At 45.2% G+C, this 72,089-nt stretch overlaps 1 protein-coding gene across 1 annotated transcript; it reads right to left on the minus strand.

Annotated features, from left to right (window-relative positions):
* Positions 1-7,135: 7,135 nt before the first annotated feature.
* On the minus strand, positions 7,136-32,124 carry LFNG (LFNG O-fucosylpeptide 3-beta-N-acetylglucosaminyltransferase). The gene is made up of 8 exons (XM_030212518.1): positions 31,531-32,124; positions 16,993-17,041; positions 13,915-14,014; positions 12,096-12,249; positions 10,677-10,762; positions 8,983-9,148; positions 8,424-8,509; positions 7,136-7,972 (listed from the first exon to the last, which is right to left on the minus strand). Exons 1-8 carry the CDS (start codon positions 31,963-31,965, stop codon positions 7,906-7,908), a joined length of 1,143 nt encoding a protein of 380 aa, XP_030068378.1. The 5' UTR covers positions 31,966-32,124; the 3' UTR covers positions 7,136-7,905.
* Between the last annotated feature and the right edge of the window lie 39,965 nt (positions 32,125-72,089).

Below are 72,089 nucleotides of genomic sequence, written 5' to 3' on the forward strand. Positions count from 1 at the left end.
GGGGGTAGAGAGAGGGGAGGGGGGGGGGGTCTCTGGGGACAAAATCATGGCAAAGCCAGATTGTACCTGGTTAATGGCAGCTTTCAGTCTGTTAACCGCGGAAGTGCCTTGATTAAAAAAAAAAAAGGCTAATTATCTGAGCACTGGTCTAGATATCAGCCAGCATCCGGAAGGGCTGCATTCTTCTTGAGATCTTTGTATCTTCTCCAACTAATTAACAATCTCTGCATTGATATATTCGCTGTGCAAGAGTCGTCATTGCTAGCAGCAGGTTCAGGCGTTGGTGCTCTCCACAAACATTGAAAAATACCTGGTCTTTAATTACCTATCCCATTCTAGCTGTTTATGGGGGGTCTTTTACAAAGCGGCAGTAAGCCCAACATGGGCTTGCCACACACTAAAATGGAACTACCACCGGCCCAACGCAGCCACCAGCGGTAGTTCCGGCTGGAGCACGTGCCACTTCTGGCGCTCTGAGAAATTTATTTTTACCTAGCATGGTGCTAACCTGGTGGTAATCGAGCATCGCCGCACGCTGTCTGGTTACTGCCGGGCTACCATGGGATCCCTTACCGCCACCTCAATGCAGGATGTCAGGAGTCTAGACTCACAGAAACAGATCAGCGAATGCGCCGGAGAGGAGACCAGCGCTGAAGATGACTTTGGCTGGTGGGGGATGGGGACCCCCGCCAGCGAAAGGTACCTGGTGGCGGAGGGAGGGGGGGTTGAAAGTGGCGGGGCGGTGGGTCAAAAGTGGTGGTGGGGGGCTAAAATGTTCCCCCTCAACTGGGGCTCTGGACCTCCCCCCCTCCTGCTGAGGTCTGGCTATGCCCCTGTGAGATGTCCCGAACTTGGCCATTAACATGCAAATGTATATAACTGGATTTGGGGACCCCTGACCCCCCAGGCTACATCAGTCCCACAGATAATGCAAGATATATTAAATGAGTTACATCAGTGGTCCTGGCTAATTTTTTTTAAGTCAGGGCCACTTTGGATCCAAATGAGCTTAAGGAGAACCACCAAACATCTTCCCATGCAGGGCCTCAATGTTGCTAATCAGTGTATGTCAATAACATCTAGCCCACCTTCAAACTTTTCATTGTGTGTCTATCCTCAAGGAAAATGCCATTTCCAAATATATTCTTTGTCTATTGAGAAATGCCTTGTCCTTCAGGCATATGGCTCTTCCTCCCATCTACATCCCCCTGTCTGTTGTGAGCTTAGGTAAAGAAGCAGAGAGCAACAGAAAAAAAAAAAACCCAATACCCCCCCCCCCCCCCCGAATGAGGGCTGCTAGTGGCCCCTGGGCCTTGCACACCGAGTTACATATATGTAAGGCTCTGCAAACTACCCAGAATGCCACAGCTTGGGTTCTTTTTGGTTACTCGCGATATTGTCCTGTTACTCCCGTCTTGAAGAAGCTTCATTGGCTTCCCATTAAACAGAGTTCCATTTAAGATTTTACTTCTGCTCTTTAAAGTGCTGAACGACTTGGTTTTTGCCTATTCTTAGTTCCACGTTAGGTATTATCAACTCATCAGAGGATCTTGAAGCTGTTATGCTAGCCTGGTATCGGTGCCTTCGTTTACAGTGGTTAGATTGGAAGAATATCGTTCTATGATTTTTATAGGGATTGATCTACCATTGATTCTGACAACAATGTTCAAAAAAAAAAAAAACTGAAAACGGTTTTATTCTGGCAAGTTTTTGATGACTAGAATAGAATGATTTGATTTTCCTCCAATGAGGCTAACAGAGGTTTATGGATTGTATGAGAATATTGTAAACCTTTGCATTTTATTTTGTTGATTTTCTTTATATATTCTAGACAGACAAATCTGATTGACTTCTTTGACTGGGTGACCAAACAGTTAGACATGGGCAGGGCGGTAGATGTGGTGGCTTAGATTTTAGCAAAGTCGTTGATATGGATCTGCACAGGCGACTGATAAGTAAACTGAATGCCCTTGGTATGGGACCTAAAGTGAAAAACGGAAGGAGACAGAGGGTAGTGGTAAATGGAGTTTGATAGAAGTGTATAAAATAATGAGTGGAATGGATCGGGTGGATGTGAAGCGACTGTTCACGCTATCCAAAAATACTAGGACTAGAGGGCATGAGTTGAAGCTACAGTGTGGTAAATTTAAAACGAATCGGAGAAAATTTTTCTTCACCCAACGTGTAATTAGACTCTGGAATTCATTGCCGGAGAACGTGGTACGGGCGGTTAGCTTGACGGAGTTTAAAAAGGGGTTAGATAGATTCCTAAAGGACAAGTCCATAGACCGCTATTAAATGGACTTGGAAAAATTCCGCATTTTTAGGTATAACTTGTCTGGAATGTTTTTACGTTTGGGGAGCGTGCCAGGTGCCCTTGACCTGGATTGGCCACTGTCGGTGACAGGATGCTGGGCTAGATGGACCTTTGGTCTTTCCCAGTATGGCACTACTTATGTACTTATGTACTCTGAGGAAATGTTGCAAGTGGTGTACCGCAGGGGTCGGTCCTCGGGCCGGCTCTTTTTAACATCTTTGTGAGTGATATTGCAGAAGGACTGTCTGGTAAGGTTTGTGTCTTTGCGGATGATATCAAACTCTGTAATAGGGTAGACACCCTGGAGGGTGTGGATAGCATGAGGAAGGATCTGGCAAAGCTTGAAGAAATGGTGCAAAAATTGGCAACTGAGATTTAATGCTAAGAAATGCAGGGTCACAAAAACCTGAGGGAACGATACAGTATAAGGCGTGAAGTGCTTCTGTGTATGAAAGAAGAGCAGGACTTGGGGGTGATTTGTGTCTGATGATCTTAAGGTGGCCAAACAAGTAGAAAAGGCGATGGCCAAAGCCAGAAGGAGACAAACAAAGCAGATCAATCAGTGATATGGTTCAAAACTTTATTTTCTGAGATTCGCCCGACACAGACTGTGTTTCGCCCACAAGGGCTGCGTCAGGTGCTAATAGTTCAAGCAGGACATGAGATTGAAACGTAAAAAACCAGCAGGGTGCTTTCCTCAATCAAGATGAGGACATCAGCTCAATGCACAGGGTAAGTCTCTGGTTGCATCTCTCAGCTGCTTTGTTTGTCTCCACATTGGATTTTGCGGATCGCTTGCCATCTTGTTTCAAAGCCAGAAGGATGCTTGGGTGCATAAGGGGAGGGGTGACCAGCAGGGGGGGGGGGGGGAAGAAGAGGTGAAATTGTGAAGCGCTGCAGACATGATTTGTAGTAGTAGTTGTACAAGTCTCTGGTGAGGCCTCATTTAGGATACTGTGCGCAATTCTGGAGACCGCAATTACTGAAGATATAAACAGGATGGAGTCGGTCCTGAGGCCGGCTACAAAATCGGTCAGCAGTCTCGGTCATAAAACATAGGGACAGGCTTATGAACCTCAACATGTATTTGCTGGAAGAGAGGTTGGAGAGAGGGGATATGATGGCGATAACTCAATGGCGTTAATATACAGGAGGTGAGCCTTTCTCAAAGGAAGGAAACCTCTGGAATGAGAGAGCATAAGATGAAGTTAAGAGGAAATAGGCTTAGGAGGAATCTGAGGAAATACTCTTTAAGGGTGGTGGATGCGTGGAATGGTCTCCTGGTGGAGCTCGTAGAGATGATTGTGTCAGAGTTTAAGGTGTGGGACAGACACGTGGGATCTCTTAGGAAAAGAAGGAGTTAGTGGTTACTGAGGATGGACAGACTGGATGGGTCATATGGACCTTATCTGCCGTCATGTTTCTAGTGATTTGTCTTGTTGTAAACCACCAAGTACATTGGAATCGTGAGAGTTACATTTTTAATCTTCGTCCCTGGTGCAGAGGTGGGTTATCTTGGGGTTTTTTTTTGGAGGGGGGGGGGACTTTATTGGGAGTTGGAACAAGATAAAGGGGGTAAACTGGGAAGGGAGGAGAAAATATTTTGGGATCTGAGGGGTTTATGTTAAAGAATATAGCATTGATTGTACTGTAACTTTGTGGTTTACATTTAATATCTGGTTTTTGCTATGGTTACTTTTACCTGTCTTGAATAACCAATAATGATGATTTAAATAAATATTTTTAATAAAGGGATTAGCCTCTTGGGAGAAATCTATGCATTGGTTGACTTGTAGGTTGTGCTTATTTGGTTGCCTAGAAACAAAGAGTATGCAAATTGCTTGTGTTCATATATACCTAGAAATTAACACCTACAATTGATTTCTCTGCTTAAAGTTCTAGGGCCCAATATTCAGAAAAGGCTGAGCACCTATAATTAGCTGAAAATAGGGCCCAAATGTAGCAGGCTAACCTTTCAGCTGAAAATTCATCTTAATGTAGGAGCTTAAACTTTATGAAGTTAGGTTCATAAATTTAGGCCTGCCATTCATTTCCCTAGATTTATGAGCCTGGTACTGAAAAATCAAGGCCAAGCTCCTAAACTTCTTTCCCCCTCCTAAATCTAACCCTGTTGCTACCCACTTTGTGCTCCTAAATGTAAGACTAGTGAAATTTTGGGTACAGGAGGCCAACTTATGCATATAATTCCATTGAATATTAGGCCCCTAACCCCTGGATTCTGTATAGGTCACCCAAAAGCAGGCACACAGTTCTTGGCATGGATCGCAGATTAGGCAATAACCATCAATTTATTGGCATTAAAAAGCACTTAATTGGTAATAATTAGGAGTTATAGATGTATCCCCCTTCCCTCAAAGTTTCCCTACTCCTTCCATCCATTCCTACTCTTCCCCAGTATCTCTTGTAGGTTTTCTGCTGTATTAGCTTCATTTTACTGCATTGGCGTCTGCCTCTGTGGTGCTTTGTAAGCCACATTGAGCCTGACATTGTTGGGAAACTGTGGGGTACAAATGAGATAAAATAAATAAATAAAAATAAAATCTGTCCTGCACATTCTGTAACATGGCTGCGCTAAAAAAAATGGCCTGCACCGATGCATGTGCGTGTTTTGGGCACACGCTGGTCCATTTTTCAGCATGCCTGCAAAAAAGGCCTTTTTTTTTGTGCCTGAAAATGGATGTGCTGCAAAATTAAAACCAACGTGCCTCCATTTTCAGCACAAGACCTTACCGCTACCCATTGACTTAGCGGTAAGGCCTCACGCGTGGCAGTCATCGTCAGCACGTGCACACCGTCGATTACCGCCGGGTAAGCGCCACACGGTAGAAACTTTCTACTACATGTTTTGTATGCATGCCAAAAATGGAATTACTGCCCGGAGCACGTGGTAGTTCTAATTTGATGCGCGTAGGCGCTTAGGAACCTTAGTAAAAGGGCCCCATCGTGTGCAACTCTAAAGGGGGTGTGGCCTGGGGAGGGACAAGGGCGTTCCCAGAAATTAGGCAAGATGTTCTAGAATACCTCCATTTGCACTCTTATCTGTCATTCTTGTGCTCAAAGTTAGATGCCAAGTGCACGCTAAGCTAGTGCCCTTTACAGAATAGCTTAGTGCAATGGTTCCCATACCTGGTCCTGGAGGCACCTTAGCCAGGCAGGCTATCCACAATGCATATTCATGAGAGAGATTTGCATGCACCGCTTCCATGGTATGCAAATCTCTCTCATGCTATTATGGGTATCCTGAAAACCTAACTGGCTGGGGTGGCCTCCAGGACCAGGTTTGGGAACCACTGGCCTAATCATCATTTTGGCCCCTAGCTTTAGCCGCCATTTACAGAATCCAGCTCCAAGTGTACATACAATGTGGGCACAAACCCATTTGTTAAAACGACATTGAAATGCCTCAAAAAATCAGGAGCGATTTGGCTTCAAAATGAAGCAATTTACGTTGCCAGTGCATACCCCTATGGCTTTGGCCTTTAGCAGAACTTAAAACAGGAATGAACGAACGTTTGGGCCTGTATTAGTTCCCCTGACCCAGCTCAATCAGAATGACCCAGAACACAATAAAGAGACCAGTCTGCTGACATTTCTTAGCAAATAAGATGCTTTATTGAAAGCAAAGAATGACAAGTACCACAGCACCACCATGGTCACAATCAGGTTTAGTTCCCTGAGACTTTTTTTTTTCTTATTATTTTTGTTTTTAACATCTATGCTTTTTTTTAAAACATTTCATTTTACAAAGCGAAATTAGGCGAAATTCCAGATACTGGAACATATAAATTAAGTAACCTTTACCAATATCAAAATAAAAAAAAATAAAAAATAAAAATGGATAATCAGAACCATTTCTGATCCACAGAAAATGTAAAAGCAATTAAAAAAAAAAAAAAAAAAAAAAAAAACCACAGTAAAAAAATGTACTGTCCTCTTAAAATATTTACAAGCACGCCCAGTATGGGCTATTTTATTTCAGTGCTGGCTCGGAAAAAAATATCACAGCTCACACTTTATGCCCAAAGAAAACAGACCAGAAATGGTAAAGACAGTGCTCATGGTACAGTGAAGTACCACTCTGGGAAATGAAGTCAGTAAAATTTAAGTATGACTGTCTGATGCTCACAGCAACCCAACAGATGACTCAAAACTGAAATGGCTATGACTAACCAAAGTGTCTGTTTTTTTCCTTTTGGTCTATTTGCTCGAATATAAAGTACCCCAGAGAGGTGGCAGCTTATTCTCAAATGTTGATATCATTCATTGCTGTAGATGTCTAGTAGGTAAACATCGGTGCGTTCTATAAAGAAATTGTGTAATTTTGCTCTTCGGGGCAAGCTGTCGTCTCTCAAGGGCAGTGGGCAAAGTTTACACTGAAGGAGGACAGAGTATCTTAGTAAAAAGCCTGTATCTTTTTCTCTTCTTGAAAAGTTAAATCTTACATAAATACTGCATAGATTTATTACTGTAAACATTTCAGTAAGAAAAATAATATACTGAGCACTCTTTATAGAGCCTCTCTGACTCATCTCATGCCCTACACCGTCCTCCTTTAGTGCAGTGAACTGGTATTTTGCAGATGCCAGCGCTGAACATGAAAATACATTAAAAAAAAAAAAAATCTTCCAAAGTGCTTTATATGGACAACACCCTCAAACCCCTCTATAGTAACAGCTAAAGTGGAAAAGGACCAGACAACTGCCAAGAGCCAACATGTCCCACCAACCACCATATAACAAAAAGGGGGAAAGGATGAATGAAAAGACGGAAGTCAGAAACACCTTTTCGGGGGGGGGGGGGGGGGGGGGAGAAAAATCAACCTTCATTTGAAAAAGCAGCCGGAGTCTGAAATATCAAGTTGGAAGGAAACTCTTAAGACGTCTGGTGGGTTGGATTGTCATGAGGGAGGGAAGGGAAGGTTGCAGGATTGCAAAAACTAAAAAAAAAAAAAAAACATTCTTGAAAGGCAGCAGCTGGCCTGGGGCAGGTCATTGTTCACCATACATTCTACAGAATTGCAAAGGCAGCAAAGTAAGGCCTAGCTGTTCCAATGACAGTCTATCACAATGCTGACAAGCCATGCCCAGACCTTGGGAGGAAAGGAAAAAAGGTACTTGGAACTTCTCTTCCAAAATCCAGTAGAAGCCTGTTTCAATATCTGAACTAGATGGCGGCCATGACTGGCAACACGAAGGAAAAATAGGGACTTGGAACTGCTCTTCCAAAATCCAGTAGATGCCTGTTTCGATATCTGCAATAGATGGCGGCCATGACTGGCAACTCGAAGGAAAAAAAGGTACTTGGAACTGCTCTTCCAAAATGCAGTAGATGCCTGTTTCGATATCTGAACTAGATGGCGGCCATGACTGGTAACTCTGAAAAATCAGTTGACAAAGCCACAAGGTAGTAGCAAAGCGAGAGGAGGGGCCGCACAGCAGCCTATTAAACAAACACTGTGCATTACCACAGCAATAAACAATAGCTTCACAGCAAGGACAACACATAGGTCCCACAAGCCCTTTGGATACCAGGGAACTTGGGACGAGGTTAGAGAGAACACATGTCTTCTAGTAAACTATGTTTGGTGGACACCATGGAGTTTCTGGGTACAGCAGGCAGTGAATGGAATGAAACCTGGAAGAGAGAAAAACAAACAGTCAATACCGATTAAAAGAAAGTTAGCAGCAAAACCTAAAATTAAGATCAAGGGAGACCATCTAGTAACAGAAAAAAAAAAAAAGCATGCTTAAAACTGATCTTCACTCCCAATCCAAGGTCTACCAACAGGTCAGGTTGTCAGAATATCCCAATATGCATGAGAGAGATTTGCATACAATGGGACTAGAAGGCATCCAAATGTATATTCATTAGAGATATCTTGAAAACCTGATCCACTGGTGGCACTCTAGGACAGAGAGCAAAGACCAAGGATTTAAAAAGGTCTCCAAATTCGCCTAAGTTTCTCAAGTCTTATGTCAGTGCACAGGTCAACTTTACATCACACATATTTGTGTTATATATTGCCAATACAATAAGCCAATTTTGTCTTTGTTCTAGTGTGTTTGGCAGAGAACTAGCTACACACCTGGATGGGTCGTCTTCAACAGAGAAAGCTCCTTTCATAAGGATGGAATTCCTCTTATTTTCGAACATTCCATAGCTCAAAGTAACCTGCAAGGCACAAGAAGAGATGCAGCAGGTGAGGTGAGGAGAAAGAGGCATTCTGTGGTACTCTAGCACTCCATGAAATTACAAGCAGCTGTACTGCTCAGGTGACTGTATGGATTCACAACGTAGCAAAGACTGCTAAACTAAGACTGTCCTGAAAAATACATGTATGTATCTCTTGTCCACAAGGCTAAGTCCAATTAAATCAAGAGGAGCCATTTATGCAACTCATGGATTTCTGACAGTCATTCCACAATGGACCTAGCAATGCTTAATCATGGCTAGACAGTGACATGATGCTCTTGTTCATGGGGCAAAAAGATATCCAAGTATCTTCAGGAACCACAAAAGCACAACCATAAGGTCTCTCATGCTTTTACAGAAAAGTAGTAATTAGTGTGCTATCCCTGTTCCATAGGAAAGACACCAGAATATCCTCTGTCATTTAAGATCTAATAATCTCTCTACCCCGTTACCTGCTTGTGAATTTCCATCTTGGACACCTGCTGGAGATTTTCCAGGTGTGAGTGGAAGAGGTTGCTCCGGATAAGTTTCACTCCCAGAACAGATTCGATGATATAACCAATCGTACAGTCATCTGGTAGACGAATCTTTTCGGCCGTGCTCATGAAATGCCCTCCACTGAAAAGACACAAGAGGACTAAAGGTCAATACCGATACAGAAAACCTAGAGGAAGGCCCTACTCTCTAAACATTGCCTTTGTAACCCTCAATTAGTCCATGAAGTTACTGAAATGATTTGATGGGTCCGAAGAAATCCCCAATCTCAAGATTGTAATGGAAAAACTTGAACTAATCAATGATTGTACAAAACGTTTGAAAGTCAGCAGAGGCTATGTAAGACATATAAAATGGAGCCATTGATAGCACAAGCATTTGTGGAAAGGAACCACTCAGCTCTCAACAACCCTCCAATGGGCTCCTCTGGCATATCTGGTATCTATTCAACTTAGACTGATCTTAATATAAATTCGAACGGTGGTGTTCCAAAAAGGAGGAAAAGTCTCAAACGAATTTATAGTAAAAGAGATCAGACTAAGTCTATAAGCTTAGACTAAGTTGAATAGTGAGCACAACATTGTGATACTCTTTCAGCGCTGTGTTAAGATAGAGAGTAATATCTGGTATCTAACCACCGACAGATCCAGAGAAGTTCAACGAATACAAGCTGTTTTCCACTGAGCTGTACAAAGAGTCTTCCTTTGACTTGGTAGGCCCAATGATTGATGAAATCAAAATCTGCTGGTACTCTTTTGATCAAATTTGTTTTTGTGGATATTCCAGTTACTCAGTGTGATCCTCGTAAAGCAAATGCAGCCCAACATGCAGCGGAAGATAATGTCCTGCCGCATTCAACAAAAAGGCATCAGCGGTGCAGCTCCAAAAATGGGTATGAACAGCTAGAACCTCATTTGTGGGGCAGCTTTACCCATAGAAAGACAGCTCTTCTCTTGTGGAGCCTTCTCTTTCCTGACAGAAAAATGTGTCACACAAAGACAGGCAAGGGAGTGGAGGAGTAGCCTAATGGTTAGTGCAGTGGACTTTGAGCCTGGCAACCTGGGTTCAGTTCCCACTGAAGCTCCTAACCCTCCATTGCCCCAGGTACAAATAAGTACCTGTATATACTATGTAATCCTTGAATGTAGTTGCAAAAACCACAGAAAAGTGGTATATCAAGTCCCATTTCCCTATTTGAGTTTCTGCATGGAATGTTGCAACTATTTAACCCATTAGTGCCCAATGTTCCCATATGTGGGAACAAATATGGGAACACAGGACACTAATGGGTTAAGGTCCAACATAGAATGTTGCTACTATTTGAGATTCTACATGGAATGTTGCTACTGGAGGAGTAGCCTAGTGGTTAGTGCAGTGGATTTTGATCCTGGGGAACTGGGTTTGATTCCCACTGCAGCTCCTTGTGACTCTGGGCAAGTCATTTAACCCTCCATTGCCCAGGTACAAATAAAAAATAGATTGTGAGCCCTCTGGGGACAGAGAAAGTACCTGCATATAACATGTACAGCACTACATATGTCTAGTAGCGCTATAGAAATGATTAGTAGGATCAGATCTCGTCAGGTGTGTTTAGATAACGTACAAGAACATTAGGAGTCTTAGTGCAATACAAAGATATCCGTTCTCCTACCTTGCCCACGGGCTCATCTTCAGTGCTAGTCCACGGCTGATACAGAAACCGGCTCCCCCCGTGGCAAACCAGAAATGGACGGGACGCTGTGGGATGAACAACAATTAAATCAGTTACAAATACATTTACTCTTATTTACAGAGAAGCCCAAACAAACTATTATCCTCTACTGAACAAGCTTCAACTCTTCCTCTAAAGCAGAGTTGTCCTATCGGGGGCCACATTTCATACTTTGTAGCATTTGGAGGCCCCAGAATTTTAATCACTGAAGATACCACCACCTTGAGTGAATTCCTTCATAAAGGCGGTAAACAAGTCCTAATAAATAAATAAAATAAAAACATATCTAGCACGGTATTTTCAATATGATGTCTAAGTAGGACATTTGACGTTTTGAGCTAAGTGTCCCGAAACCAAATAGCAAACGTAACAGTTTTCGAAAAAGCAAAACGTTTTTTTTCCTCAAATATACCATTTGTAACAAGGTTTTTTGCTCTGTACATTTATCTTTTCAGGCCAGTATAAGTGAAAAACGTAGAAAATCAAGCCATTGGGATATAGGAGAGGCCAGCATTTTCAGTAGACTGGTCCCCCCAGACATCCCAGGAGAGCAATGGGGTACCCTAGGGGGCACTGCTGTGAACTTCATAATAAATGCTTCCAGGTACACATATCTCACCGTTGCTCCCTTATCTTGTCTGCTGAACCCTCCAAAACCCACTACCCCCAACCGTACACCACTACAATAGCCCTTATGGGCGAAGGGGCACATATGTGGTTACAGTGGGTTTTTAGTGAGTTTTGGAGGGCTCACAGTTTCCACCACAAGTGTAACAGGTAGGGGGAGATATGGGCCTGGGTCCACCTGTCTACAGTGCACTGCACCCCCCATTCCACTACATGCTGCTCTAATGGACTTGGCTATAACGTTTGATGCTGTCAGAGGCTGGCAAGTACTACTTTTATTCACATTTTTTTGTGTGTGGGAGGGGGGGGGGTCAGTGCCAACTGAGGCATAAGGAGAGCGTCATTTCTAAATTCCCTCCAGTGGTCATCTGGTCATTTAGGGCATCTTTTAGTGTCTTAAGTCGTTGTAAAAACAGGTATAGACCAAAACATTGAAGTTTTCACCCTAGAATTTTTGGTTTTGTTCCATTATGGCTGTAAAACGTCCAAGTGTTAAGCATGCCTAAGCCCCCCCCCCCCCAATCCCACCTTCAAAACACTGCAGATGAAATGCATAGACAGACATCTGCAAACAGGTTTTGACAATAACTATTGGACATTTTGAGAAGAAATTCATCCAAATGTTTTAATGACACTTTTTGGACGTGGGCTGGACAAGACTGCTGTAAAGCCTGCAAATTGCACTAGTGGTCAGTTCTGGCTCTGTCCTTTCTCCTCCCCTCGTGCTCTTACCATTTTGTTTTCACTGATTCTTTCAGTAGCCTGGATGGGCCGATCCAGGCTGGGTTTGCCAATGTAAATATCCTGGGTGTGGGGATAATTTGACAAAAGCTTCACCAGAGTCCGCACGTTCACATAGTTGTCGTCATCAACGTGGCAAAACCACCTAGAGAAACACGAAGATGATCCAGTGAATTAAAGACGGGCAATAACGAGGAGCACAGCGCTGATAAAATCCACAAAATGCACGAGTGGAGACTTTCATAGTAGAGTTTGCTTCTCTTCACAGAGGGGGTGGTCCTTTTACGAAGCTGCGGCAAAAATGGGGCCTGCACTGGCATCGGTGCGTGTTTTTGACATGCACAGTCCCTCCTTTTACCGCAGCGGGTAAAAGGCCGGTCTTTTTTTTTTTTTTTAAGAAATAGCCGTGCGGCAAGTAAAGCACTTGCCAAGCGGCCATTTCGGGGGAGGGGGAGCATTTACCACCACCCATTGAGGTGGCGGTAAGGGCTCCCTGCCGTAGCCCAGTGGTACTTCCGTTTTAACGAGCGGTAAGCCCGCATTGGGCTTTTTCGCCGCTTTGTAAAAAGGACCCCAGAAAGATCTACAATCACTAAAAATTCAATGATGAATTTCTACTTTCAGTATGGATTCATGTAACTCTTCTGTTCCCTACCACAGGCGCCAGCTCTGTGGGTCTAACTAAACTCCTGTACAAGTCCAAGGAGGAGTCATTTATGTTTTGCACTTGTCAATCATTCTGAAATTTGGTTTTCATCTGCTGTCATTTCCTCTTTTTCTATAGCATGGCACAAGCACTTAGGATCTCGAAGGGAGAGGAAGGGGTAGATGATATGGATAGGTAGACTGGATAGGCCATATGATCTTTAGCTACTATCACTGGCTCCCTATCCGTTTTCGCATCCTGTTCAAACTTCTTCTACTAACCTATAAATGTACTCACTCTGCTGCTCCCCAGTATCTCTCCACACTCGTCCTTCCCTACACCCCTTCCCGTGCACTCCGCTCCATGGATAAATCCTTCTTATCTGTTCCCTTCTCCGCTACTGCCAACTCCAGACTTCGCGCCTTCTGTCTCGCTGCACCCTACGCCTGGAATAAACTTCCTGAGCCCCTACGTCTTGCCCCATCCTTGGCCACCTTTAAATCTAGACTGAAAGCCCACCTCTTTAACATTGCTTTTGACTCGTAACCACTTGTAACCACTCGCCTCCACCTACCCTCCTCTCCTCCTTCCCGTCCACATTAATTGATTTGATTTGCTTACTTTATTTTTTGTCTATTAGATTGTAAGCTCTTTGAGCAGGGACTGTCTTTCTTCTATGTTTGTGCAGCGCTGCGTACGCCTTGTAGCGCTATAGAAATGCTAAATAGTAGTAGTAGTAATTTTCTATGTTTTTATGACTTCTTATATCCCTCTATCACCTCTACCAGTCAGTGCATCTAACCAATTAACCCATAACAACCCTTATTGCGGAGACACTGGCAACGCACCTCCAAGAAAGACCACGAGAATCTTATAGCAGCGTTATTGTAATCAAGGAAGAGTTAAAAATATCAAAACAATAACTCTCTCTTCCCCCCCCCCCCCCCCCCCCCCCCCAAGGAGCCAACCACCGCCCACAGTCCCACCCCAGAAATGCTCATTCCCATAGGAACTGGTACTTGAAACTCAGCTTGCTGGACTAAACTTACTACTGTACTTTCGTCAATAGTGGAAAATATTACTAAATTCGTTGCTCCCCGTCAGACATGCACGCACTTGACAGGAGATACAATAATGGCAGTGCATGACTAATAGTTTACTTACTTTCTTCCAGACTCAATAAACTTGTCATACTCCACGGCCATCTTACAGGAGAGGGCTTGACGGCTGTGAGCTGCCGAGCAGTTTGTGTTGATAATATTTCCTGCAGAAAACAAAAATGACAAAAATAATGCTATCACTACTACTACTTGACATTTCTAAAGCGCTACTAGGGTTGCGCAGCGCTGTACAATTTAACATAGAAGGACAGTCCCTGCTCAAAGAGCTTACAATCTAATAGATAAGAGTGAGACAAATATAGGACAATCAAGCCATTGTGACATCACTGATGAGGTTGGCTCTTAGGCATTGGTGGAATGAGGCATTATGACATCACAATCTCAGCTCTGGTTAAATCACTGCTATATGTAATACTACTACTACTACTTAACATTTCTAGAGCGCTACTAGGGTTACGCAGCGCTGTACAATTTAACATAGAAGGACAGTCCCTGCTCAAAGGAGCTTACAATCTAAAGGACAAATGTACAGTCAGTCAAATAGGGGCAGTCTAGATTTCCTGAAAGGTATAAAGGTTAGGTGCCGAAAGCAACATTGAAGAGGTGGGCTTTGAGCAAAGATTTGAAGATGGAAAAGGCTGGGAAGAAGCTCCGTGACCCTGGTCTAACTTCCTTCCTCAGCCTGCTCTCTATAGTGTCCGTGCCACCCTACACCCTAAATAAACTGAGCGGAATATCTGCTTCTGAAACGCGCTTGTCCTGGTCCCCTGGATTCTATATGTGGCGCTCAATGTTAAATGCGCAAGTTTGGACTGTGCGATGTAATTGAATATTGAGCCAATTAGTGGGTGCTAAAAATTTGGATTCATGCACACATCTCGCTAGGCGCTATAAAAGACGCGTGTGTAAATCTTTTAGCGTGCAACTGAAAAGGGGGCATGGGTGGGTCGCGGCGTTCACTAAAGATGAATGTACCGTCAAAGAATTTTGGGGATCACCACCTAAATTTATGCACGAGAGTTTACACCGGGCTTCAGCTGGTGTAAACCCTCATGCCCAAAATTAGGCGCCATGTTATAAACGGCGCCCAACTCAGAGCGCCATTTACAGAATAGCGCTCAGCGCTCATTTATTTTCGTGCCTTTTATTGAATCTAGTCCTGTATGTCAGTGGGATTCCTAGCTTGGTCGCCACTGCATCCCCCTGGCGTGTCACCCCAAAGGCGTACCACAGCCCCCCCCCCCCCCCCCCACCAGCGCATTACCCGACCTTTCCTCCCAGCAAGGAGGTGCACGGAGCAGGCATGCGGCTGTCGGCTCTTCCGGTCCCCTGCCCTGGAAGTAACGTTAGAGGGGACAGGGGTCCAGCGGAGCAGATAGCTGCGCTCCTGCTCCAAAGCATCCCTTTGCTGCCTACACCCAGGGCGTACTGCCCCCACTGCGGTACGCTACTGCTGTATGTGCAATCCACTCTACTAATTGAAAGAATAAAAAGATTGCAATCAATCTTCAAAAGTAGCCCACTGCAAAGGCACCTTTGGACAGAGGGGGAAGATGGAGCCAAGAGGATGGAAAGAGCACTTGAAAGGGCTCTTTACCAGTCAGTCTGCTTCCCTGCTAGGATATGTTAGCAGAATCCTGTCTCCTGTCCTCCTATTCATGCAAGACTTTCCCAGCACTGGCCACCTGTTACTTGCTGGGCTGCCTCAAAGGAATTGATTCAGAGTCTGAATAGGCATCATTTACATGGAGAGAATAAGGGGACCTGACCCAGACTCAGGGGAGGGGCTGCTGAATAAACACTGTGCAAATAACTCACCCTCCTGGTTCCTTTCCCCACCCTCAAACAAAACTAGAGGCATTTGAACTAGTACAGGTCTTTGCCATTGGGGAGGAGAGGGGGGGAGGGTTCTCATCCTAGTCACCTCTAGCTTTTTCTGGACCCTGCAAGACAACTGTTTAAGTAAGCAGAGCGTCCCAGAGAGTAGGAACCACACTCACCCTCTCAATCCAACCCAAGAAGGTAGAGATTAAAAAAAAAAAAAAACAAATCAAGTCCCTAAATTTGATCCTATTTTGAGCCCACAGAGGATACAAAGTTAACAGCTGAAAGTTCAAATTTTGGACTGCCATTTTATTTGCCTGGTGCTGAAAATCAGTGCTGAGCTCCAAACGTTAGCCCCCAATATTCAGTGCTGGGCCCAGTTTGGGCACTGGCAGCGGAGCTTACGCAGGCCCAGTCGATATTCAGCCAGGGCCCACATAAGAGAGTTATGCAGGCCCTGGTTGAATATCAGACGAGGACCTGCATGTTTTTTAGAAACAAATTTGATCCAAGCTCTTTTCTGCCCACCCCCTCCCCCAAACCCACAGGCAGCAAGCAGTCTCCTTCTCTGTAACACCCCAATCCCCCCCCCCAACTACTCAGAGAGGCCCCCCTGGGCCTACCTCTATCTTTGGTGGACCAGCAGGAGTCGTTGGGGAGGGGGGGGGGGCAGGAATGCCTGCCATGACCTCTCAGCCACAAGGGGCAGGAGCGAGGGGCTGCGCTCCTGCCCCCCCCCCCCATTGACTCCTGCTGGACCACCAAGGGTAGAGGTAGGTCTACTTGAATGGCAGGGATGTTGGGGGCAGAAGGGGGTGTTCTGGGGTGAGGGGGGAATGCTTGCTGCCTGTGGGCGGGGGGAAGGGCTTTGGGAGTGCTCAGTTTTTAAATGAAAATTATGCAATATTCACTTGACGGCACCCGCATCGATAGCAGCCTAGTTTAGGACAGCGTTTGAGTTGTCCAAAATTGTCGCTTAGCTATGTGGGTGGCCACAGTGAATTTTGCCAGCACCCGCATAACCCTGGGCTGCTCCCTAACACCGCCCCAACCTGCCCACTTTTTTTGTCAGAGGCAATATCCAGCAGCATCGCTTGATTTAGTGCCACTGAATATCGAGGGGGGGGGGGGGGTTAGGTGGCCACAGGAGATTTAAGTGGTTGGGATCCTCTCCTGCCTGCTTAAATCGCTTTGGGTATTGGCCCGGGTATCTTTATAGAATGGGCTAAAAATAGGTGCCTTCCTGCCCCATTAACCCCGACACCTAGTTATGTCACCTTCGACAAGTCCAACTCACCTGTCCGCTTCTTTAGTTCCTCATCCTCGCCATCTGTGAAGATGAAGGTCTAAAAGAGAATGAAAGAGGAAGCATTAGAAAGGATGTCCTTTCTCCCCCCCACGGCCATCCTGGCTTCTCCAAAGGCTGCTAGGCTCATGGGCCGATGCTCAGAACTTCTGCACTATAGGGAATAGCGCCAAAATTTAAGTCCCCAATGCTTATCGCTAACAGTATATGCGCTGTGAGAGCAAAAGTAAAGGGGAGGAAGGTGTCTGGCACGGGCCTCCTTCTGCTTCTGAAATAAATCAGAACCGACAGAGAGAAATCCTCTCTTCAAACACCCCAATGCCAGCTCTGAGCTGGAGTTAGGTTTTCACAGCGGTAAGGGCAGGGTTTGTTTGTGCACAGTTCTGAACATTGGGAGGGAAAAGCAAAATGATCAGACCTCATTTACATCCGTTCGACTACATTTTAAACACAATTTGTGCTAATCTTTGCTATGGTGGTTGTTTCATGCGCTGCAAACCAGGGCCGCCGAGACTAGGGCAGGCCTGGGGCAAGAACCCCCCCCCCCCCGCCCCCGGTCTCACCTGCCTGCCTCCACGCCTCTGGGCCCCCTGCATTCAAAGCGGCGGTCGCAGATCGCCTCTCTTCTGGCCTTCTCTTCCTGTGTCCCGCCCTCGTCTGATGTAACTTCCGGTTTCCGCGAGGGCGGGACACAGGGAGGGAAGGCCCGAAGGGAGGCGATCTGCGACTGCCGCTTCAAATGCAGGGGGCAGGCAGGTGAGACCGGGGACCGCAGCGCCGGCGGCCCAACCCCGGTGCCGGGCCCCCCTTGGAGGCCCGGGCCCAGGGAATTTTGTCCCCTCTGCCCCCCCTCTCAGCGGCCCTGCTGCAGCCTATTCTGTGCAGATTAATGCCAGTACAAGTCCATCACTAATTGGCTCTAGCATTGGCATTAGGTTCTGAGCGTCAGCCCATCAGTGATCTAAGTAGCAAGTTACCACATCATCCCTAGCCATTCCGATCATGTTAGGACAGCTTATACATGCTTTTAAAGAAAGTGGCTGTTCATTCAGCAGGGTTCCCCCCCCCCCCCCTGCATTTTATCTTATGGCAGCAGCTGTATTAAATTCCACAGTGAAAAAAAAAAAACAACAACCCAAACACCCTCTTACTAAGAGTGGTACCAGATAGACCTATTCAATGCCTTGTCGTCTCTGTGGGAGAAGGGGCTTCTGTCTTCCCAGCTCCAATTCCTCCCCAGAGACACCACTCTACACGGTTTGGAAGCGATTAAGAACTGGGAATTTAAGCTGCGTTCCTCATCATAAAAAGCAACCAACCATAAATCTTTGCTGTTTGGCTCAACTACAAACACATGATACCCCAAGCAAATGCTGTTGGGAACGTTTACCTTTGAAGAAAATGATTTTTGGTAAAAGCACTGTATATATATTTTCCCCCCCGACACATTGTGTACTGAGTAGCTGATATGTTCTATAGCTCATTTCAGACAGTGACAAAAGCTATTCATTCATTCCATTTCACACCTGTCTTAACTTGAAACGTGGTTTTCCTAAATGCTATGTTTAATTAATTTCAGGCAAGAGGTCTATTTGGCAAATGCTTACCACTCTCCTCCCTCCTACCACTTTGAACTTGTTCGGCTTTTTGAAGGTCAGACAGCGGCAGCAGCAGCTAACTATCTCTGGCACAAGACCTGCCGCACTCAGCCCTCCAGGTATAAACTGCACGTCAGCCTGCATCAGCCGAGGCCCCCCGCAACCTGCCTGTGTACCATGCAAGGCACCCATGCCAACTTATTCATGCGGCCAGACCTGGCACGTGAATCACAGACAAGGGAACTACAACCTGGGTACATGGTAGAACCTGCCCTCTGTTTACCAACCTTACCCGCTCATTACCTGTCCCACCTGCCTGGCAGCACTCCCTTGTTTACAGAGGTAATTCAAGCAGATGTTTGCAGTCTGTGGGTTTTAGGTTTGATCCAGATTTTTTTCTATTCCCTTGGCTTGGAGGAGGGGGGGGGGGGGGGGAGGGAAGTAGGTGGACTTTGGAATAGACAAAAAAAAAAAAAAGCTTAGACTTTTGGTTTATTTCTAACAAAGCCAAGCCAGAAAACAAATGTCTGCCAACCAGGTAGATGGTAAAATACAAACAGCTGAAACTGCAAGGGGGGAGGAGGGGGGGTGAGAAGGCCCCTGTAAAAATGAATCACGGCTGATCTAGGAATCAGCTGTGGACCATAATCCATCTGGCCTGAGCAATTGGCTTTTCAGGAATGGTTAAGTGGAGTTTGGATCCAGGAGAATTTTTTTTTTTTTTTTAATTAGTTTGGTTTCCTTGGCTGTCTTTACATAGGAGAGTTAAGCTGGAGTCTATTGCTTCTCATTAGCATACAGCTGGCCTGGTTAAGTTTGATAGATGGAGTGGAAGGCAGGGGAGAAAGGGAAATTCTGAATTTTGTTTGTTCAAGCCTCTCTGCAAAAAAGCCTTTTTTTTTCTTCTTCATACAATACTAAAAGTCCGACAAAAGACAGTGGGCTGGGGAAGCGAAGGGCAGCTGATTTCAAACCATTAAAAAGTGGGAGATTTGTCTGCTCCTGTGGTCTAGGGAAAGGAAACCTATTTAAAGAAAAGAAAAACAGAAGATCAGTGCCCGGTGTCAGTGAAAGGTTTGCTTCTGTTCAAGAGATGGGTGGGGGGGGATTGGCAGTCTCATCTCAACCTCGGAAGGTAAATGCTCTGGACTGCAAGGGAATTTTGTTTTTAAATCACTGCAGAGAACAAAGTTAAAACAAACACAACAAAAAACAAAACAAAAGCAGGATACCTGAATTCTATGAAAGCTGCTTTCATAACCCCTAGGGGGGGGGGGGGGAGAAGGACTAGTTACTTCTATGTATTAATCACATCCCTTCCGTGCTCAATGCGATGTACAACAATTTAACAATACAGAACCAAAATATTCTATAAAACACATTTATATGCCGGGCGTTTTGCCTTCCCCACCCCCCTCAAGATTTTCATAGATACTAATAGTTGCATTTTACTCTTGGCCATTATTCACTGGTAATGCCCAGTGGTTGGATTCAGACTATGATTTACCAGTATGGGAGGGAGCTGGGGTCTGTGGCTGTCACTGCAGTGGTTGGGGCTGACACTGAAGAGGGATAAGAACGGCCATAAAAATTCTGGATAATGAGAAGGAAGCATCACAGCACTTCCAACTGAGCAAGCAGACCTAAGGGGGCTAAGGAAATTGCTGGACTGAAAAAAAAAAAAAAATTTAACATATCAAACCAAGAATTAAGAGAATCAAGCACAGCAAGGAGGCTGCTGTTGGTCCCTTTGGTCTGGTAAATTCCTTAGCCTATTTGTACTAACACCCTCTCAGCTTTTTATTTTTTACTAGTAAAATAAGGCCCGTTTCTGGAGCCAATGAAACGGGCGCTAGCAAGGCTTTCTTGTGCCCCCCCCCCCACCCAACGCACCTTCGTCGTCAGTGACGCCATTGCGCCGCCCTGGCCGCCGTCGATGTGAGTGAATTGCTCCGCCCTCAACGTCATAACGTTTGACGCGAGGACGGGGCCCCGAGACTGTGTTTTTCGTGGCTTCAGAGCTTCGAACTTACGAACCTTGGCTTCAGTGACGTCAGACGATAGAATGTTGAGAGTGAGTTTTATATATATATATATATATTTTTTGGAACCTTATTTCTCTTCCTTGTTTCTTTTAAACATTTTAAAGTCACATATCTGTTATCAGACTATCAACTGCGTGATAGGCAGGGTATGTCCAGCAACCCGGTAAACAACTTTCTGACATTTTCCTTCCAATACATTTTTGCTGCTGATTTCAACTGGAAGAATCTTGCCTACAGATACCACTGCACTAGGGTTGCACGTTCAAAACCTCAGCCAGGAACAGCTGGATGGTCAGGGACCAGACTCACTGATTAGATCAGGGGGACAGCGTCTCCAGCAGCTGCCTCTTGATGGCTCCAAAAATAAACCTCGCTATAAATAGACTAAAATGGGCTCTGTCTGCATTGAAAATCCTGGTCCCTCGTCGCCTCCCACATGCACACACACGCCTACAGGAGACAATAGCGCTATCTTCCATCCAGATAACTGCTGCTCCCCCTGCTCAGATCCACAGGAAACGACCACACAGAGGCCTTGGAAGGCGACTCCGGAAAGTTCCAGCCTGCCCGGCCCGTCTCCTGCACGCTGGGCAGGAAGGGTACAGCCTGCGCATGGCCCCGGGTGTCACCGTCCAGACACTATCTCAGCTCAGCAGCCTCCTGCCCCTTTCCTGCCCTCTACTCACTGCAGGAGCCCAGCCAGAGAATTCAGTTCTAGTCACAGTGGCTTGATTCTGCCCCACCACAAGTTTGTATTTTGTCAGAATTTTATAGATGACCTTGCTGTCTGTCTAAACCCGTTTCTAAACTCTGCTGTGGGGCGAGGCCAGTGGGGCTACGTGGAACTCAGCTGAGAGCAGCAAGAGGATGAGGGCGATCCCCCACTTAAATAAAAGGTGAGATTTCAACACACCTCACAAGGTCCAAGAGCCTTCGCTTTCATGGGCAAGGCAGAGGTATCCTTTTCTGCAATGTTAACTTTTTTTTTTTTTTTAAATCTTTGATTGAACACCTTGAGGTTGGTCTGATGGTTCCACAGCAGCGCCCATCTTCCAATCCCCAGGGATCCCATAGAGGTGGGAGGAGGGAGTCTTAGTCATTGTAAAACAGTGACATCTAGTGGCCAGATTTAGGAGTCATGTTTGCAGGGTTCCAGAAGGTGGTTGGTTGACTGATGATTGCTTTGCAAAGGGATAAATTGCAAAATAGTTGTAAATAAAGACTCAGGACACTAGATCCCAGCCCATGTACCCCCTTAACGTGAAGGGGGGGGGGGGGTCTTGCAATGAAAAGAATGTGCAACAGTAACTGACAATTATTAAGGCCTACAGGAGAAAGATATCACCCTAAAATGGTGAGGGCAGAGCTAAGATGCTATTTAACAGGTCAGCTTTTTTCTAATTTGATCATGAAATTGAAACATAACAGCTCAGAAACTACATAGTAGATGACGGCAGAAAAAGACCTGCATGGTCCATCCAGTCTGCCCAACAAGATAACTCATATGTGCTACTTTTTGTGTATACCCTACTTTGATTTGTACCTGTGCTCTTCAGGGCAAAGACCGTATAAGTCTGCCCAGCACTATCCCCGCCTCCCAACCATCAGCCCCGCCTCCCACCACCGGCTCTGGCAAAGACCGTACAAGTCTGCCCAGCACTATCCCCGCCTCCCAACCACCGGCTCTGGCACAGACCGTACAAGTCTGCCCAGCACTACCCCCGCCTCCCAACCACCAGTCCCACCTCCCGATCTCGACTAAGCTCCTGAGGATCCATTCCTTCTGCACAGGATTCCTTTATTGCTTATCCCACGCATGTTTTTTTTCTACAGACCCATAATGGGAAAAAATATTGTTAGCAATCTGTCCAGCTCAATTAATATATGGTACCATTTTCAAAGATCTAAATTCCATATATTTAAAAAGAATAGACACGAGACATTTCTACCTCTGATAACCGTCATGAACCAGGCTTCCAGCTGCTGAAACATCCGTGTACAAACTTTCTCCTGTCAGTATTCCTTTCGCTTAACTACGTCTCCAGAGCTTTTTCTTTTTGCAAGCATGTTCCATTGTAATCTGCCTAGGTTGTAGGTGAACTATAGGTTTGTGGTTTTTTTTTTTTTTAAATAAATGAATTAAGTCAAGTTTCAGAGCCAGGTAGTGGCTGAAATTCAGAACAGAGAGCAGTAATAAGGGAGGGGCCTCTCCTTCTCACGGCTCCCCTGCACTCAGGGGCGTAGCTCTCTCCTTCTCACAGCTCCCCTGCACTTAGGGGTGTAGCTATGGGGGGCTACGGGGGCCTGGGCCCCTGCAAATTTGATCCGGGCCCCTGGTTTGACTGGCGGGGGTCCCCAACCCCCGCCTTCTTTAGCGAGGTCTCCGGCGCAGCTGCGGTCGCTGCCTGCCCCCTGTTCTTCTTTCTTCTTGCTCCTCCTGTGCACGCCGACGCTCAGTGGTCTCCGGCACAGCCGTGGTCGCTGCCTGCCCCCTGCTCTTTTCTTCTTGCTCCTCCTGTGCACGCTGACGCTGAGCGTCAGCGTGCACAGGAGGAGCAAGAAGAAAGAGCAGGGGGCAGGCAACGAGCACGGCTGTGCCGGAGACCGCGCTGAAGGAGGATTCGGCTGGCAGGGATTGGGGACCCTCGTCAGCAAAGGTATTTGTGAGGGGGTGAGGCGGGGAGGCAAGGCGGCACTCAAAATATGCCCCCAAACTCGGGCTCTGGCCCCCTCCCACTGTGGGGTCTGGCTATGCCCCTGCCTGCACTGTGGGGGCTGCTTGATGGAATGGAATGCCAGTTCTTTCACTGCTCAAAAGCCGCACTGCCTGGTGAAGGAATTGGACTCAGAGCTGGGTACAATGAGGAAGTCTCATTGTTTACAAAAAAAGCTACGCTAAAGAAACACAGGATATCAACCCCCCCCCCCCCCTCTCCTCTAGAAAAGTGGCCACCTCAAAATGAGGTCTGACAATTCAAGTTTCCCCCCTTGAGGTCTCTGGCCAGCTATTATCACATTGCAAAGCTGCGTGGCATACCCTGCATTTCAGCAAACCCTTTCTGCACCAGACTCAACTTCTTTTTAAGTTCCTTTTCATCGTTAGTTTTTTTTTTTCTTTTTTTGGACATCTGGCAATACCACTTCCCCTTCTTTGCGAGAAAGCAGCCCTTACTCATACCCTGTGGTTCCTTCTTAACATGAACTCCCTTGAGGGGGTGGGACGACTTCTGCAAGGGAAAAAAACATTTCAAATACAAAGATTTGTTCTATTAAAAGGTTTTTGAAAGTGCTCCCTGTTTAGCTGCACCTACCACGATGATCAGGGAGCTGGCAGGGTTGGGGGTGATTTTTTTTTTTTTTTTTGTTACATTTGTACCCTGCGCTTTCCCACTCATGGCAGGCTCAATGCGGCTTACATGGGGCAATGGAGGGTTAAGTGACTTGCCCAGAGTCACAAGGAGCTGCCTGTGCCTGAATTGGGAATCCAACTCAGTTCCTCAGGACCAAAGTCCACCACCCTAACCACTAGGCCACTCCTCCACTGTTGCTACTATTGGAGATTCTACATGGAATGTTGCTATTCCACTAGCAACATTCCATGTAGAATCTCCAATAGTAGCAACATTCCATGTAGAATCTCCAATAGTATCTATTTTATTTTTGTTACATTTGTACCCTGCGCTTTCATACTCATGGCAGGCTCAATGCGGCTTACATGGGGCAATGGAGGGTTAAGTGACTTGCCCAGAGTCACAAGGAGCTGCCTGTGCCGGGAATCGAACGATTCTTGTCCAAAACCCATGCAGGTATCACACCCAAAACACACTGTAAAGAGAAGTGAAGCCAGGTAAAAAGCAGAAGCAGCAGAGGAGTTAGAATTTAAAAACTTTGAATTTCCCATTGGGTGAAAGGACAGGTTTGGCTGGAAGATTCCAGTTTACAGTGGTTTCCTCAAGCTGTTGTAAGTTGTCCTGACTTCAGGGAGAGAATTAGTAGCTGGAACAGTTTACAGTCCTGCCTCAGGCTAGATCACCTGTAGTATATACACATACAAGATACTGTACACAAATATTGCTTAACCCCACCCCCCCCTCCCAAGAATGGAGAAATCACCCGTTAACTACCCAAACAGGCTGAGCGGCAAACGGTTCACCCACACGCAGCAAACAATCAATGTTTAAACTGACAACAATGTCTCTCTGGCCATCAGCGTCTCCTAGGCTGGCAGGGATTAAAAAAAAAAAATCTTGGCACATTCAAATAGAATGGCATGAACAAAAGTAATTATACAGGTCTTTAATTAAATGCATATTACCAAGCACTCAGCAAGAATGAGTCTTACCATGTAATCTGGAGGGGCCCAGCTTTACAACACACTCCCTCCAGTATTCTCCACTTTGTACCCGAAATTATTCGCATGCTGGACACCCCCTTTAAGCAAACTCAGATGCCCAGTTATTCAGTTCCAGGCTGCAGATTTTGGCACAGACCTGGATTTCTGACCACCCCCATCCTGGTGCATTTATGGACTTTGCAGCACCGATTTCAATGGGCAGGATCAGGCACTTGCTTAGGGGCCTAGTTTCAAAACCGGGACTGACTGCAAAGTCTCCAGCCTGGAGCTGGGTAACCTGGCATCTCTGGCAAGCTTTCTGCTCTCCTAGAGAAGTCCCTGCCCGGTATTTCAACGTGGCTCTATTACAATTGGGTACATTTTCTTATGTCTTAGAGACCTGTTGTAAACTATAAACTACCTCTTTCTGCTCACTGGCCTGCTGCTCAAGTACATATAAACTGCAAGAAAAAAAAAAAAAGTATCACTTTTGCAGGAAGGCCAAGTTTGAGTGGTTTATAAGCAGTGCTTGTGACCTTGTTTGCACTGGTGACATCACAAGCACGCATGGGCAATACTAGTGACATGAGCAGTGCTAGAGACACCACAGGTGTGACCTCCCTTCCCACCCCCCAGATTTTCAGGGCGTTCACTGAGGTTAGGGAGTTGTTACTGATAGCCCGCTGTAAAATCATGGTAGACCCAGCCCATGGACCCCTGCAGTACCGAGGAGGGGGGGGGGGGGGGGAAGTCCTGTTCTTGGATGGTCAGATAACAGAATTCATTGAATATTGGATCTGGATGATTTATTTGACCGGGAACCTTGAAGTGCCCTCCACGTAAAACTGGCGGTAATTCTGAGTTTGTCGCTCCAAATCCTGCAGTAGAAAATGTTTTTTTTTTAAATTTTCTACCGCAGGGCATTCCCAGCAGTAATTGGCAGAGCGGCTATGTTGGCATGTGCTGCATGGTTACCGCGAGGGTCGCGCATGAACCCTTACTGCCAAGTCAATAGTTGGCAGTAAGGTCTCAGGCCACAAACAGGCACTCGGTAGTAGTAATGTTTGCGCACGCCCATTTCCCAGCTCAGCGCGTGCCCAAAAGATGCGCCCACACTACCGCAGACCAGCTTTGTTAAAAGATACCCCTTAGCGAGTTGCATTTAGTTATTCTCCATTGACTTGGGAGCGTTTTGGCCATGACTTATCCAAGTGATTATTATTATTTTTTTAATGTTACTATTTGCAAGGATGGAAACTAGAAAAAAAATGGCATTTTAAAAAAACTACTGCATATTGTAACATTATACTGTACTATAGAGATCTCTGGCAAATACACTGCAAGATGAGCCGGGCTGTGGAAACATGCTTTGCGCTATTTACGTTCCTGGATCAGACAGATTACCTTTCATCTGTTGTTCTGTTAACTATTCTTTTTAAAAAAAAGTCTGTACCCCCCTATGTAATCTAATGCCATGGCTCTGAATTTCATGGTGTTTTCCATCAAAGTCTGTGGCACAAGGCAGAGGATTAACCTATCTTGGGTTGCACAGGGAAGTGGCTACATACCAATGCAGCAAAAAGATGCTCCAAACTGGTTCACCCCAGTTCTGTTGGACTGAGCAAGCACACACACACACACACACAGGTACACACCCCCCGTGTTTGTAGTGCAAACACTATGCAGAGTCCTTGGCTGGCTCACTGCAGCGGACTCTGTTGATATATACACAGAGCAGCACGTCAGGAGCAAGTCGGCACAGGGAACGCCCACTCAGCCGTTACACCTTAGGATAGACAGGGACTCTGGCCAAGACACTGCGGAGAGCTTGGTAGCTGTCAGGGCCTAGGAATCTGCTGTCACATCAGCAGCTTCTTTTGGCAGAAGGACGCAATTTCCAACAATCAAAAATCAGTCCAACAAATTTCAAACATATTCCAGTGGGAAAAAAAGTGTTGTCAGAGATGCCAAGTTACCCAGTTCCAGGCTGCAAGTTTTGGGACAGCCCTGGGATTTCTGACCACCTCATCCCGGTACATACAAAGATCAGGCACTACAAATCCCATATTGCATTGGGATGCGATCAAAACCAGGGCTGACCACAAAGTCTCCAGCCCCAGGAACTGGGTAACTTGGCATCTCTGCTTTGTTTTGGGGAGGGCCTACTGGCAGTCAAAGCAAATCAGATTGTGACAGCTACACAAATTCAAAGCACATCGCTGTGTACTTTTCCCTGGAGGAAGGCGGGCAATTTTCAAATAGTTCATTTAACTGGAAAATAGCTTTTGGAAATCATCCTCACAGCTTAACATCAAACTATGCATTTATGTTCAATTGTTGAGAGGGTATGATGATCATAATTGGCTGAGCTTAATTATCAAAATCTCATGGGGGGGGGGGGCAGGCTGTAAGGCTGATGATTCACTTAGGGCAGTAGTTCTCAACCCAGTCCTCAGGGCACCCAGCCAGATTTTCAGGATAGCCACAATGAATATGCATGAGAGACTGGCATACACTGCCTCCTTGGTATAGAAATCTCTCTCATGCATATTCATTTTAGATATCCTGAAAACCCAACTGGCTGGTTGTGCCCCGAGGACTGGGTTGAAAACTACAGACCCAATACCTTGGCACCAGCCCTGGTTACAGGTCTATCCTTTTTGTGCTTTTGAAGGACCCTCTGCTTCTTACAGTAAAAAGGAGAACAATATGGGGGGCTTAGATCTGAAAAGATGGGAATACACATCCAGCACTGGAGCTGGCTTCTTCCCAAGACACTGCATCTTTCTGTAGGAGTAAACTTGGGGGGGAAGGGACTGAGCATCAATTGGTATTAGCAAGAGAAATCAGTGGTTCTCAACCCTGGTCTTGAAGGCGCCCCAGCCAGTCAGGTTTTCAGGATATCCACAATGAATATTCATGAGAGAAATTTGCAAGCTAATCTCTCTAATGAATATTCATTGTGGATATCCTGAAAACCTGACTGGCTGGGGCAACTCCAGGACTAGGTTTGGGACCCACTGAGATGGAGAGGACAGTTAATCCCCAGTCTCTCTCACTAACCTATGCAACCAGCCCAACATTTCCTGCCCTTCACACACACATGCTTTGATCCCAAGGGGGGAGGGGGATGTCCTATTTTTTTTTAATAAAAACCCACTGTTTTTCAGGAAAGGGGGTTAGGACTTTGACCGACAGGAATTTCCACTTGGGCAGCTTTTGAACAAGGGTTAACATTTGAAAGACGGAACAATAGTCAAAATACTGAAAAACAAGAATGATTTTGTTCATGAGCAGAGCTTGGTCAGCAAAAAAAGAAAAGAAAGTTAGCCCTCTCCTTTAACAAACATTTTTCCAGTCAAGCATATTTGCTTTGCCACATGAAGAATTGCACAGGCTGCAGTGTGGCATATCCTTAAGGCATTAAACCTGCCCACCAGCTTCTAAATGAAGAGTTTAGCGGCCTTCTCACACCCACTTCCGTGTGCACTAAGAGATGGGTCTGGTTCTCTATAGCGCCCGATCCCTGGTGCCTACAGACCACACCAAACAAGTATTCAGAAAGGGAGAGCTAGGAAAAAGAAAAGACTGCAACAAAGAAAATTCTGCTGGGAAATTCAGGGCCTCCAGCACCCTTGCTTAGTTACCAAATGGTACATTGCCTCTCAAAGTCCTTCACACTTAACCAAGTTCAAATTCAAGAAAGATTGTGAAGAGGAAAAAGGATTAGCCCCTAAGCAGCCTTTTGGAGAGCCTGACAGAAGCTGTCAGGCACCTTTCTGGCTAAAGGGCACTCTCTCACTTCCAGCAGGTCAATATGGAAGGCTTCGGACTAATTCCCACCATCTTTTCTGTCTCCTGGTGTCTCCTCCATGGGTTGTCCCTCAAGCCTTGTGCGAGAACTGTCACTTAGCAATCTGTCAAGAGCCCAGGAGCGCTGGCCTGTCTCTTGCCTGCAGTTAGCCCCCCCCCCCCCCACCCACCCCACCCCAAAATCAGCTTCATGGCCCTTATCTCTAAGGCAACCTGACCTGGACCGGCAGCGCCAACTCGGACTCCTGCGTTCCCATGGAAAAACCCCACACAAGAGGCTTCGAGGCCTTTCTCTCTGCTTGGAGAAAAGAGGCATTGTTAACATGCACAGGGGGACAGCGTGAGAGCCAAGCCTCGGACTCTGGGAACTCCAAGTGCCCGGACAAACGAAAGAAAACAAAAAAAAAAAACCCTAAAAGAAAGCAGGCGCAACATTCCCAGGGATGTCACAGTAGATGCCCTGAACATTTATCCTCCTTTCCCCTCCCCCACCCTATAATTGTAGAAAATAAAGGAGGTCGGGAGAATCATCTAGAATTTCCTCAGTCTAAAACTTTTAGAAGTGTTGAATATAGGGATGTGCACTGGTCTCACAGAACTGTTGGGCAGAGTAGGAATGATTTCATTAAAAAAAAAAAAATTAATCCCCTGGTGTAACCACTAGACTAGGCAGACGCCTAGGGCAGCTGTATCTTGGAGGCAGCATGAGCAGGTACCCTCAAAGCTAAACAATGGGTCCTGACAGCCACACGAACTCAAAAGAACCATCGGAGGGTGGGCAGTTTTCAAATAGCCCATTTTTTTGGGTAAGTGGCTTTTGGAAACTGCCTTTAGGTAGGAAACAAAATAATAATTTATGATATAATATCCAGTTATGCAGTTTTGTAGACTCATTCTAGGATAGGTGAGTTGGGGTGATGACAGGTGAGTTGGACTATCAAATTCTTAGGGCTGGGGTGGGGGGGAAGACACCTACGGCCTGAAAAGTTGAGAAGGGTACAAGGCTAAAAGTTTGCCTAGGGTTCCAAATATTCTTGCACCAACTCTGTCCCTTTAAGCAGAAAGCTAGGGATTAACTAGCCTCCCCCCTCCCCAAACTGGCTTCCTATGCATGCACCTATTGAAACCACAAAGGTGGTATCAAGGCTTCCAGAAATGTATGCTGACCTTCTGGGCAAGGGAAGTTGCCAAATAACCCAGTTTCTCAGACAAGGCCCCTGACTGTTCCCTTTTGGGGAAAATGCATGTTACACTTTGTCATCTTCACAGTTTTACTTCCTTTATTTGAGATCTGTTCTGCAGGTAGCAAAATACACCAGGCCATGAGTCAAAACCCTGTGACTGACCCATTGTTTCCATCATTTTGGCAAAACATTAGATTGATATTGCTGAAGGGAAAGTATGAAGACAGCACCAACAGATGAAAAGTGACCTTCAATTTCAAAAGCAATTTTTTTTAAAGTCAGGTGACATACTGATAGATTACAACCCCCCCCCCCCAAAAAAAAAAAAAAAAACACAACCCTGTAATACTAAGAAATAGCACATACTAAGAAAAAAAGAAAAGTGACTTCTGAGTGACACCCAACTAAAACCTGTCAGGAAAAAGCTGCACAATTCAGCTTGCCATAGCTGAATACAGATACCAAATCAAAGCAGGGATGATTTAACATTTTAGGCTCCCCTCTCTCCCTTATCTTATCCTCCTCCCATGCAGAGTACTTCTGCTGCTTCCCTCCATCCCGTCTCCCCATAAAGTTTAGCTCTTGTTTTAATTGACAGGTCTGACAGCACCAGAAATCACATTTCACGCCCCTCCTCAGCGTGTAGCACTTAAAGATGAAAGAGGAAGAGGGGGAGGGGAGCAGGAGCCTGTCATCCTCTTTGCCCTGTGCTTCTCAGTGGGGCTTCTTAGAGTAAGGGGGGGGGGGAGGAGAAGAAAATAACAGTTGCCTAAAACAGGTTGATGGTTTGGCTTCCTCCTCATCTTGGCCCTCACTACAACGCTAAACATGCAGCCTTACAGAGACGATAACATAGTAGATGACGGCAGAAAAAGACCTGCACAGCAGTATTGCAAGATGAAAAACCCTCTGGTCTATCCGTCTACCTAAGTCTGTCCGCGTAGAAACCAACTTTTCAAAATTATTGGGGGGGGGGGGGGGGGTCCTAAACCCAGTGGAAATAACCCTTCCCTGGATACATACAGTGAATTTCTCAATAGTGGGGGGCGCTCAAGCATCCTCACACTGTCGGCTCCTATGTCTGTCCGTGTAACCGACAACTTTTCTGCTTGCAAAGAAACACCAGCGCCCTATGAATACAGGCTTCATTGGCAATAGAAGAATCCGAGCTGTCATTCCCTAGGGGGGGGGGGGGGGGGGTCGGATACCTCTGCAGCCACGGGGGCAGTAGATTTGCATTTTTACTTTCATGTTAACTAAACTCTCCTTCCCTGAGACATTGAAATGGGGGATTCCACTTTTTCGGGGGGGGGGGGGGGAGAGGAATGTACACAATTGCAAAAGTTAACTTGCAAGCTACACACGAAAGGAAACCCCGATCATGCAAGCACCTGGCCTCCATCCAGGCTATCAGCTGCCATTCAGCTCCTGCCTCTCGTTCGCTGGGGGGGACCCCAGTTCTGAGGGGGGGGGGGGCTGATGCTGCTTTTTGCAAGCACTAGTCTGCATATGACTACCAATCATACAGTGTTCTGCTATCCCCACTTCCTACTCACCTCCTCCTTGTTCCTGGAGATCCAGGTGTCCAGGAGCAGGTCCAGCCTCGACCTGTGGAACTTCTTGGTGGTCTTGACGGCGATGAAGACGTCCCTGGCCGCGATCTCTTCCGCGGGAGGCTTCTGCGTGCCCTGCCCGGCTGGGGCCGAGCTCTCCTGCAGCCCCGTTTCCCTCCTCACCCGGCTCAGGGTGCTGAAATAAGCCGTGAATCCCTTCGGGCTCTCCTGCGCCGCCCTAGCGGGCTCCGCTTGCCCCAGAGCATCATCCGATCTGTCGGGCTTCTGCCAGACCGGTGGCCCGGCGGCTTCAGCGTCTCCGGCTTCGCTCTGCATCACCTGTCTGTGCTGCTGCTGCTCCACCACCAGGACCACCAGGCAGGTGAACGTGGCTCCGATCAGCGACAACAGAAGCTTCTTCCCGCAGCTCTTCAGCATTTTGCAGCCCTTTCTGCCCTGACAAGTCCTAAGTGCCTTAAACTGTGTCTAGGGAGGGGGGTGAGTTCGCTCTTTCGACCCAGCCAAGGAGCTTCCTCCGGCAACTTCCCTCACGTTCCCGAGACTGCTCTTCAACACCCCCTCGACCTCTGTCTATCAGCCACCCAACCGCTGTGTGCAGCACGCTTTCCTCTGCCAGCACGGTTTCATATAGAGGACCTGAGCTAGGCCACACCCGCTTTGGGCGGGGTCACAGGCTGACCACGCCCCCGTGGTGTGCATTCTTTGACTGGTGGTGACTGTCCGCCTTTTTCAGCTGCTCGCTGGCTGGACGGCGAGGTGACAGCAGTCAGATACCGGGCGAATTACTGGAGTCCTCCCCTAGGCAAATCCTTCCGCGCTGAGCAGGCAGCAGACAGCAGGCATGGAGGAGAAAGGACGACTGCTCAGTTATCGCTTCTGTCACTTTTCAACACAGAGGGGATAAGTCATGGGGTCTCCCCCCCCCCCCCCCCTCTCTCTCTCTCTCTCTCTCTCTATATATATATATATATATAGAAAAACGGGCACTGGCTTTTAAAATGTCATTTTGCTTTTTATCCTTTTAAAATTTCATTTTCTGTTTCTTTCATTTTAAAGTACATGAACAGAAAGGACACAAGCAACAGAAAAAAACCCAATAACAACAACTAAATATGAGGCAAGAAACTCTCTCAGACTATTTATTTATTTATTTATTTATTTGTTGCATTTGTATCCCACATTATCCCACCTATTTGCAGGCTCAATGTGGCTTACAATTGTATCCTTATTGGTAGATAATAGATTGGAAGATAACAATTAGTGTTATATAGAGAACATGAATAATACTACTACTACTACTATTTAGCATTTCTTTAGCGCTACAAGAAACAAGCAGTTATAAGAAAAAAAAACAGTTCTGATTATAGGTAAGGTGGAACTGTGTTACATTTACAATTGCTGATCTTTGTGGTGTGCCTTGTTGAAGAGGTGGGTCTTCAGAGATCTACGAAAGTTAGTTAGTTCATAAATAGTTTTTAAGTTGAGCGGCAATGCGTTCCATAACTGTGTACTCAGGTAAGAAAAGTTTGACGCATGCGTTAGTTTGTATTTTAGACCTTTACAGCTGGGGAAGTGAAGATTGCAAAAAAGTGATCTACAAAACTGTCCACTCTTCAAACTTCACTTATCTAGGAACCAAATGGTGGAACTCCTTACACCAAAGTAAGAAATATACAGGAATATACTAGATTCCGCAAAATACTCAAATCATTCCTATTCAAACAAACCCTCACAAAGAACAACCATATCTCAAACAATTAAATATTATCTGAATTGGTTATTACTCTATTTACCATTACTACTACTACTTATCATTTCTATCGCGCTACTAGACGTACGCAGTGCTGTACACTTGAACATGAAGAGACAGTCCCTACTCGACAGAGCTTACAATCTAATTAGGACAGACAAACAGGACAAACAAGAGATAATGAAGTAAGGGAACATTAAACTGAGGATGATAAAATAAGGGTTCTGAACAAGTGAATAAGGGTAGGAGTTAAAAGCAGCATCAAAAAGGTGGGCTTTTAGCTTAGATTTGAAGATGGCCAGAGATGGAGCTTGACATACCGGCTCAGGAAGTCTATTCCAGGCATATGGTGCAGCAAGATAAAAGGAACAGAGTCTGGAGTTAGCAGTGGAGGAGAAGGGTGCAGATAAGAGAGATTTCCCCAGTGAACGGAGTTCCCGGGGAGGAATGTAGGGAGAGATGAGAGTGGAGAGGTACTGAGGAGCTGCAGAGTGAATGCACTTATAGGTCAATAAGAGGAGTTTGAACTGTATGCGGAAATGGAAGCCAGTGAAGTGACTTGAGGAGAGGGCTAATATGAGCATAACGACCCTGGTGGAATATTAGTTGTGTAGCAGAATTTTAAACAGATTGAAGAGGAGAGAGATGGCTAAGTGGGAGACCTGTGAGAAGCAAGTTGCAATAGTCTAAGCTAGAGGTGATAAGAGTGTGGATGAGGGTTCTGGTAGTGTGCTCAGAAAGGAAAGGGTGAATTTTGGTGATATTATAGAGAAAGAAACAACAGGTTTTAGCAGTCTGCTGAATATGTGCAGAGAAGGAGAGGGAGGAGTCGAAGATGACCCCAAGGTTACGAGCTGATGAGACAGGAAGGATGAGAGTGTTATCCACAGAAATAGAGAATGGGGGAGGAGGAGAGGTTGGTTTAGGGGGAAAGATAAGAAGCTCAGTCTTGGTCATGTTTAGTTTCAGATGGCGCTGAGACATCCAGGCAGCAATGTCAGACAGGCAGGCTGATACTTTGGCCTGGATTCCTGCTGTGATTTCTGGTGTGGAGAGGTAGATCTGGGAGTCGTCAGCGTAAAGGTGATACTGAAAACCATGGGATGAGATCAGAGTACCAAGGGAAGAAGTATAGATGGAGAAAAGAAGAGGTCCCAGGACAGATCCCTGAGGTACACCAACTGACAGTGGGATAGAAATAGAGGAGGATCCACTAGAGTATACACTAAAGGTACGCTGGGAGAGATAAGAAGAAAACCAGGAAAGAACAGAGCCCTGAAATCCAAGTGAGGACAGCATATCAAGTAGACTGTGATCAACAGTGTCAAAAGCAGCAGATAGATCGAGAAGGATGAGGATAGAATAGAGACCATTAACTTTCTCTTTGCTTCATGTACAATTTCTCATTCATAATAGATTTTCTAAATGTTAAACATCCATAGCTTTCCCAGTGTGCTTATGATACTGTATTGTAAATTGGATTCTTACATCAAATTAATTCTTATGCATTATTCTTTGTTATGTAGCCTATACTGTTTATTACAAGCCACATTGAACTCAAACTTGTTTGGGATAATGTGGGATATAAATGTCACAAATAAATAAACAAACAAACAACAAAAGGATGAAAACAATTTGTGTGCACTCCACAAGTCATTCCTAGTAGTTTCCTTACTCCATGGACTTTGATGAAGAAGGATGCATTTATCCACCTCTACTCTTCTGGAGTCATTTGCCGTATTTTATTTATTAAACATTAACATGATCAAAGGCACCATCCACCCTCTCCCACTACATCTTACGTAGGAAAAAGATGCTCAACGTTTGGATTTAAAGAAGGCCACAGCTTATTCGTCTGTACAACCTGTGCTTTCACTTCCGGTGTCATGGAAGCAATGGAAGCACCGTGACTTGGCCCCCTGAGGAAGCTAATCGTAAAGTGAAACGGTGAGCCCCGTTGGGCAAAATTGTATAAGCTAAGTAACATTATTAATTCAAGCAACTGCCTAACATCACGCTTCAATGACACTCTAATAGGCTTTATTCAACCCCCAGATAGAGCCTTTACTTTCATACAAGTGGACTTTTCAGACCAGTGATAATAACTGAGTCAATTGAATGCTGGCTGTGACTACTTTTTCACTGGATACCACACATTCCGAACAAGACTGTGTTAGTTAAGCATATTTCAGCTCATTGCTAGTATTTTCACTCGTTTGAGATTCGCTGAAGATTTGGTCTTACACTATCTGTATTTACAACCTGTGCTTTTGCCATAATAAGAAAATTAGGGCAGAGAACCCCCTTCTCTTACTGTACGCCGCCTTGAGTGAATTCTTTCAAAATGATGGTAAATAAATCCTAATAAATAAGTAAATTCAGTAAGTACTGCATTGTACGTCCACCGTAACTCCAGCAGCTAATACACTCAATCACCTTAGGGGCGTAGTTATCAACGTGGGCTACTATTAAGATGTGTTGTTTCCCACTAACTAGTGCTATTTTACTACAGGTCTCATTTTATATAGTGAGACCTAGTTACTAATAACTGGGGTTAACAGTAAAATAACATGTCTTAATGGTAGCCCACATTGATAACATCCCCCCTTAGTTTCAGATACCATCCACCAACCTAATGTGTGGACCCAACTAGAGGAGACAACTGCCTCTAGTCCTTCCCAGCATACCTTTACTCCCAAAGCCAATGCCTCACTTTATCATCCTTTGCATAACAATTCCTAAACAAAGACCTAGTAGGCTCAGGTTTCTGTTCCCAAAACATCAAGCAACCAATGGGTAACAACCTGAACAAGGTAGGCAAGGAGGACAGCATGCAGGCATGAAGAGGTATTGGAAATGGTATCTCAACCTGTGGAACCTAAAATTCCATCAGGAGACCCTACTAATCTCTGCTTCACTGGCTATGGTTCAATATCTTCCCTCTGCCCAGAGGGGGGAGGGGTGGTGGTATGGTGCAAGATAGAAAATGATGGCAGATAAAGACCATACAACCCATCCATCCAGTCTGCTGCCCATCTACTCCAACTCTACAAGTCCTTTCTCTATCATATCTTATCCTGTATATCTATATATTGAGATCTTTAAATCTGTCCCCATATGACAAAGATCTACTCCATCCCGTTTATATCGTTTTGAAGGTGCAGTCTCCACAATGGCACACAATAGCTTTCCTAAATTCCTTCTGGCCCCATGGCTTGCTCTACTTTCAGTTTAACTAGCTCCTCACAAACAGAGTTCTGAAAATCATTCAAGGTCTACCTCATTTCCATCCCTATATGTGTATATTATTAGCCATTTTGCTCCCAGCCCTTCATCTGAGGAGGGATCTGAGGAGTGGCCTAGTGGTTAGGGTGGTGGACTTTGGTCCTGGGGAACTGAGGAACTGAGTTCAATTTCCACTTCGACTCTGGGCAAGTCACTTAACCCTCCATTGCCCCATGTAAGCCGCATTGAGCCTGCCAAGAGTGGGAAAGCAGGGGGTACAAATGTAACAAAAATAAATAAAATAAATCTGTGGACACAGAACAGAAATGTTTTGCATTATCTTCATCAGCTTCTACATATTTCTCCCTTCACCTTTGAGTCTCACACTTTTGTACTTCCTCCTATTGCTAATATATCTAAAAAAAAAAAAAACATCTTGTATCCCAAATTTCGTATACTGGCTATTTTTATTTCCATGTCCATCTCTGCTTTCCTGACTGCTTTTCCAACTTCTCTTGGCTCTTCCTTATTCCGTCATTTCTTGTAGTTTATAAAGGGTGTCTGTCCTCTTTTTTCTTACCTTTTCAGCCACTTGTTTTGAAACCACAGTGGCCTCCTTTTCCGCTTTTCTATCTCCCTCAGATGTTCCCATTCAGCCATCAGCTCCTTGAGGTATTCTCTCATCTTGGCAAAGTTAATTATCCTGAAATCTAGGACCTTCGCTTTTGAATGAACAGTTTTATTTTAATTTATTATTTACTAGCCGTTGAGCCCGTGTAAACGGGCTAGATTTGGAATGGGTCGCCGCTGCTCCGCCCCCCCCCGGCCCGAGCACTGTCTGTTATTGAACTTACATCGCACCACGCAGACGCAGCAGGCACATCAGCCAAGCTGCCATCGGGACGGGCTTCCTTCTCTGCCTGTGTCCCGCCCTCGTGTGACGTAACGCGGCGAGGGCGGGACACAGGCAGAGAAGGAAGCCCATCCCGACGGCAGCTTTGCTGATGTGCCTGCTGCGTCTGCGTGGTGCGATGTAAGTTCAATAAGAAAGACAGTGCTCGGGCCGGGTGGAGGGGCGGCGACTCCGGGTGGGGGGAGCGGTAGCAGTGACCTCGGGGGGGAGGGCGGAGTGGTTGCGAGTATGTCTGCGGCATGTGCAGTAGAGACTTCCCGCTCTGTCCCGCCCCCCTCATCACGTATTGTTGCAGGGGCGGAGCAGAGAGGGAAGTCTCTACTGCGCATTTGCGAGTGAGTACGACACTCTCCTTTTATATGTTTGATTGCATTTGTATCCCACATTTTCCCACCCATGTGTTCGTATTTATGAGGGGCGAACTGACAGTGGTCGGGGCCCCTGGGCAGTAAAGGTCATTCGGGCCCCCCCCCAAGCCACTGCCCGCCACCCCCTCACTGCACTGCCCCCTCCAGCACCAATGCCGCCCTCCACGGTCCTATCTTGAAGGACCCTGGTGGTCTAGTAGCTTCTTTGGAGGCAGAAAAGGATCCTACTCTTTCCTGCCTGCTATCGCTACTGTGCCTGGTGGCGGCGCCACCTTGTTTTTCAAAATGGCTGCTGAGACTTACCCTAGAAGGTTCGTGGGTTTGGTAGTTTCGCGAGACTTTGGCAGGAAGTCAGGGCAGCCATGCAGAATAGCAGCTGCGAGCAGGAAAGAGTGGGATCCTTTCCTGCCCCCACCAGGGCTCTTCAAGGTAGGGCTGGGGAGGGCAGTAATGTATGGTGGCGGTGGGCAACCGGGCAGAGCAGTGGACTGCACATAAAAGCTCCCAGGTACACATCTCACCATTGCTCCCTTATATTGTATAGTGAGCCCTCCAAAAACCCACTGCATCCAACCTATTGCTCTTATAGCTGCAGGTGTCACCTATGTGGGTACAATAGGTTTTTTTTTTTTTTTTTTGGGGGGGGGGGGTTGGGGGGTCACACTTTCCACCACAAGTGTAAGTTAGAATGAATTTTGGGCCTGGTTCCCCTTCTCCATAGTGCACTGTACAGATCACTAGGCTACTCCAGGGACCTGCTTGCTGCTCTAATAGGACTGACCATAACATCTGAGGCTGTCATATTTATTTATTTAGATTTTGTACATAAGTACCTAAGTAGTGCCATACTGGGAAAGACCAAAGGTCCATCTAGCCCAGCATCCTGTCACCGACAGTGGCCAATCCAGGTCAAGGGCACCTGGCACGCTCCCCAAACGTAAAAACATTCCAGACAAGTTATACCTAAAAATGCGGAATTTTTCCAAGTCCATTTAATAGCGGTCTATGGACTTGTCCTTTAGGAATCTATCTAACCCCTTTTTAAACTCTGTCAAGCTAACCGCCCGTACCACGTTCTCCGGCAACCTTTTTCTTTCAGTAGTAGCTCAAGGTGAGTTACATTCAGGTACTCTGGATATTTCTCTGTCCCAGGAGGGCTCACAATCTAAGTTTGTACCTGAGGCAATGGAGGGTTAAGTGACTTGCCCAAGATCACAAGGAGTAGCAGTGGGATTTGAACTGGCCACCTCTGGATTGCAAGACCGATGCTCTAGCCACTAGGCCACTCCTCCACTCCATAGAGGCTGCTATGTACTATTTCTTTTTTTACATCTTTGGGGGAATGGTAGTGGGCCAGTGAGCACTGGGGGGGGGGGGGAGAAAGGGGAGGGGTCATTCCTTTATTCCTCCAGTGGTTATCTGGTCATTTAGGGCACTTTTTTTGTGCTGTATTCATTCTAAAAACAGGTCTAGCTCAAAACGTCTTAATTTTAGTCTTGGTCAGTTTTGTTTTGTTCCATTACGACTGAAAACCATCCTGGTCTTAGGAACGCCCAAATTCCACCCTTAACATGCCCCTGATATGCTCTCTTGAGACTTGGATGCACTACAGGCAAACAGCATAGAAAATGGGGTTTGAAAATACTGATTTAGACATTTTTGTGAGAAAAAACACCCAAATGCTGCTTTTGCCACTTTTTAGACGTTTTTCTCTTTTGAAAATGAGTTCCCGTGGTCTACCCTTGACAGAGGCTAATGCCAGGAAGTAGCAGGTGCTCTGTGCTTTCAGACCTGATGTTCTAACAGCCTGTGGGTCTGATTTGACAGTCAGACTGAGATTAGGCAGAGGCTGCACCAGGCTTCAGTGTTTTTATAGCACATCAGGAGTTCAGTGGCACTGTCAGGGCAAGGGCAAAGGCAAAAGACAACAAAGGTTGCAGTATGGACTAGAGTCTAAAGGCTCGTAATGTGATACAAAATATACAGTGACTCTAGGAAGCGAAGCTTCAATTAAAGTGCTTAGAAGTGGAGAAAAACCCTCAGAAACCTGGGACAAACTGTCGCAGGTTTAGAGCGAGGTTACTGATAGCAGAAGTAACACACGCCCAGATTCTATCATTGGGTATAAAAACTCCACTGATTGCCTATTAGAATTTTTTCAAGATTTTTTCAAACATTTGCTCTATCTAGAGATATGATTCTTAATTGCTGAACTATTAAACTTCCAGCATTACTTCACTTAATAGTGAAAATAAAGCACTCTTATCTTTTGTGTTCGACGGGGGCCACCTCCGTTTCACCCCAACATCAAGGAACAGAGTGCTAGATCATGATGCTGAAAATAGCTAAACGGAGCACCATACACTTCAAAATGGCAAAGGCAGCCTGCAGATCTCAGTGCCATTTCAAGTCAAAGTATTTCAGGTGCGTATTAATACTGAAACAAATGTTTCTGGTTAACCTTTAGGCTACAGTGAAGCTTGACATTTACAAAGAGAGAGAGAGAGAAAGCAGTCAAATTTGGCTTCCGTGGGTACACTAGTACATTAGATGAGAAGTGAACTTTATCTATTCAGTAATTCAGTATTTAATTATTTATTAGTCTGGGCATAGGCAATAGACAATTAGAGCAGAAGAAAATATTCAAATACATTATGGCATAGTATGGAGTTGATAATCAGCAACCTCGAGGAGCTGATGCTCAGACCTAATGCTGGTGCTAAAAGGGGGTTAGCCTGCATGTTATTGTGTGCCAAATGCTCTAATGATTTCAGCACAAATATTGAAACCATTAGTGCAGATCGCAGGCGGCTGAGGGGAGATATAATAGAGGTCTATAAAACAATGAGTTGAACTGGTAGATGTGAAGCGTCTGTTTACACTTTCCAAAAATATTAGGCCTAGGGGGCATGCGATGAAGCTACAATGTAGTAAATTTAAAACGAATCGGAGAAACTTTTTCTTCACTCAACATGTAATTAAACTCTGGAATTCGTTGCTAGAGAATGTGGTAAAGGCGGTTAGCTTAGCGGAGTTTAAAAAAGGTTTGGATAGCTTCCTAAAGGAAAAGTCCATAGACCATTATTAAATGGACTTCGGAAAATCCACTATTTTGGGGGGATCTTGCCAGGTATTTGTGACCTGGATTGGCCACTGTTGGAAACAGGATGCTGGGCTTGATGGACCTTTGGTCTTTCCCAGTATGGCAATACTTATGTACTTATGTATTTACATGCATTTAAATGCAGACATTAGCTACACCGAACTAATGCTAAAAAAAAAAAAAATTCCTAAGTGTGTTAAGCAAGGAAAACTTTCTGTCAGGTCTGAGATAGCGTTAAAAGGGTGGACTGAGAGAAGAGGCGTCTACCTGACCACCCTGTCCTGGACAGCTTTGTGGTCTAAAAACACCCCCCTAAGCATTGGCCCCGTCTGCCCCCCATCATGAAAAATGCCCCTGACCCCCCCTCTCCAATGCAAAAAAAGGGCTGGTGGTCTAGTGGACCATCAGACCCCTTCCTGACCCTCCCCCCACTAATGAAGAAAAAAGGCCTAGTGGTCTAGTGAGGCCCAACCCACCCACCCCCAGATCCCCATACATTGAAGGAAGCAGGAGGATGCCCACTTGCGTCTGCTTCTCTAGGCCACCATCTTGAAAATGGCTTCATCCCACTCCACATGGTACATCCTGGGCGGGGCCTAATTATCATATAGCCACCCATCTATTTACCCCAACTGACTCTGTACCACCCATCTTGTCCCCATCTATATATCTGCATTTGGCCCCTCAGCTATAAGGTAAGCTGTATTGTAGAAAAGCATTAGTATCATTGCAATGTTATTTGAATGTTCTAATTGTATGTTTATTAGATATTTCATTAGTATTATGCTGACATCGTATTATATCTCTTTTATTTGAATTTCAGTGCTGTTAAATATGTATATTTTTCATCCTGAGTCCTCTTATTAGGTTTCAGTTTGCTGTTTTCAAGGTTACCTCATTCATTGTATTTATATCTATACTCGCTCATTTTTACTGTTGTCAGTGGTGTACCTAGGTTGGCTGTCATTCAGGGCGGGTCGCCGCTACACCCCCCCGGTTCATCGTGCCCCCCCCAGCGCATCACCCCCTCCCCCGGAGCGCGTCACCCTTACCACCTGGGGGTGCACGGAACAGTCGCGTGGCTGTCAGCTCCGCCGGTTCCCTGCCCCAGAACAGGAAGCAACGTCAGAGGGGGCAGGGAACCGGTGAACCTGACAGCCGCATCACTGCTCCGTGCACACCCTTGCCGCCTGCACCTGGGGTGGACCGCCCCCCACCGATCTGCCCTTGGTATGCCAGAGACTTTTGTTAGGTTGTTAATAAAATTGTAAGTTTTGTGTTAAACTGTACTTTCTGTACACTGCCTTGGGTGAATCTCTTCATAAAGTCGGTTAATAAATCCTAATAAAGAAATAAATATATGGGAGATTGTTCTTCAGCAGTGGTCTTTTTAAAAGAAGCATATCATTTTATTTAATTTAATGAATATTGGGATCTTCTGAACTCTCATATCCCAGGGCTGCCCCTGAGAGGTGATTTATATGGTTTGCATTAATTGCAGCCCTTCAACATGATTAGGGGAGGACTTTTGGATTTGGAATATGCTCTTATTAGCAAGAACAGCTTTCTCCAGTAGGTCCTGGGCACTCTCCAGCTGCTCCTGTTGTTAAAAGGAACAGCTGTCCAGCTGTGTGGCCAAGGCAAAGAGAGCTACAGTACAAAAAGGCACAGAAGCCAGGGAAAGCTGAATACAATCAGGGCTTGCAAAAATCACAAAAAGAAAGGACCCCATTTATTGCCGCAGTGGATCTGTTTTTCCTAAGGCTGGCGGCTACCATGCCTTCTGAACCTTGGAACTGGTCTGGCTTAGCCCTGCAGACAGATGTTCAGGTCACCAGCAGAATCATCCCAAGCACAGCATTGACCAGTGCCAGCATCCCTCATGACCGGCAAGTATCCGAGAGGAATAGCAGAATGACAGAAAACAATGGTACATTTGTTTACGGCTTTCCCCAGAAAGACATGTCGGGAGTTTGCAGATTCGTACCGTCATGCAATCAAGGCAAACTCCTCAGGCCCCGATATTCAAAGGATTTAGGCTCCTCATTTTGGGACTCTTTTACTAAAGGGATGGCGCTCAGCAATAGGCTTGCCGCGGGCCAATCCGGAACTACCGCAGCAGCCCGGCGGTAATTCTGCCTTCAGCGCGCGCCATTTCCGGTGCTACAGAAATGTATTTCTGTATTTTTACCGCCGGGTTAGCGCAGAAGCCCTTACCATCACCTCAGTGGGTGGTGGTAAGTGCTCCCCCCTGAAATGTCCATACAGTGAGAACTTAACATAGAAACATGACAGCAGATAAAGGCCAAATGACCCATCCACTCTGCCCATCCTCTGTAACCCCCAATTCTACCTGTTCCTAAGCGATCCCACGTGCTTATCCCATGCCTTTTAAAATCCTGGAACAGTCCTCGACTCCACCACCTCCACCGGGAGGCCATTCCACGCCTCCACCACCCTTTCTGTGAAATACTACTTCCTTAGGTTACTCCTAAGCCTTTTCCCTCTGCACTTTGTCATATTCCCCCTCATTCCAGAGCTCTCCTTCATTTGGAAAAAGCTCTCTTCCTGTTCATAAATGTCCTCGAGATATTTAAACGTTTCTATCATGTCTCCTTTCTCCCTCCTTGCTTCCAGCGTAAACATGTTGAGGTTCTTAAGCCTGCCCCTATAATTTTTGCATTGAAGACCACTTACTAATTTCGTAGCCGCCCTCTGGACCGACTCCATCCTGTTTATATCTTTCCATAGGTGCAGTCTCCAGAACTGCAAGCAGTACTCCAAATGGGGCCTCACCAGAGACTTATACAAGGGCACTATCACCTCCTTTTTCCTGCTGGTCATGCCTCTCTTTATGCAGCCAAGCATCCTTCTGACTTTGGCCATCGCTTTTTCTACCTGTTTGAAAGTTTTACGGTCGTCAGACACAATCACCCCCAAGTCCCGCTCTTCCTTCGCACACTGAAGCACTACACCCCCTATACTGCACCGTTCCCTCGGATTTTTGCGACCCAAGTGCATGACCCTGCATTTTTGGGGATTAAACCTTAGTTGCCAAATATCGGTAACTAAGGTTTAATCCCCAAAAACCTTAACACATGATCATTTCTTGTTTTGGCCTTTTTACTCTCTGTGGTAAAAGGGGCTTCGATGGGCAGGGTCCCTCTTACCACAGCTTAGACCCCTCAGTGTGTGCTAACAGATGGTCCAATGATCAGATGCAAACGCAGGCGTTAGAGGCTATTAGCGCCATGCTAGTGCCTGTGTTTGCTACTGCTCCGTGATCAGAGCCCAAAAGCGCGTGAAACAACATGCTCGTGGGCTCTGACCGCAACTAGCATGCAAATGCATGCAAAACAGAAACTCCATTATATGGTGTGAAGCCCTGCCCAGCGCACCCCAGGATGCACTGGGCAGGGCTGGGCACCGCCATTTTTGAGGCGGCGCCAATGGAAGAGGAAGGGGATGGGGAAGAGGGCCACTAATGCCCGATACTTGCTTCAAATGACAAATGTAGGGATGAAGATATTCACAGGCAGATGATCAAAAGCAAACGCCGGCGCTAGAGGCTGTTAGCGCCATACTAGCGCCGGTGTTTGCTACCACCCCATAATCAGATCCCTCGAGTGCGTGAAACAATGCACTCGAGGGCTCTTAGCGCAAGTAGCCTGCAAATGTATGCTAATCAGTGCTTAATGCATTCATCCCCAATGATCAGCATCCAGTGCGCCGAAGATTGGGTCGCTGGCCGCGACAAACCCTACACCAGCTCCGAGCTGGCGTTAGGGGTTTGCAGATCATTGGGGAGGAATGGTGAGCCCTGTCCAGCATCCAAATTTTGGACGTTTCGGCAATGGGCAGTTAAGGATGTCCAAAATTGGATGTTTCTATGAGAAAGACGTCTTTCTCATAGAAACATCCAATTTTGGACGTCCTTAACTGTCCATTGCCGAAACGTCCAAAATGTGGATGTCCTCAACTGCCCCATCACAGAAACGTCCAAATTTTGGACGTCCTCAACTGCCCCATCACTATACCTCCGACACCCCCTTGAAATTTGGCTGTCCCTGCAACAGGGCAGTTGAGGACGTCCATCTTCCGATTTAAAGATGGGCGTCCTTCTCCTTTCATTGTTCTCCAGCCCAGACCTGTCAAACAAGTGCGGGAGGATTGTGCTGAGTGCATGCTCAGGCACAATTCTCCCACACTTCTACCCCATGATCTGAGATAATTGCGCTGCTTAAATTTGCATGCATTATCTGTGATCATAGGTCTAATAGCGCCCCGCGCTGTTCCAGCGCTATTTTAGAGCACTGTTTGGAACAGCGTGGGAGCTTTTGATCATCTGCCTGTCAGTGAGACAGTAGAATCTGAGTCTGTATTTCCACTTCCTTATCAGTTCATGAGAAGAGGGTGAGTGGAAGGCATGGCTGGGTGGTGCCACCTCAGGCAGCCTACATGCTAGATCTGTGGATAACATACATAAGTGGAATTGTTTTGAGTATCTGGTGGGGTGAGGAGCTGACCCCAGGTCACAGGGGACAAACGAGTCTGGCCTGTTCCAAGAGCTGTGGGTGTTTCTCAGTGTGAACAAGTGCTTGTCAGGGTGGGAGTTGGCGGAGCGCTTTGTTTAAAGGAGACCCAGCAGTAAAAAGAGCTGGAGTGTTGCAAGGTTGGATTGCCCTGCTTTAATTGAATCTTAGGTCTGACTCTGCACTATGCCAGGTTTCTGCAGTTGGTTTTTTCTCACTCCTCCAGAACTCAACACTGAAAAGCAGCGTCATCCACCCTAGGGGGGTTTATGTAAAGCTCTCAGATGTTTAGAATGTAATTCAGTTGCTAGTTATACAAAACCACTGAAATTCCCCTTTTTATTTCTGATTTACATTTCAAGCCCTGGGAAAATATTTAGTGTTTAAAGTATGTAGAAGCGTCACCTGCTTGGCAGCCCTTTCTTATGATTTCTTTAAATAAACCGAGGCCCTGCTTTCTGCCCCCCCTCCATCACTGCTCCGTGCCAGTACCACATAGAGAGACATGCTATTCAGGTCTGACTCTAGCACAAACCATTTATCTTCCTGTGGCTCCATTCACTCAGCAGTAATGGATTCAATAATGGCACATTCCTTTACTGTCATGTAGATCCGGGCACCAAGGTTGGCAGCTGGGTTTTCTACTCAAGGAGGAGCAAGCTGCACGTTTCTAAAATAGGAAAGCTACAGTGCCCTATTGTTTTTGATATGCTGGCTTCATATTCAGCATTTTAGTCTGGTGTGTGTGTGTGTGTGTTTTTTTTTAAATGGCCTTAACGAATATGTATGAGATGTACATATGCAAATGAATATGCAAATGTGCCAAGCCACACCCTTTGCCCCCCCAAAATGAAACAGTCAAACTATGCCCATGTCTGGCGCCTATTTTACATAAAGTCGACACCTACACAAGACCAAATTGTATTCTTCTACCACACATATACGCACTTATTTGCAAACCACGTGTTAACAAGTACGCAAGCACACAATGCATTCTTCTACCATGTATGTACGCACTTGATTGCAAAATCATGTGCATATCTAAAGTCCGGAAATGGCGATAGCCATAACGGCAAATGTAAGCCACATTGAGCCTACAAATAGGTGGGAAAATGTGGGATACAAATGCTACAAAATAAATAAAAAATAAATAAAATTTCATTAATTTGGATTCAACTCCTTTTCAGTAGTAGCTCAGGGCGAGCTACATTCAGGTGCACTATGAAAGGTAGAATAAGAAGTTTTTAACTAGTATGCAGAGCTGCCAAGTTACCCATTCCAAGAGGGAGACTGGCCGGTCCTGGTTTTAAACTTACATTCCAAAGCAGTTTGGGACTTGTAGTCCATGATTCTATCCATTGAAATCAGTGCTGCAGGTACCATAATGCACCAGGATGAGGTTGGCAGAAATCCAGGCCCGGCCAAACAGTCTCCCTCCTGGAATGGGTAACTTGGCAGCTCTGAATATGATTTTATTTTTTTCTTTTCCATGGACTATGCTCTAATACAGGAGTTCTCAACCCCAGTTCTCAGGACACACCTAGCCAGTCAGGTTTACAGGATATCCACAATGAATATGCATGAGACAGATTTACATACAATGGAGGCAGAGTATGCAAATTTATCTCATACATATTCATTGTGGGTATGTCCCAAGGACTCGGTTGAGAACCTCTGCTCTAATATCATAGAAAAAGATGGGATCCTTTAATGCGTCCACATTAGCAAGCCAAGCCAAGCAAACGAAGCGCTAATCACACTGTCTGTACTAGGATAGTCTGCTGGCGCTTTGCACCACATTTCAAAGAGAAAATACTCACATTCACTCATTTTGAAACTCACACTGGACACAAGGTAGCCAGATATTTGCCCCAGTTTTTGTGTTGGTAGATTTTCATTGGAAAATGTCATGTGTCAGTGGTATAGCCAGACTTTCAGTTCTTGGGGAGGGGGGGGGGGGGGGGAGCTGAACCCAAAGTGAGTGGGCACAAAATTTTACCCTGCTCCATGTCCCCACCCTGCTCTCCATGGCTCTCCCCCCATGACCTCAACTCAAACTTTAAATACCTGAGTTGGTGGGGATCCCCTCTGTGGGCCTCAGTCCCCCCTCCCTCTCGATTATATCACCATTGCTACGTCTGGTGGGGAACCCCCAGATCCACAGCAGAAGTGGTCCTCCGGTGACTGGAAGCTACCCAACGCTCATGGTCAGTGGCACTGTCCATGAGCCACAGCTGAACCAGCACCCCACCCCCCACATGCTCAGTTTTTGAGAAAAAAAGTCCCCCAGTGTTGGTAAAAGCCCCTTGAACCCTCCACCCCTCTCAGCCCCCTTAATCTTCCTCACATCTTACCACACCCATGGGTTGCAAAGTTGGTAAGAACCATCCCCATTTGATCATGCTCTGCCAGTGTCATATTCCAAAATGGTGCCAATTAACCTGAGGCTGGCAACTGGTCAACCTATGGGGGTTATGGAGTGACGCGGGGCCATGTACAGAGATTAAGTTTAGGGTTTTATTTGCATAAATCAATAAGGGTTGAAAAGCTGGGAGATGTGCAAAAAACGCAGTCACTCAGTGAAAGGGCTGGCTTTAACCTGTCCCATTTTGGAATACAGCATCAGTGAAACAGGAGCACCTGAGAATTCCTCCTGCCACCTTTCCAAAGCCACAGATGACATAAGATGACCTGAAATTCGTTGCCAGAGAATGTGCTAAAGGCAGTTAGCTTAGCAGGGTTTAAAAAAGGTTTGGACGGCTTCCTAAAGGAAAAGTCCACAGACCATTATTAAATTGACTTGAGGGAAAATCCACTGCTATTTCTGGGATAAGCAGCATAAAATGTATTTTTTTTTGTTACATTTGTACCCCGCGCTTTCCCACTCATGGCAGGCTCAATGCAGCAGGCGATGGAGGGTTAAGTGACTTGCCCAGAGTCATAAGGAGCTGCCTGTGCCGGGAATCGAACTCAGTTCCTCAGGACCAAAGTCGACCACCCTAACCACTAGGCCACTCCTCCACTTCAAACTTTGAACTTTGAACTTTTCCGGGATCTTGCCAGGTATGTGTGACCTGGATTGGCCACTGTTGGAAACAGGATGCTGGACTTGATGGGCCTTTGGTCTGTCCCAGTGTGGCAATACTTGTGTACTTATGTAACAGAGACACTGGGAAACAGAAGCACCTGAGAATTCTCCCTGCCACCTTTCCAAAGCCACAGATGGCATAACATGACCTGGGAGGGAGAGACCGGGGGTCTTAGGCCTTTTTTTTTTTTCTTTTTTTGGTTTTTGGTGGTTGTATTCTGCACAACCAGTAGTGTACATTAATCTCCCCCACTCCACCCATGAAATGGATGCCCTAGTGTTACTAACCCAAGGCCTGGATGAAAACCCTGCACTGGGAGCTTGGCTCCGATAGTAAGCGAGGAATTCTTGCATTTCTCTGTTAGGATGGGGAGGCATGAGGGGGCTATATGCAAGTTAAATTGGTTAATATATTAATTTGGAGCAAGGATCTGAATGACGCCATAAGAAGGGGAAAGCAGAACAGCTCAACAAAGAGCTGAGGGTGTTTTCTTGCACTGAAAGCGGGTGCCCTTTAAAAGGATTTGCTTTCTTTTCTGTCAGTTGAATGGAATTTTGTGGCGACTCCTTGAGGTCTAAGAATCTGGGTGGGGGAGTGAGTAGAGATCCCCCCCCCCCTTCATTCATCTCTCTGTTCAGACCTTTCCAGCTTCCTCTCCCAACCCTCACAGCCCTGCATTGTTACGCCGGGGATTGACTCACACAACAGAAACAGCCCCAGAAAGCACTGATCCAGAAATAAAGAGAAGAGCACAGGGACGGCCCAACTCTGCCTGGTTTCTCATGCTTGCTTTTCAGTTCAACTTTGTGAGAAAAAGGGGGGGGGGGGGGGGGGGGGGGAAAGAAGGTAAAGCCAAAAGAAAAGAGAAGTTGTTGGAAATGTCCATTGCAGATTTATTGCAGTTCTCTGATCCCAACAATCCCTAAGGCACTGCTTCTTTCCTCTGCTTTTCCCATCACTAATGACTTCAGGCTTTTCCCTCTTTCTTTCTTGGAAGATAAGTTACTCAGTGGCTAAGTAAGATGGGTGGATGGAATACAAATTCACTGATGGATGATTATGACAAAAAAAGCCATGGCTGGCTTAACCATTAGATAAACTAGGCAAGTGGCCTAGGTTGGCAGCTTAACCATTGGATAAACTAGGCAAGTGGCCTAGGTTGGCAGCTTAACCATTAGATAAACTAGATGTGGCCTAGGTTGGCAGCTTAACCATTGGATAAACTAGGCAAGTGGCCTAGGTTGGCAGCTTAACCATTAGATAAACTAGTCAAGTGGCCTAGGTTGGCAGCTTAACCATTGGATAAACTAGGCAAGTGGCCTAGGTTGGCAGCTTAACCATTAGATAAACTAGATGTGGCCTAGGTTGGCAGCTTAACCATTGGATAAACTAGGCAAGTGGCCTAGGTTGGCAGCTTAACCATTAGATAAACTAGTCAAGTGGCCTAGGTTGGCAGCTTAACCATTGGGTAAACTAGGCAAGTGGCCTAGGTTGGCAGCTTAACCATTAGATAAACTAGGCAAGTGGCCTAGGTTAGCAGCTTAACCATTAGATAAACTAGGCAAATGGCCTAGGTTGGCAGCTTCGGGCAGATTAGGAAAAGGCAGCTGCAGTGAAAGCAAACCGGTAGGTCCTGACGGACCACAAAAACCCACCAGAGCATGTCCTTTCACCTGCAAGATCAGGTGGTTAATTTTCAAATAGCCCTTTTATCTGGGTAAATAATTTCTAGAAACTGACCTCATTACATACATACGTACAAATCAAAGTTTAATATAAAAAAAAAACATGATGTCTGATTATGCATTTTTATAGGACTAAACTGGGAGAGGTATGTGGGTGATCATGAGGATTAATTATCACAATCTTTGAGAGGGATGGGAGGTTTGCCTGGGTTGAGGATCCCTATATTAAAATGTGGTAAATTTTGCAGGTACCGCATGTTACTTACTCAAATTACACATGACAACTCCAAAGCCTCTGTATTACCTGTTGGGCGATTCCCAGTATCTGCCCATAATTCATGCAGAGAAAATACCTATAATACACGTTGAGGACGATATGCAGAATGCGGGAGTTAGATGTAAACACGGGAGACCCATTATTCTGTAACTCTGCGCAAATATTTGGACCTGCCTGTGACCACACCCCCTTTTAGGTTGCAAACCATGGGGTTTAGGTGCCCAGTGTTATGGCGAGCAACCAGATGCATTCGCAAATCCTAATTGGTGTCAATAATTCTTTGTTAGCCTCCAATTATTTATGATTAGCAGCTTGATAGCCAATTAAGTTGGGTGAGCATCTCCGGTAGCGTATCTGAGTCTAGATGCCATAAATAAAATCAGGGTAAATCTCAAACTGCTATGTTAACTATTTGCATAGCTGTGCACTAATAGCATGTGCTAATTTCCACATTAACTACTTAATGTCCTCTATTAAAAGGCTTCCTAAAATTTTCTTAAGCAACACTCTACTTTTGCCTTTTGCTGGAAAAAAAAAAAAAAATCTCAGTAAAGACAGGCTGCAAGCAAGTGGTCTGACTACAAAGGGTTGCACCCAGGGCCACCAAGAGGGAGAGGAGATAAAATTCCCTGGACCCGAAGCTTCTTCCTACCTGCCGAATTCCGGATCTGTCCTCTCGATATCGCTGTAATGCAATCATCCAGGTCACGATTCCCGGCACATAGGAGCAGGAGAGGACAGACCAAGGGAGCACCAGTCAGAGACAGAAAGGTAAGGGAGCAGGCAGGGGTGGTGTAGGTGGGGGGGAGGCATGGTTCAGTCCTGTCCCGGGTCTGGCTGTGTCTCTTGGTGGCCCTGGTTGCACCAGCTCTAATTGGTTCAGAAAGCTGCAGCAAGACTGATAGAAGGTTGTAAGCGATGTGACCACATCACACCATTTCTGCAAAAACTTCACTGACTATCAATATAATACAGGGCTAAATTTAAGTCTGATCTTCAAGGCCCTTAAAGGTAATGGGCCAGAGTATTTGAAGAGCAAGATCTCCTTCTACACACCTCCGAGGTTGCTAAGGACCTCCCAAAGGATATCCATAATCACACCCTGTGCAAAACACATCATGTGATGTGATACCCGCTAACGAGCCTTCTCCGGAGTAGGCCTCACACTCTGGAACACACTTCCAGAAATGTTTTGCTTAATACAAGACTATCTGTACTTCAGGAAGCAGGTGAAATCTTGGCTCTTCTCCCAAGCTTTTAATGGAAAAAGGGTTTTCCGTGGCTCTAACGTGTGCCATTTTAGCAGCTTCTGAAAACCCTAGCAAATGCATTGCAAGGCGCTCATTAGTATTAAAATGAGCATTCCCAGCAATGCACAGACCTGAGCACCAACCATTACTGTGTAAAATTTTACGGCAGGTCTGGACTTGTCATTATGGGGAGCAGCCTGTTTGCACTGTATAGTGCAAACAGATACTTATGATAGGAGCTCAGGACTCCCGCCAACCTGATCTGACCTGATCCCCCCCCCCCCCCCACACTCCCAAGTAACAGATGGTCCAGTGGACCCTGAACCCCCTACACCCCCTCCTGGCCTCCCCATGCAACAAACTCCCTGGTAGTCCAGTGGACCTTGACAGCCCCCCCGCTTGGCCTCCCAACCCCCTTCCAGCAAAAATCTCCCCTCCCCCATTCCTTAAAATGGTGGAGGCAGGAGAGCAGTAGCAACACCTCCTCCCTCCTGCTTCTGGGCCTGCCCTGTGCAAAATGGCAGCACTCAGTCTCTGCCTGGTGCATCTGGGATGCACTGGATGGCGCTATGCACCATATAAGGAGTTTTCTGCCCTCCTGCCTCCATTGGTTTAAGGTACAGGGGAGGGGGGTCATTAGACTACCGGGAAGATTTTTGCTTGGGGAGGCAGGAGGCTGTGTGAGGGGGATTCAGGGTATACTGGACCACCAGGGATTTGTTGCTTAGGGGTGCGGGGGGGGGGGGGGTTTGGGGTCCAGGATCGGGTTGGGGTCGGCAGTGGCGGGGGGGGGGGGAGGAGGTCGGGGTCGGAGGTCTGTGTACTGTCAAATGCATTTGACAGATCGAGTTGCAAACAGCGATCAGTGCACAAAGGGGGATCTGTGCATCTCATTTGAATGCGATCTCCTTTGTGCATTGGTCGCTGTTTGCAACTTGGTAGCTTTTCCCAAAGCGCCCGTATTAACGGATGTCTTTGTGCATCGGCCCCTAAATGCTGCTGAGTATCAGGTCCTGTGCTTTCAGGAGTTTAACAGTGAATTGTGGTACGAAAGGACGACCTTTTTCACTTTTTTTGCTGGTTGCCCTCTGTGAACACGTTGCAGTCATTTCTAAACTGGTTCAAAAACATCAGATGGGACCCAGTGTCCTTTAATGTTTCCTCTGATCTATTCTGTTGTACATTTAGTAAATGTTTTGTGACTGAGATTTTGAAAGACAAGCTTACGTGTTTGAGCGCTTTGTAGGTTTTGTGGAGGGAAGTTGTATGGTTAGCAGTGCCAGAAACAGCAATTAAAAAAAAAAAAACACACACAATCAGGACACTTTCTTCTAGTGCATTGCTGTTTCCACCTGGATTCATTTATCAGGATCTGTGGTTAGAATTTAATGAGGATGCTGTGAACTGCATACCCAGGACCTGGAAGTTCTGTCTTGTGTGCATTTGTAACCCAGCCCACAAGAAAGGACAAAAATTCAAAGCCGCTAGCGAGCAGCTGTTTCATCATAATTATACGGAAAAGCTACCTCAAGCAGGTACATTTATCCGTTTCAGATTCTTCTGAAGAGAGGAGAGAGGAGGAGAGGAGAGAGAAGGGTGATGCTAGATGGGCATCTTGGTGGATGGGTGAGACAAAGGAGAGAGGAGAGAGAAAGGGCAATGCTGGACTGAGGGGGAGAGAGAGGGTGTGATGCTGGATGGATAGGTATGTGAGTGGGGAGGTGAGAGGGGAGGGAGAGAAAAAGAAGATGGACAGATACTTGGGGTGGGGGTAGCAGAAGAGGCTGATTCTACACCTTGGAGCCAAAAGAGCTAGCCAGACCCCGAGAAGGTTATCAGATGGCTCCAGGTCATTAGGGAATAACTGAGTCAGTCCTGGTTTTAAATCAATGGGATGCAATGGAAGTAAAACTGGGACCGGTTCATCCTGTCCCTGATGTCTGACCAAAAGCTATTTGGTAATCCTACTAGTGACCTCATCAGTCTCCTGTTTCATCCCTCTGCCAATCCCATTGTTCTCCCCTTCCTCCCCCTACTGATTTTGCCTGAGTTGCCAACTGGCCAGTATTTGGCCAACCTGGCCGTTTATATAGATGGATATAGGTGAGAAGCCAAAGGTCAGCAAGACTGAAAAACAGCCAGTGTAAGGGCTGTGTTTTTACTGAACTGCTGCAGAACTCAAAGGCAGCGTTCTGCTGCAGCTTCCCTCCAAATTTCTCTTTCCTGCTGGCTGGAGAGCCACAGCAGAAGTAAAAGATACCTCGGATCTGCCATACGTACATATGCACTGAAACAATGCTTTTTCTGCCCTCACAGATACAGGAAGCCTGCATTGGAGGAGGAGGAGGGACTGTCATCACATCAGTGTGTGAATGCAGAAGGCCAGCCCAAACATCGTTTATTTCAATTGGGCTCATGTAGTTGCAGGTTTGGACTCAGTGTGCTGCAACAGGCAGGAAAGGAGGATGCTGGACGGGGTTGGGAGTGGATTGTAGAGAGGTTGGAGGGGACATTTTGGACATGATAGGGTTGTGAGAGGGATGAATAGGGATACAGATGGGGGTGATGCTGGACCACCTAGGGAGAGGGGACTAGGGGGACATAGAGGGGATGCTAAATGTAACACACTGAAGGGAGAGAAAGAAGGGGATGCTAGACCCAGAAAGGAATGAAGAGGGGAAATTCTGGACCCAGGAAGGTGGCTTTTGGTAGGCCTAGGGTCCTTTCTTGCCTGGGCCCAGAGCAATTACCCTGGTTGCACCCCCCTTTCTTAATGCCAGCTCTGACATCTACTGTCCTTATAGCTTTCATAGTATAAGGGGAAATGGATCACCTTTTGCTTTTCAGGTGCTGCTCTGTATTCAACATGTGGCTTCTTGGGGTTTCAGTGTACCAGTAATTTTTGTCTACCGATTTCCATTTTCAAATTGTGTCACTTATTCTCGAGTCTGTGTGTTCTGTGTGTGAGACCAAGGCCAGGTATTCTGTTAGCATGATTTTTTTTATGCAGCAGTCTGTAGTAATCCGACTTGTTCGGTTTTCACGATACGTGTATTGATGTTCTAGGGCCCATTGTAGTATCCAGGGTGCTGCCTTTTCATAGGAGAGTCCTTACTGTGTACGTTTTGGATGTTAGTGTTGGCATGGTAGATTTGTTCTAGGCCCTGAGTGACTTTTTTTGTCGACTTTTGTGTTACTTCACAATATGCTACTGAGAAGGTTTATGTTGCTGTTACATTTAGATATGATTTTGTATGGCGAGCTCTGTGCGGATATGTCCTAGCTCTGCGAGTCTGTACAGACTGTTGGGAGAATTGCAGGGTTTCTGTGGAGGCAGAGTGTAATTGAATTAAGCACTATAATGGGGAGCATATGTGTGTTGGGGGGACTGTGGCTCAGTAAGGGTTAAAGATTGCAACCTCTTGTACACCCCATCCCCCCTTGATATATTTTTTTTATTTATGTTACATTTCCCACTCATGGCAGGCTCAATGCGGCTTACCTGGGGCAATGGAGGGTTAAGTGACTTGCCCAGCGTCACAAGGAGCTGCCTGTGCCTGAAGTGGGAATCGAACTCAGTTCCTCAGGACCAAAGTACATCACCCTAACCACTAGGCCCTCCTCCACTGTTGCTACTATTGGAGATTCTACATGGAATGTTGCTATTCCACTAGCAACATTCCATGTAGAAGTCGGCCCTTGCAGATCACCAATGTGGCCGCGCAGGCTTCTACATGGAATGTTGCCAGCAACATTCCATGTAGAATGTCCAATAGTAGCAACATTCCATGTAGAATCTCCAATAGTATCTATTTTATTTTTGTTACATTTGTACCCTGCACTTTCCCACTCATGGCAGGCTCAATGCGGCTTACATGGGGCAATGGAGGGTTGTGACTTGCCCAGAGTCACAAGGATCTGCCTGTGCCTGAAGTGGGAATCGAACTCAGTTCCCCAGGACCAAAGTCTGCCACCCTAACCACTAGGCCACTCCTCCACTGTTGCTACTATTTGAGATTCTACATGGAATGTTGCTATTCCACTAGCAACATTCCATGTAGAAGTCGGCCCTTGCAGATCACCAATGTGGCCGCGCAGGCTTCTGCTTCTGTGAACAGACTGTATGTTTGCTGTTCTAAAATACTAACGGAACTTGAGACATCCCAAACTGGATGTGTTAATTCCAATTTACTTGGCTAAATGGGCTATTTGTAAATTTCCCACCTTCCTCTTAGGTAAAAATACACACTGATGGTCTTCGACTGAGCGCAGCCCTTTGCTACTAATCCCCTTTCCTCAAAGCTGCCGCCCTAGGCAATGCCTAGCTTTCCCAGTGGTTAAGCTGGCCATGCCTGTGAGACTAAAGTCCTTCTTCTGGATCAGCACAGCTATTTCAGAATATACAGTTGCGTAGACTTGACCCTTAATTGCCCAAAGCTCAGTGGTCACTCTGGTAAATTTTTTCTAGCATATTGTTTGGGCCAGATGGATGTTTCTGTTGTTTAATGGTTCTGCCTGAAAACTAAAAGCTTAGATTCGCTCTGTAAAATGTCTTATCATTAACATTGGTGAAAGGGAATATTTATTATTTATTTATTTATTTATGCATTCTTGTATCCCACTCTTATCCAAAACCAAGTTTTGGTTCAAAGTGGTTTACAGATTACATTCTGGTTAGCAGTTACAGTATTGGTTTACATTTTACAGTTCAGTTGAGACGTTGCGATGGCTTACATTTGTAGTTTTGGTCAGGACTTATAAGGATAGTTTAGGATTAGTAATCGGAATGGACCAATGGCGTTCCTTGGTTGGCCGCCACCTGGGGCAGTCGCCGCTGCGCACCCCCCCCCCCCAGTGCAGCATCGTCCGTCCCCCTGGGTGCAGCACAACACTCCCCCTGGTGCATCACCTCCAAGCCCCCCCCCACCGGGTGCATTCTTCTTGCCTGCTGGGGTGCTGGGAGCAGCTCCGCCAGTTCCCTGCTTCCTCTGCTGTTACTTCCTGTTCCGGGGCAGTGGGAGCAGGGAACCGCGACAGCCACGTGGCTGCTCTCAGCACCCATCCTGCAGCGTGCACCCCGGGCCGACCGCCCCCACCGCCCTGCCCTCAGTATGCCACTGGAATGGACATTGATAGCTAAGTTATATCAGGAGATCCTATATTAAAGAGCTACTAGAGGGAATAACATCACCATTTTCTCTTTCCAGCTGCCATCTAATCTGATGCTCACTCTCTCCATTTCATATGTACAGTGCTGTGTACATCTAGCAGCACTTCAGGATTCAGTAGTAGTAGAGTGCATTTTTCACACTGACTTTAATGTTACTTCAAATGCAGGCAATCGCACCAAGACTTACAAAGCAAAGCATTCCAAATTGTTGAGATTTGTGTAGATGCAAAATGATGTTCATGGATGGGTGCAGCCTTAGAATGCGCTCCTTCCTAGGGTCACAACATGAAATTCTTTTCTGTAGTGCCAAATGTCTTACATAATGCTTAGAGAATGGTCTGAGGAGACCAGAAACTGGCTGCCAATTAGCCTCTGTGGGATTTCGAGGAGCGCCACTCATAACACTGACGGTCCCGCTGTGGCCTAATTTGATTTGTTGTTCTTCTTGCTAAAGGGGACTCAATTCAGAAAAATCTGTCTCCTGTTTAAACTAGCTTTATTTAATTAAATTGCAATGACCAGATCTGGTGCCGAAAACTCCAGAGACCACAGGGTCACAACTGTTCCCTCCCCCAGCCCAGAAGAGGGAATGTTTTATGTTGTACGTTGTAGCTGTCTATACTCTTGGGGAAGGTTAAACAATGGTGAAAACCTCTGCTATATGCTGCTTTTTGGACTGCCAATTCCAAATTTAGGGGCCTAGTTATCAACGTGGGCTATGGTTAAGACAGGTTATTTTACCACTAACTTGTACTATTTTTGCATAGGTCCAATTTTATGCAAGGAGATCTAGTTATTAATAACCTGGGATAACAGTAAAATAACATGTCTTTATGGTAGACCACTCCTCCCCCCTCCCCTTAATTTAAAGAAAAAAGAAATGTCTCTAGAAATGGAAATCACTGCTATATGTAATAAAAGTGAACCAAGTATAGGACAATCAAGCCATTGTGACATCACTGATGAAGTTGGCTCTTAGGCATTGGTGGAATGAGGCATTATGACATCACAATATCAGAAGTGAACCAAGTATAGGACAATCAAGCCATTGTGACATCACTGATGAGGTTGGCTCTTAGGCATTGGTGCAATGAGGCATTATGACATCACAATATCAGAAGTGAGCCAAGTATAGAGCAATCAAGTCATTGTGACATGAGGTTGGCTCTTAGGCATTGGTGGAATGAGGCATTATGACATCATTATATCAGCTCTGGTTACCAGAGACTGAAACTCTTCACACTAAGGGGGGAAGTTATCAACGAGGACTCCAGTGGCATATACCCCCAAATTCTATATAGCATGCCTAGAGATACACACCAAAATTGAAACATATTCTATAACAACGTGCATAACTTAATTGGCTTAACAAGACAATCAGCATTGATAACAGCTCTTAACAAGCAATAATGAGCACTAATTGGCAATAATTAGAATTTACACGCACAGATCACTAAGCGCATTCTGTAATGCAGTGTGCCTAAGTTCTAATGCACGCAGGCAAAAAGGGCATGGTTATAGGTGAGGAAATGGGCATTTCATGGGCGGTCCAAAATTTATGCATTTAGTTGTAGAATATGGCCCAGTGCACCTAAATCTATGCGCCGGGATTTACACCACATTTTCATTGGCGTAACATAGTTATAGGTGTTGAGAAATCAACAAATCATAAAGAAACTCCAAACTGCTCAAAACACCGCAGCCAGACTGATTTTTGGAAAAACGAAATACGAAAGCGCCAAACCCCTACGCGAAAAACTACATTGGCTCCCAATCAAAGAACGGATTGCCTTCAAAATCTGTTCTCTACTGCATAAAATCATCTATGGTGAGACCCCGGGATACATGACAGACCTCATTGACCTTCCAGCCAGAAACACCACAACATCAACACGCACATACCTAAAGCTACACCACCCAAGCTGCAAAAGAATTAAATACAAATCAACCTATGCATCCAGCTTCTCCTTTATAAGCACGAAACTATGGAACGCACTACCAAACACCTTGAAAACAACGCAAGACCTATCAAACTTTCGGAAATCACTAAAAAAACTTACTTATTCAAAAAGACATACCCTGATGACCCAACTTAAATGCCTCGATCCCACAACACAACGAAACTAAGACTCGAATTGATCACAACTCAACCCTTCCTCCTTATTCCCTGATGTGTTTATCCTACACGAACCTTCTACATTGTCACTCTGTATCTGCTATACCGGAACTGGCGATCGCCATCACGGTTACTATGTAAGCCACATTGAGCCTGCAAATAGGTGGGAAACTGTGGGATGCAAATGCAATAAGTAAATAAATAAATAAACTAAGCGTATTCTATATACTGCGCCTAAATCTGCTGCCCGTCTCATCTTCCGCCAGGGTCGCTTTACTCATACTACCCCTCTCCTCAAGACCCTTCACTGGCTCCCTATCCGTTTTTCGCATCCTGTTCAAACTTCTTCTACTAACCTATAAATGTACTCACTCTGCTGCTCCCCAGTATCTCTCCACACTCGTCCATCCCTACACCCCTTCCCGTGCACTCCGCTCCATGGATAAATCCTTCTTATCTGTTCCCTTCTCCACTACTGCCAACTCCAGACTTCGCGCCTTTTGTCTCGCTGCACCCTACGCCTGGAATAAACTTCCTGAGCCCCTACGTCTTGCCCCATCCTTGGCCACCTTTAAATCTAGACTGAAAGCCCACCTCTTTAACATTGCTTTTGACTCGTAACCACTTGTAACCACTCGCCTCCACCTACCCTCCTCTCTTCCTTCCCGTTCACATTAATTGATTTGATTTGCTTACTTTATTTATTTTTTTGTCTATTAGATTGTAAGCTCTTTGAGCAGGGACTGTCTTTCTTCTATGTTTGTGCAGCGCTGCGTATGCTTTGTAGCGCTATAGAAATGCTAAATAATAGTAGTAGTAGTAGTAATACGCTTAGTCGGCATTGATTTCCACGCCGATTTTTTAGGCACCATATATAGAATCTCCCCCATAATGCATAAAATAGTCTATTTATAAATTGCGACATGAAACACTCAGCTGTTGTATAAAAGACCAACAACTTCAAATGAACAACAAAGCGGTTTCTACTGCGTACAGGGGAGTGTCCAAGATATTCGCTTGAAGTTTGAATTTGTTTTTTCTCAAGGTCTTTTCAGAGACCATTCCACATTGCTCATGTGAAGTTGTTAGTTTTTGGGGGGGGGGGGGGTTTGGATAAACATCTGAGGCAGGCCTTTTTTGGGCTGAAACACGGCATTGTGTCAAGTCTTTTCTGCAACAGCTGAGTGTTTTATGTCACAGTTTATAAATTTTATGTGCTATCCCCGGATTCTGTATAGAGCACCTTGAGTTCCACGCAGTCCCGCCTGTAAATCTAGGCATATTCTATGCGCACGTAGATTGTTTTAACAAGGTGTTAAGTGTTGTTAACAGCTGTTAAAAAGCAATAACAAGCACTAATTGGCAATAATTAGAATTTAATTCAAATCAATTCTTGTATACCGCTAATATCCCCTTTCCAGGGTTCAGTGCAGTTTACATTCTAGGTGAGACAAAAGCAATAGTGTTAGTGTGAGATATGAGAAACATTAGAGACCATTGGTGTAATGCTTGAGACCAAAATCATTAAGGAAAGAGACTAGGAGGTAGATGTCATGATGGATTGTTATGAAGCAGTCTTTGGGAAGAGAAAGGTTTTTAGCCTCTTCCTGAAGTTGAGGTAGGTGTTTTCTGATGGGAATAGGTAGAGTTCCATATTTTGAGTCTGACTGGGGAACAGAGAGCTGAAAGTCTTCTGAAAAACGTCTCTTCATTATGAGTTTGACCTAGGCAGCACATGTGTCTGTCATGGGTATTGGGTAAGGTCCATTTTCTTCAAGCATTTTGGGTACTTTTTAAAACCTAGTTCTGGGTCCAACATGGCCAACTACTGGGTTATATTTTCTTTTAGCTCTTAGACCGTGGTAGAAAAGAAAATATAGTGTGGAGAATTAGAGGGCAGACTTGCTTTCTTTGTGGAGAAAAACTGCTTAATTATATTCTCTCTTCTCCAACCTTTTTTACAAGCACAGCTCGCTAAGCGCAATCTGTAATGTACTGTGCCTAAATTCTAATGAGTGCATGCAAAAAGGGGCGTGCTTAGGGGGCGTGGGAATGGGTGTTTCGTGGGCATTCCTAAATCTATGTGCATTGTTATAAAATATGGGCCAGTACGCGTAAATCTACACGCAGGGATTTACACCAGCTTTTTCGTTGGTGTAAATGGATGCTCGTAGATTTAGTCGCATCAGCTACGCCAAAGCATATTCTGAATACCGTGCATAGATTTACACATGGTATTTAGAATATGCTTAGGTGTGACTGCCTAACACGTGTTCATTTTAGGCACCATATATAGAATCGGGCCCTATATGCATTAAAACTAAAAAGAATATTAGTCCCTTTGTTCGATATGAGTCTTTATTTCCATTTCCCACTTTTTGTTTTCTTATTGAGTTTCTATTTCTTCCGTTAATGGCCATGCGCTAATGTTGCCTTTAGCAGGTGACCATTAAAAATTATTAATGGGTGAGCGCTTTCTGACACTTTTTTTGTAGGCGCTAAAGTCTCAGGTGCTCATCCCGCACTAATCAGAGCAGGATAATGTAGCTGCACTAAATGATTAGCACAGAAACACCCACTCTTCAGCCCTCCTCCCCCCCCCCCCAAGACATGCTCTCTCCAAGAAATAATATGTTTAAAAATTATTAGCGCCCAGGTAGCGTGCACCAATTGGAAACTTCCTGCAGGATGCCTGAGCTGACCACAGCTTCCTAAAAGGACCTCTGAGTCCTCAGCCAAGTGAAACCCTTTGACTATAGCTTTTAGTGATACAGGTAAAAAGAAATCAGGTGTTCCCAATTAACTGGTAGGCCGTGGGAGTCAGATCTATTCAGAGTCAGTTCCACTTGCTTTCCTGAATTCCTGAATGGTTTGAATTTTACTTCTTTGTGTTGATTTAACAGCTTCTAAACATCAAAGTTCGGACTCTTTCCACACCAAAGTCTCTCCTTGTTGTGTTTTTAGTTAGTCAGGTCATACACATTTGTCTGCCAGGTTCATATTAACCTTGACCTCTTCAGGCTGGGCCTGTTTTAAATTTGTGTATAGAATGGGTTAATGGTAGAACAGGTCCCTCATGAGTTGTTCTAGAGGCCGAGCCTGCCTTGTGTATGTCACTCAGCTGGGCCTGGGATTGCATTGCGGCAAGAAGCAATCTGTCAGGGTTTTGCCTTGAATGGGGGCTCGGGGAATCTCTTGAAGGAACGCAGCCAGTTTCCTTTTTTTTTTTTTTTCCAGTTATTTGGAATAAAGGATCGGTGTGACTGTCTGGATCTTCTACTGGAAGGAGTCCCATCAAGTCTCTCCGGAGCACCAACGTCTGGTTCTTTTCTTTCACTGAGGGGAAAATTGTGACCTAGTTTTCCATTTGTTTTTATTTAAAACTTGAGGCTTTGCAGATATACATTATAATCCAATAATTTTCTTTGTCAAGGAATATGGGGGGTATGTTTGTTTCAGATCTTATTTTGGAGAATGGGGGGGGGGTCACATCCCCTCTTTTATTTTGGAGTGACTGTACATCTAAAGGAAAATATACATTGTACAAGAGCAAAATGAGAGACCGTAAGATAGTGTAAGTTTTGCGTAGCCTCATGGTCTTCAACTCCATTCCAAGAAAAGGCCAGTTGCCAGAGAAATGCAGACAAGACTTTCCAGCACTAGAAATCAACAGCAATTATTTTTTGATGTTGATATTTTCTATATGCTAAAAGATAAAGCGTTGGAAGTCTTAGTTTTGCTAATCATATTTTCTGTTCCACAAGGGACGTCCCTTGAGACACAGAAGAAAACAGTCTGAGATTATCTCATTGTGTCGGTGAGCTCGCAGGTACAATGTTCCTAAGAAAGCAAGCTTGCAGATCCTGAGGATGCTCACCCTATCCAGTTCGCATGGAGTCAGCTGCTTTCTCCACAGATCGTAGACGTGCTACCTAAGCCTTCAGAGGTCTGCTATCTTTGGATGAAGAAGACACCTGGTCCCAGGTGATTTCAGAGCCTGCTGCTTTTCCTAAAAATTTTAAGAGAGGACAATTGTGAACATAAGTTTGATTTTGGAAGTAGAACAGTTCAGGATTGTTGCATGGAAATATTAGTTAGACCAACATCCATATCTGTTCTCTTAGGCTTCCTTGGCTGGTGTCATGGTTGTTGCAGTTGTCCAGGTCTTGCCACATCTGAGTAAGTGGAACCGATTTTTCAGCCATCATGCTGTGGCTTTCTTCAGGGTATCCTGAATGATGGCTGAAACATCGGTTCCACTTGCTGAGACATGGCAAGACCCGGACAACTGCAACAATCTCAACATTCATATCCTTGTCCATAGGAACCAATCACAGTAATACAGTAAATGATGGCAGATAAAGACCTGCACGCTCCATCCAATCTGCCCTGAAAGATGGCCAGAGCTGCACCCGCCACTCTCTGCAGGTTATAATCAGCAATTTGCCATCATGCCAAACACATATAGGCAGTTAAATATGATGCAATCTTGGAACAATATATATTAAAACCAAAAGTATTACTAACAGTATTTAACTTGCTAATTTCAACATCAAGATGTCTTTCTTTCTCCCTTGAGATGCACAGCACCCTCACTTGTAACGTATGATATACAGTATGGAAACTTGATCTTCATCTGTCTTATGCCATTTGCAGGACACAAACTGTAGAAGTCTGTCCGGCACTGGCTTTAACTTCCAACTCCTGGAGTTGCCAAATCTATATCTGTCTTTTGCCATTTACAGGACACAGACCGTAGAAGTCTGTCCAGCATTGGCCTTAGTTCCCAACTACTCTTGCTCAACATAACACCTCAACAGTGGTGTTTTACTTCCATCCTGTTTCTATTTAGGCATCTCTTGTCTTTATCTCACACATTTTTGAATTCTCTCACCATTTTTGACTCCATCACCTCTACCGTTTGGGCGTGAGCATGCCATAGATGTGGTTCACTCAGATTCAGGGAAGAAGGAAAGTAGGTTACCACTATCATGCTGAGAGTGCACTGCAGGGGATGCACCTTTCCAACCCTCAGGCTAGTGATGTCTGAGGGAAAGAAATCATCAAAGACCACTGGGAAACAAAGGGGAAAAAGACAAAAAAAGATATTACTCACACTGCTGCCCATTCAGTAGAAACGGTTCAAGAAAGATGAGTTTTCTTCAGCAATCACTCACATCAAGGATGGTTGTCTTCCATGATTGTCCTCTCTGTGACTTTGAAGATAGCTGATGAGGCCAGACTGGCATTGACAGATGAAGCTGCTAGTTGGGAATATGTTTGGAGGTGGTTTGGTTGGCCTTGATTCATCGACTGGCCACTTCCTTCATCAAACTGTGCTACAAACTTGTCAACCTTATCTCTTTCTGTGACAAAACAAGGAAGTACTACTACTACTACTACTACTACTAGTTAGCATTTCTATAGCGCTACAAGGCATACGCAGCGCTGCACAAACATAGAAGAAAGACAGTCCCTGCTCAAAGAGCTTACAATCTAATAGACAAAAAATAAAGTAAGCAAATCAAATCAATGTGTACAGGAAGGAGGAGAGGAGGGTATGTGGAGGCGAGTGGTTACAAGTGGCTTTACAAAGCTTACTTTCCAAATTTTTCTGGCCAAAAAAAATCCCTCAGATACGTAGATAAGTAGAGAAGGGAGAGGGAAAGGGAGGGAGGGAAAGAAGAAGAGGAGAGGGAGTTTAAAGCAGTATTGCCACCCTCTTTTCTTTGAATGGCCTTCCAATTTCAGAAATTGAAGAAAGACTATTGACAAAGAAAGGGTAGAGGAGGAGTGATACTGTGGTCCCCTGGCCTGTATCTTCTAAGGTTATGAACACGTTTTACAGATAGAGCAGTGTTTCTGCTGCACAGCATCCATTGAATGGACATCTGTCTTCCGCATCTCCATTATTCATATCCTCAAAGAGTGAGTGGATGGGTGTGTGTTACGGACTGCGTCGAGAACCCCCACAGTTTTCCTGTATGGCACGTTCACACGGTTCTGGTGAGATTTTTTTCCTTGAATTTGCTCATTTCTGCCTTCCTATTTGTTATGCATTCCATTTTTTCAGTCAAGTCAATGTCATTGCTGAGCTACCTGAAATTATTGTAAACTATGTCCATTGTGACTGTTAGCTATTGTTACCCTGAAACTACCCTGAAACATCCCCTTTCTTTCTACAGTTGACATGCTCTGGCATTTTCTCTGAACGGAATTAGATCCAAAGCATGGAACGTCTCAAAGCTCGCAAGATGAATCTAATGTCAGCCTGGAGGCAGGGGAGAACCAACCTTGACAGGAAGCCCAGAACTGAGCCCTTCCCCAAGTTCAGATATGATGATGGGGGCAGAGTGAGGGAGGAGAAGATGATGTGAGAAGAAAGGAAATTGATGACTGAATCTTGAAGACTTCTCTGTCCCACTGGAGGATGTTCAGCTGATTGTGCCAGTGCATTCAAGATGACATAGTTTGTTTGGATTTCCAGAATGCTTTTGATAAAGCTCCACATGATGGATTTCTGCTTGGACTAAAGCCTCTGGGGATCATGGGAATGTGAAGAGAGCTAGCTTAATAAATGAACCCCAAGAGGACCCCGGAGGGAGAACTAAGAAATTACATGTGTCCTTGGCACAGGACTTTGGTGGAGGAGGGGAGGGAGGAGAATGAGACAGAGAGGAGACAGAGAAGCAATTTTAAATTCCAGCAGAAACAATTAAGATGAAACTGCAAACAAGATTAGGAAACAGTAATCAAAGAAGGAGAATTTGGGGAGACCAGAGAGGACTCTGCTTATAAAATGTTCAGCCAATATAGATACAACAGTTTAAAGCAACAAAAGCAATACAAGGCAGTGATCTGATATGAAATGAACAACACCCACATAATCCTATTACTTCAAACTGTACGAATTTTACCACTCCAGTTATAATTAAGTGTACTTCTACCCTTATCCTACTCTGTATTGCTCACTAGAAGCTGTAGTCCCATCCCCGGAGACTTATCAGCCTCATTGGGATTACTTCTCTCTATATGCTACTATATATTCGTCCCAGAGTTGTATTCTCTTTTCCGGAACCTTATCAGCTTCCTTGCACCTACTGTTACTCTATTTTCCACTCTGTATATATTCCCGGAGTTGGTACTCTCCTCTCCGGAACCTGTAAGCCACATTGAGCCTACTGCTATGTGGGAAAATGTGGGATACAAATGTAATAAATAAATAAACCTCCACTACCGAAATTGCAAAGGACTTAAATACAAAACAACCTACGCATCCAGTTTCTCCTATATAAGCACACAACTATGGAACGCACTGCCAAAAATTGTGAAAACAATCTACAACCACCTACACTTCAGGAAATCACTAAAAACCAACCTTTTCAAAAAGGCATACACCACCGACCCAACATAAATACCTACACTCTTCAACATAGCATAACCAAAGCTTGTAATGGACATTATATAACCTTTCCTCTCCTTGTTCCCCACCATCCCTGAAACACAAGTACCTTCAATCGACCACAATATCACCTTGTATTTGTTTCTCTACCGGACCTGACGAATGCCTTTATGGTACTATGTAAGCCACATTGAGCCTGCAAATAGGTGGAAAAATGTGGGATACAAATGCAACAAATAAATAAATAAATAAATAGACATATGAGCTGGATTCTATATACGGCACAAAAAAAAAAAATCATCGCCGAAAAAAGCCATTATTCTATAAGCCGCGCTTAAAGTTAAGTGCAGTTTATAGAGTAGCACTTACGCCCTGGAATCACACTTAACTTTAGGCACGGCCATTTGCAGCAACTGAGACATGGCGCAAATATACCTGCCTAGATTGGGTGTGTATTCCCCTCATTCTATAACAACGTGCGTAAATGCTAGAAATGCCCCCATTCTGCCTCTGACTCTCCCATTTCCGTGTCCCCTTTTTCAAATCGCACATAAATTTTAGGCATAGATCCCGTACCTAAATTTACACATGTACATTTCAATTAAATATAATTAGCGCCAATAATTGCTTATTAAAAAGCCATTTATTGGCACTAATTAGCTTCAGTGGCGTTCCTAGGCTGGCTGACACCCCGGGTGCAGTGCGCCCCCCCCCCCCCGGTGAAATTACACCCCCCCCCGGGTGCATTTTTACCTGCTTGGGGGGGGGGTGCAGCGCGCCTGTCGGCTCCGAGTCCGCTCGTTCCCTGGTGCTTCCTCTGCTCCGGAACAGGAAGTAACCTGTTCCGCGCAGTGGGAGCAGCAGGGAGGGAACAAGCGGACTCAGCCAACAGGCGCGTGGCACCCCCCCCCCCCGGCGGCGTGCGCCCGGGGCAGACTGCCCCCACCGCCCCCCCCCTTGGTACGCCACTGATTAGCTTGTTCTTTAATTAAACTGCATATTAGTCTGCAATATTTGGAGACTTTTACAGAATTAGGGGAATGGAGGGTAGTTCTATAAAGAGGCGCCATTTAGGTGCCAACAATACGCCTACTTAGGTTCTATTCCATTAAGAAAAGTATGCACTTACTTTTTTTTTTTTAAAGAATATTTGCATAACTGGTTATATATTGCATGCATGGTTTTAAGTGTCAGCTATAGAGCTGTCACCTACATTAGGAGATAAATGCATAAATTAGGTACATACTTGCAGAACAACGTACAGCTAGATTATTGTCATTTATGCACATATGTGTTCACATATACATACAACTGATTAGAATGTTTTATGTTTGTTTAAAACTTGATATACCGCCTTTACATAGAAAAAGATCAAAGCGGTTAACAATATAAAATGTAAAATAACATAAAATCAAATCATGGAAAAGGAACACCATTATAAATAGAAAAGTAAACAATCATCCAAACAAAAAAGAGATAAAAGGAAAAAAAAACATTTTTAAAAAACCCCTAAATCAACACATATATTTGCTTCCTAATTTTGTGAAGCTTTTTCTGCGTGGAAAGCCTGTTTTATGAGCAGGAAAGGGATTTTATGAAACTGCACAACCGCATACACATGAAAAAAGTACATGCACAAAAAGTGTGTGCCTACTTTTATCGTGATTTGTGCGTAGATATTCCTTTTTTTAAAAAAATTGAAATTATAATGATATTAACACATAGAAAACATTCTATTGTGTGATGGTTTTTTTGGGTGGGTGATACTGCTGTTCACAAGCTTGGTCTGTAATAGTGGAAAGGTAAACAAAAATGCAGTGTAACACAGAATAGCCTTGGATAATGTTATGAAACATGGATGTGTTTAAAATGAAGCTTTTTTTTTTTTTTCGCTGACTGATACATATTAGAAAGCTGGAAAAAGACAATGGAATCCAGATTTTTTTTTAAAAAAACATAATGTCCATCCTGCTTTATCAGGTACATATTCAGAGGAGTGGCCTAGTGGTTAGAGCACTAGTCTTGCAAACCAGAGGTGACCAGTTCAAATCCCACTGCTGCTCCTTGTGATCTTGTGCAAGTCACTTAACCCTCCATTGCCTCAGGTTCAAACTTAGATTGTGAGCCCTCCTGGGACAGAGAAATATCCAGAGTACCTGAATGTAACTCACCTTGAGCTACTACTGAAAAAGGTGTGAGCAAAATCTAAATAAATAAGATTCTGGAATCTTGAAGAGTGACAAGATTCCATGCAGAATCTCAAAGAGTAGCGCCATTCCATGTAGAACCCCAAAGAATAGCAAGGTTCTGGAGTGGAGGAGTGGCCTAGTGGTTAGAGCACTGGTCAGTTCAAATCCCACTGCTGCTCCTTGTGATCTTGGGCAAGTCACTTAACCCTCCATTGCCTCAGGTACAAACTTAGATTGTGAGCCTCCTGGGACAGAGAAATATCCAGTGTACCTGAATGTAACTCACCTTGAGATACTACTGAAAAGGAGTGAGCAAAATCTAAATAAATAAAGGAAAAAGAGAGACAATATACACCTTCAAATAAATAAGCAAACATGTTTCTTCAAGTCCACATCTGGAGGAAAATCTGTGAATCTCTTTAGAAGTAAGAATAAGATAATTAACAAAAGAAAAAAACATATTCAAGGCACGGGAAACAACAAAGAATCAAAACTATCTATTTCATACCAGAGAGCTCCCTAGTTGATTTCTCAGCCAGGAAGTAAAAAGTACGTGCTTACTTTTAATGTGATTTTTGAGTAGATATTCCTAACAGTGTATTTTGGATGGAGCAGAGGCAGGGTTGCAATATATGTACAATACACATGTACAGACATACCGGACAGTTCTGTAACTGGGTGCATGCAGGTACGCACACCTTAATTGGCGCCTAAATTCTATAAGGGAGCATGTAAGTGCCATATTAGGAGTCACCGCCCAGGAAAAGGATCTAGGTGTCAGCGATGATATGTTGAAACCCTCTGCTCAGCCACTAAGAAAGCAAATAGAATGTTAGGAATTATTGGGAAAGGAATGGAGAAGAAAACTGAGAATGTTCTAATGCCTTTGTACCGCACCTTGAACACTGTGTACAAGACTGGTCACTGCATCTGAAAAAAGATGTGGAGGGGCATTTTCATGAACAACTTGATCGACCTCCCAACCAGAAACATGTCTGAATCCTTGCGAACATACCCCAAGTGCAAAGGAATCAAGTCCTTTTATGCAACCACCTTCTCCTTTGTAGGCAGCCAACTCTGGAACGCTCTTCCTCGGTCTGTTCGCTCAATCAATGACCTACTTCCATTCAGGATGTCACTGAAAACACACCCTTTCAAACAGACCTACCCCAATGCTCCATCCTAATCATCAAAATATAAGATAAAGCCATGGTCAAAGACTTTGCTCTCCACGTTCGCCCTATAAGCATCCCTCACCCCTTCCCCAGCACCCCTACCCACCCCTAACCCACCTTCCCACCTACTGTACTTCCACTGTTGTTCTGTCTCTACAACATCTTATTTATAAAATGCTACGTAAGCCGCATTGAACCTGTCGAGGAGTGGGAAAGTGCGGGGTATAAATGTAACAAATAAATACATTTTCGATATGATGTCTAAATCTGATTTTGGAGATTTTGCAAAAAAAAAAAAACATCCAAGAATCCAGGAGCAAACATGGCCATCAAACCAGAAAAGCATCCAACTTTTTGTTTTGGAAATGGCCATTTGCTAGATGTTTTTGCGTTCAGTGGGGGCTAATATTCAGCTTGCATAAGTGCCGCAATTGGCGCTGACCTTGTATCCGGCAACCGGCATTCAATAGCCAGGTTTATTTGGGCTGCTTAAAAGTTAACCGACTATGCCAATATTCAGCGCTAACCATTTCATGTTTTAGCTATTGACTAGAGAATGACATGGGGACAAAGTTTAACCCCGTCCCCACCCCATCTCCGCAGGCCCTGTTTCCGTCCCCGCCACGTCCCCGTGGGCTCTGTCCTCATTTGCAGAAGCCTCGAACAATTATGATTTTACATTTAAATCTTTTTATTAAAGTATAAAAAGGAACAATACACTGTGCAACTGTTATGTATAAATTACAAATAGAAAACAATAATAACAGCGAGCAGCTATAATAACCCTCCTCCTCACCACCACCCTCTACCCTTCCAACCCCAACAATAGCTGATTTCAACTACCCCAAGGAATCCTAATCCACCCTGTTAAAACATCCAGGGGTACAAAGTACATCCCGTTCTGTATAGGAGGTGATAGTGCCGTTGTATAAGTCTCTGGTGAGGCCTCATTTGGAGTACTGCGTGCAGTTCTGGAGACCGCACCTATGGAAAGATATAAACAGAATGGAGTCAGTCCAGAGGGCGGCTATGAAATTAGTAAGCGGTCTTGAATGCAAAAATTATAGGGACAAGCTTATGAACCTCAACATGTATACGCTGGAAGAGAGGAGGGAGAGAGGAGACATGATAGAAATGTTTAAATATCTCAAGGGCATTTATGTACAGGAAGAGCGCCTTTTTCAAATGAAGGAGAGCTCTGGAATGAGGGGGCATGTGACAAAGTTAAGAGGGAACAGGCTTAGGAGTATCCTAAGGAAGTATTATTTCACAGAAAGGGTGGTGGAGGCATGGAATGGCCTCCCGGTGGAGGTGGTGGGGTCGAGGACTGTTCCAGAATTTAAAAAGGCATGGGATAAGCATGTGGGATCGCTTAGGAACAGGTAGAATTGGGGGTTACAGAGGATGGGCAGAGTGGATGGGTCATTTGGCCTTTATCTGCCGTCACGTTTCTATGTTTCTGTGTTTCTTATACCCTAGAGGGGAGAAAATGGCCTATGAAGCACTGTTGTGATTTTTTAATCTGTGGATGAATAAAAAGTCATCAACAATTTCAGGATTCAGTCTAGCTCTCCTGTCTTCTACAGTCCTTCTTGCAACAGAAGATGTCTTCTTAGATGATGTGCTGATAGCAGGATATACAAGATCCGCCATGCAAATTTTACTAGTTGTGGCCAGCATGTTTGCTTGTTTTTCCAAAAAAATCAAAATATCGTTGTCTGCATCACTCAAACATAAATAACAGTCCAGTTCATTAATAGGCTTCAAAGTAGAAAATGACACGGGGGACAAAGCTTGTCCCCACCCCCGTGGGTTCTGTCCCCATCCTCACCCCATCCCCGTGGGGTCTGTCCCCAACCCCGCCCTGTCCCTGTGGGATCTGTCCCAGCAAGCTCTGTTCCCTTGTCATTCTCTACTATTGATCTCTATGTTCCTGCCATTTCCTTTCCTTATTAAAATAATTTTTACTACAAACAATTTAGATCAGTGTTTCTCAACTCAGTTCTCAGGACACATCCAGCCAGTTGGGTTTTCAGAATATCCACAATGAATACACATGAAATAGATCTGCATACCAAAGAGGCAGTACATTCAATTGTGTCTCATGTATATTCATTGTGGATATTTATTTATTTTGGTACATTTATACCCCACATTATCCCACAAGAGCGGGCTCAATGTGGCTTACAAAATTACAAAAGATTACAATTCTGGGAGGGTACAGATTCAAGGAATCAAAGGGAGGGGTAAGAACATGAGGATAAGACTAGGGTGCATCACGAGGCTGGTACAAGGGT

This window comes from Microcaecilia unicolor, chromosome 8, assembly GCF_901765095.1.
Source record: "Microcaecilia unicolor chromosome 8, aMicUni1.1, whole genome shotgun sequence".
Taxonomy (NCBI): Eukaryota; Metazoa; Chordata; class Amphibia; order Gymnophiona; family Siphonopidae; genus Microcaecilia; species Microcaecilia unicolor.

Excerpts from the sequence above, each read along its gene's own strand:
- LFNG (XM_030212518.1), bottom strand. The coding sequence starts at position 31,965 with ATGCTGAAGAGCTGCGGGAAGAAGCTTCTGTTGTCGCTGATCGGAGCC. Across the intron at positions 12,250-13,914 it reads TTTATTGAGTCTGGAAGAAA|GTGGTTTTGCCACGTTGATG; the intron begins GTAAGTAAACTA and ends GTGTTTCTCTAG. Across the intron at positions 10,763-12,095 it reads GAATCAGTGAAAACAAAATG|CGTCCCGTCCATTTCTGGTT; the intron begins GTAAGAGCACGA and ends TTCATCCCACAG.